The sequence below is a fragment of the Quercus suber genome, unplaced genomic scaffold, assembly GCF_002906115.3.
Source record: "Quercus suber isolate HL8 unplaced genomic scaffold, Cork oak 2.0 scaffold_4, whole genome shotgun sequence".
NCBI classification, from domain to species: Eukaryota; Viridiplantae; Streptophyta; class Magnoliopsida; order Fagales; family Fagaceae; genus Quercus; species Quercus suber.
In genome coordinates, this window is record NW_027069470.1 from 1,258,915 (window position 1) to 1,331,003 (window position 72,089).

At 35.8% G+C, this 72,089-nt stretch overlaps 3 protein-coding genes and 1 long non-coding RNA gene across 7 annotated transcripts; 2 read left to right on the forward strand and 2 right to left on the reverse strand.

Moving 5' to 3' along the window:
• Positions 1–32,236: 32,236 nt before the first annotated feature.
• LOC112020038 (uncharacterized) lies at positions 32,237–33,259 on the reverse strand. The gene is made up of 2 exons (XM_024052588.1): positions 32,833–33,259; positions 32,237–32,751 (listed from the first exon to the last, which is right to left on the reverse strand). Exons 1-2 carry the CDS (start codon positions 33,257–33,259, stop codon positions 32,237–32,239), a joined length of 942 nt encoding a protein of 313 aa, XP_023908356.1.
• A 2,619-nt stretch (positions 33,260–35,878) lies between these two features.
• LOC112020042 (serine/threonine-protein kinase prp4) lies at positions 35,879–44,815 on the forward strand. 4 transcript variants are annotated; one of them, XR_010627947.1, is made up of 15 exons: positions 35,879–36,423; positions 37,018–38,336; positions 38,465–38,646; positions 39,379–39,578; positions 39,891–39,959; positions 40,757–40,829; positions 41,583–41,739; positions 41,856–42,147; positions 42,230–42,344; positions 42,488–42,655; positions 42,875–42,945; positions 43,075–43,491; positions 43,887–43,951; positions 44,450–44,501; positions 44,661–44,815. XR_010627947.1 is itself a non-coding variant. In XM_065770776.1 (12 exons), the coding sequence occupies exons 1-12, from the start codon at positions 36,058–36,060 to the stop codon at positions 43,261–43,263; spliced, it is 3,201 nt and encodes a 1,066-aa protein (XP_065626848.1). In that variant the 5' UTR covers positions 35,879–36,057; the 3' UTR covers positions 43,264–43,670. The 4 variants fall into 4 exon arrangements, 2 of the variants coding, with proteins under 2 accessions (XP_065626848.1, XP_065626852.1); XR_010627946.1 differs by having other exon boundaries at positions 43,887–44,501; XM_065770776.1 differs by lacking the exons at positions 43,887–43,951; positions 44,450–44,501; positions 44,661–44,815 and having other exon boundaries at positions 43,075–43,670.
• Positions 44,816–53,659: 8,844 nt separating this feature from the next.
• Positions 53,660–54,957, forward strand: LOC136066711 (uncharacterized). The gene is made up of 2 exons (XR_010628205.1): positions 53,660–54,208; positions 54,297–54,957. It is a non-coding gene; the product is annotated as an uncharacterized LOC136066711 (long non-coding RNA).
• Positions 54,958–57,448: 2,491 nt separating this feature from the next.
• LOC112031951 (cuscuta receptor 1) lies at positions 57,449–59,185 on the reverse strand. Its single transcript, XM_024064649.1, has one exon. It carries the CDS (start codon positions 59,183–59,185, stop codon positions 57,449–57,451), a length of 1,737 nt encoding a protein of 578 aa, XP_023920417.1.
• Positions 59,186–72,089: the final 12,904 nt, after the last annotated feature.

Sequence of the window (72,089 nt, forward strand, 5' to 3'; positions counted from 1 at the left end):
TGGACTCTCAATTGGTTACAAAAGAATAATCAAAAGAGTGACTTACACTCTCATACACACCACCTTTCAACGATGTTTTTCTCTCTTTGAAAATTCTGTACGTTTTTCCCTTTTTATCTAACCAATTATCTAATTGGGCTGGCCTTTTGGGCCTTTCCAATTGGGCTTAAGTGTGTGGCTTGGAGTGGGACCAAAAGGGACCAATAAGACACTAGTTCCAATGGACCTTGGACTTTTCTGTCAACTCTTGACAAGTCCAAAGTTACTATTAACTATATTTAATACCACTATATAAATATAGTTGCACTCTAGGCCTTACCTATAAATTATATCCCAAGACTTTATTAAACATGCAACCCCTTCATAAAATATTCGTAGTAATACAAAGTCATTAATGTAGACTGCCACTTTGTAAATTACTACATCTTAATCCTTAAGTACCCAGTTTAATCCTTTAATGTTATTCATTATATATTTATGAAATCCAATTCCATAAATATATACTTTAGTCTTACTAAAGTGGTTAGGCCTAACTCTCTGAATAACAAACTCATTAAACTTATCTCAAGAGAATACTTTATATCTCCGTTAAGAGACTATGAATTCCATATTGAGAATACATGTTCCATCAACACTAAATGTGGCTGCCCAACATACTGAGGTTTTGACCATTACTATAGATCTCACTCCTGATATATCAAAGCAACCTACACCTCATGATCAAGTCCATTATTCTCTCAGGATTAAGAGTTCATGCAAATACAAGTCGTGAGATTTATTATTCATATGACAGTCCTTAGAAAAATAATAAATCTCACAACGGTCCAATTCAATATGTCTTAACTCTTAAGACATATTAACACATCAACCAGAAGTCTCCACTTCCATGATCAAGACAAATCATCATGGTTGATATGTTATAGTCTTCGCAGATGAAATGCCCAATTTCATCACCGACTACGAACTATAATTCTGAGTTTACAAAGAACTTGTGATTTATATCTTCTGTGACTTTTTACATATATCACATACTATGCATCTCATAGACCAAATGATAATGTCCGAATATTTATGTTATCATTACTTCAGATAACAATAAAACAAATTCATTAAGCACAATATTAAGTCATACATAATGTCATACACAATGTCAAACTTAATATCATACATAGCATCATACAATAGGATTTAAGGGCACTAATCCTAACAATCTCCCACTTGCCCTAAAGACTATTGTGCACTAATCTAACTCCCATTCTTTCCAAATGTGACTCGAAAGTCCTTTGAGGCAAAGCTTTAGTAAATGGATCTGCTAGATTATTTGCACTTTCAATCTTTTCTACCACCACATCTCCACGAGCAACAATATCTCGAATGATATGGTACTTCCTCTCAATGTGCTTTCCTTTCTTATGATTCCTTGGATCTTTAGATTGTGCAACTGCTCCATTGTTGTCACAAAACAATGTGATTGGAACTTGCTCCATTGTCATTACACTAAGGTCAAAAAGGAATTTCTTGAGCCATACAGCTTCCTTTGCTGCCTCACAAGCAGCAACATATTCTGCTTCTATGGTAGAGTCTGCAATACAAGATTGCTTAATACTCTGCCAACTTATGGCTCCACCTCCCAAGGTGAAAACACATCCTAATGTGGATTTTCTGAAATCTAGATCAGATTGAAAATCTGAATCTGTATAGCCAATAGGTATTAAATCCTCACTTCGGTAAACAAGCATATAATCTTTCGTTCTCCGTAGATACTTGAGAATATGCTTTACAGCCTGCCAGTGTTTTGGCCCTGGATTTGATTGATATCGACTGACCATGCCAACTGAATAACAGATATCTAGTCTAGTACAAAGCATGGCATACATGAGACTTCCCACTGCAGAAGCATAAGGAACTTGTCTCATCATATTTTCTTCCTCTTGAGTCTTAGGCCTTTGGACATCAAACAGAAGAACTCCATGTCTGAAAGGAAGTAATCCTTTCTTGGAGTTTTGCATGCTAAACCGTTCTAGAACCTTATTTATATATCTAGCTTGTGATAAGCCTAACATCTTATTCTTGCGATCTTGCCAAAGCTTGATCCCTAGAATAAAGTTAGCCTCACCCAAGTCCTTCATATCAAATTGACTTGACAACCAAACCTTTACTAGTGACATTACCCCTACATCATTTCCAATGAGTAGAATATCATCAACATAAAGCACTAAGAACATTACTACTTTATCACAATGTCTTTTGTACACACATGGTTCATCAAGATTTTGCTCAAAACCAAATGACTTGATTGCTTGATCAAATCTAATATTCCATGACCTAGATGATTGCTTAAGTCCATAAATAGACCTTTTCAACTTGCATACCATATGCTCTTGGTTCTTAGCTATGAAACCTTTCGGTTGCATCATATAGATTTCCTCTTCAAGATTGCCATTAAGAAATGCAGTCTTGACATCCATTTGTCAAATATCATAATCATAATGAGAGCAATGGATAAGAGAATTCTGAAAGATTTAAGCATTGCTACTGGAGAAAAGGTTTCATCATAATCAATACCTTCTTTTTGTGTATACCATTTCGCCATTAGCCTTGCTTTAAAGGTTTCAACCTTTCCATCTATCCCTCTCTTCCTCTTGTAAACCCATTTACAACCAATAGGTTTAATGCCGTTAGGCACTTCTACAAGATCCCAAACTTGATTGGAATACATGGAATCTAATTCAGATTTCATAGCTTGGACCTAATGATGTGCATCTATATTATTCATTGCCTCCTTATAGGTGTAGGGATCCGATTCAGCCTCTTCTGAGATAGCTTCATAAGTTTCTCCTAAACCTATGAATCTTATAGGAGGCCGAACAATTCTCCCACTACGACGAGGCACCTGAGTACTAGACATGTCATGAGTAGTATCTTGTGGTGCATCTAATACAGCCACACCGTCCCTGGTTTCATCTATTGGTTGTTCATTTACAGGTTCATTTATTTCAGACAACACAACTCTACTTCTAGGAGTATAATCATTCATACAGTCATTTTCCAAGAATTTGGCATTTGTGCTAACAAACACTTTATTATCTTTATGACTATAGAATAAACCTCCAACAGTTCCTTTTGGATACCTAACAAAAAAAACCACTTCTGTTTTAGACTGTAACTTGTCAGACTTTTCTTTTAACACATGTACTGGATAACCCCAAATATAGAGATGTTTCATACGAGGCTTACGCCCATTCCACAACACCACAAGTGTTTTAGGAACAGACTTCGAAGGTACTAAATTCAGAAGATACATTGCTGTGTTTAAGGCATATCCCCAAAAAGAAATAGGTAGAGTTGAATAACTCATCATGGACCTAATCATATCTAAAAGAGTCCTATTCCTTCTTTTTGCTACACCATTTTGTTGTGGAGTTCCAGGTGCAGTTAATTGGGATACAATCCCATTCTTAGTTAAGTAATCCTTAAAATTCCCAAGAAAGTATTCGCCACTACGATCAGATCGAATGGCCTTTATGTGTTTACCTAATTGATTCTCAATTTCAGCCCTAAACTTTTTGAACTTTTCAAAGGCTTCAGACTTCCATTTCATTAAGTACACATAACCAAATCTTGAGTAATCATCAGTGAAAGTAATAAATACTCATAGCCACCTCTTGCTTGGATAGACATAGGACCACATACATCAGAATGCACTAGCTCTAGCAAATTTTGGGCTCTTCTACCTTTTGCATTAAAAGGTCGTTTGGTTATTTTACCTTCCAAACAAGATTCACAAATTGGAAATTCATCAAAGTCCATGAGTTCTAAGAGTCCATCTTTGATCAGTCTTTGAATCCTATTTGAATTAATATGACCCAAATGAAAATGCCAAAGATATGCATCACTAGTAAAAGGAAGCTTTCTCTTTAATGATTTTACATGAGAGTTATTATCTAATTCAAAATTATATAATTCATGCTTATCAGGAGTTAAAATATAAAGACCATCCACAATATTGCCAAAACAGATAAATACTTTATCTTTCTTTATTACAACATTGTCTTTCAAGATAACATAATATCCATATTTACCTAAGTAAGTAGCAGAAATTAAATTCCTACGAACATTAGGTACATACAAACAGTCTTCTAATATTAAAACTCTAGATTCAAAACATAAATTACAAACACCAATAGCTACAACTGGAATCTTGCTCCCATAAGCCAAAGTAAGAAACAACTCCCCTTCTTCAAGTTTTCTGGTCTCTTGGAACTCCTGCAAGGAATTGCAGATATGATTAGTACAACCTGAATCCACACACCAGGAATCCGTGGGATTCTGTACCAAACATATTTCAAGAAGGAATATATTAATCATACCTTTGTTCTTGGCAGCCTTGAATATTGGACAATTTCTCTTCCAATGCCCTTTCTCACCACAATGGAAACACTTTCTTTTGATATTCTTTCCTTTATCAGCAACCCCTAAGGCAATTTGTTTACCCACTTGCTTGGTGAAGTCCTTCTTCTTCTTCTTCTTTTTACCCTTGCCTTTCGACTTAGGTTGAGAAGTAGAAGTTTCACCAACATTGGCTTCAACATTGGAAGTACCAAGAATGCCTTCTGCCGCTACCAATTCATTCATTAATTCAGACAAAGTATAAATCTTTTTGTTCATATTATAGTTAAGTTTGAATTCCTTGAATGATTCTGGTAGCGACTGGAGTATCATATCCACTTGGGATTCTCCATCAATATCGGCATCTAAAACTTCCAATGTATTCAGATTAGAGATCATTGTAAGACAATGCTCCCTCACTGAAGTACCTTCAGCCATTCTAGTATTATAAATTTGCCTCATGGTCTCTTGCCTTGCAGAACAACCTTGCTCACCAAACATTTCCTTCAGACTTAGCATGATGTCTGAAGCTAGTTCTACATCCTGCATTTGATACTAAAGAACATTTGAGATAGATGCTAGGATGTAGCACTTGGCCATCTTATTAGATTTCTGCCAACGATTATATTGTTGTTTTTCCTCAGAAAGAGCATCTAATGAAGGAAAGCTAGGACATGGTTTAGTAAGAACATACTTATGCTCTTCAGCAGTAAGAACAATGTCCAAATTTCTTTTCCAGTCGACATAGTTGAATCCAGTCAGTTTGTTTTGATTAAGAATAGTTACAAGTGGGCTAAATAATGCCATGTTCTAAATCTGAAAACAATAAACATGAATATAATCAATAAATTGGACATTATCTATTTAGCATATAAACATATAGTATGGAACCTTAATAAAACCATAATATAATATATGCAACGACAACCCAATCCCATATTCAATATCTCTCAGCATAGAGTGAATATAAAATACTATGATTGATTGAGAACTATTCTCATTATTAGTGCTATCATGATAACTCTTATCAAACACTAATAATATGCCGTTGAGCATTTGGCATCTAAATAGTCATAGTAAGAACTCAGCATAGAGGATACTATAATATTTAGTCTAGTGTATACCATTGTCTAGAATCATGTGTAGCCACATTTCATCCCCTTAACAGGCTTATTTTGTAGTACCATGATATAAAATACCCTCCGCATGAAATGCAAAGCTTGAGGCTAAGATAAGGTGTTTGATCATACCACTATAAACTAAGATATTCAATCTTGTAGGACCATGAAATAAATACTCTTCGCATGGAATGCTAAGCTCGAAGCAAAGAAAAAGTATATATCTCATACTACTATGAACCAACAATGGAAGCCGTGAGATCCAACCCTTGTATCTCTCTCCTATTAGATGTTTTAAAGAAAAGGTTTTTAATTATAAAACATGCATAATCTAATTACACATAGTCTTAGTACTTTTACATGTGAAAACACTTAGAAAAATTTCTAATTTTATTTCTTTCGATCGATCGAATGTGCCTCTCGATTGATCGAAAAAATTAAAAAATTCAAACTTGACGTTCTGACTTGTTCGATTGATACTCGATTGACTTTCGATCAATCGAAAAAACAGATTCGATCGATCAACCAGTAATCGAAAATCAATCTATTTAAAAAGTTCGATCACTGTCTCACTCGATCGATCGAAAGTGATTTTCGATCGATCGAAAGTGATTTTCGATCGATCGAAAATCGCGAAACTCAAATTTCCAGAAATTTTCTAAGGCAGTTTTCTTTGTGTTTACTTGAACAAACAACTTTCAAACGAACATGATGGTCAGAGAATGATATCAAAACTGAAATTCATTGATGCTAAAGTCTTAAAGATCAATTTAACATACTTAAATTCAAATTTAAACAACATCATAACATCAATATCAGTTTTTATCAAATCATAGTTTCATCAACCATGCAGAAAATTAAATGCATAATTTTCAAACAACATGAAACTATAAATTCTAATTCCAAAATTCATAAAACATGTTATACAATTCAAAATTGATGACCGCTCTGATACCATTTAATGGATTTAAAGATAAACGCAACGGAAAATTAAGTTCAAAACAGATCTACATCATTCGAAGTTGATAACATGCGTTAAATAAATTTCAGAATTAGAGAACAAGAGAGTGTACCTTGAAGTGGTGAATTTCAAAACCGAAGATTGAAGCACTTAGGAGTACTTTTAATCTTCACTCCAATTCCACTAACGCCCAAGAAGTGTGGACTCTCAATTGGTTATAAAAGAATAATCAAAAGAGTGACTTACACTCTCATACACACCACCTTTCAATGATGTTTTTCTCTCTTTGAAAATTCTATACGTTTTTCCCTTTTTATCTAACCAATTATCTAATTGGGCTGACCTTTTAGGCCTTTCCAATTGGGCTTAAGTGTGTGGCTTGGAGTGGGACCAAAAGGGACCAATAATACACTAGTTCTAATGGGTTTTGGGCTTTTCTGTCAACTCTTGACAAGTCCAAAGTTACCATTAACTATATTTAATATCATTATATAAATATAGTTGCACTCTAGGCCTTACCTTTAAATTATATCCCAAGACTTTATTATACATGCAACCCCTTCATAAAATATTCGTAGTAATACAAAGTCATTAATGTAGACTGCCACTTTGTAAATTACTACATCTTAATCCTTGAGTACCCGGTTTAATCCTTTAATGTTATTCATTATATATTTATGAAATCCAATTCCATAAATATATACTTTAGTCTTACTAAAGTGGTTAGGCCTAACTCTCTGAATAACAAACTCATTAAACTTATCTCAAGGGAATACTTTATATCTCCGTTAAGAGACTATGAATTATATATTGAGAATACGTGTTCCATCAACACTAAATATGGCTGCCCAATATACTAAGATTTTGACCATTACTATAGATCTCACTCCTGATATATCAAAGCAACCTACACCTCATGATCAAGTCCATTATTCTCTCAGGATTAAGAGTTCATGCAAATACAAGTCGTGAGATTTATTATTCATATGACAGTCCTTAGAAAAATAATAAATCTCACAACGGTCCAGTTCAATATGTCTTAACTCTTAAGACATATTAACACATCAACCAGAAGTCTCCACTTCCATGATCAAGACAAATCATCGTGGTTGATATGTTATAGTCTTCGCAGATGAAATGCCCAATTTCATCACCGACTACGAACTATAATTCTGAGTTTACAAAGAACTTGTGATTTATATCTTCTCTGACTTTTCACATAAATCACATACTATGCATCTCATGGACCAAATGATAATGTCCAAATATTCATGTTATCATTACTTCAGATAACAATAAAATAAATTCATTAAGCACAATATTAAGTCATACATAATGTCATACACAATGTCAAACTTAATATCATACATAGCATCATACAATAGGATTTAAGGGCACTAATCCTAACATTTGCCAGATTCACTTAAATCATCTTGCTGCAATCTAAGTCTGAAGCTCCTCATCACATCGAGTTATTATGCAAAAGGGTGCAGAATGAGAAAGGATTGAAAGTTGATTGAATCAGAACTAATCATGGCAAGAATTTAAAAACTTTTAATTAGAGTCTTTCTGCACAAGTGCTGGCATAGCTCAAGAATTTTCAGCTCCTATCACCGCTCAACAAAATGGTGTTGTAGAAAGAAAGAATAGAGTCATTCAAGAGATGGTCAGAGCTATGTTGCACAACAAGGATGTGGCAAAAGATTTGTGGGGAGAAGCGGTTAACATTGCATGTCATATTGTGAATCGAGTGTACTTCAAACTAGGTACAAAGAAGACCCCCTATGAACTATGGAACGGAAGAAAACCAAATGTGAAATACTTTAGAATTTTTGGTAGCACTTGTTTCATTCTAAAGGACAAAAAAATGTGGGAAAGTTTGACACTTGAAGCAATGAAGGAATCTTTCTTGGATACTCCTCCACAAGCAAAGCCTATAAGGTGCTGAACAAAAGGAATAAAAAGGCCATGGAGACTGTTAATGTTGTGATTGATGAAGCGTCAACTTCAAAATCCTCAAAAGTAACAGAGCACATGTCAAAATCAATTCTCCCTCTACCTTTAGAGAATGAACAAGAAGTATGTGATCAAGATCCTCCTCCTCCTGGCTCACCTACTGCTATATAAGCCTCAGAAGGCTCTTCTACATGTCCTCTACCTGAAGATCAAGTAGAAAAAGAACCCTCATTGAGAATCAAATTGAAGCACCCTTCAGATATGATTGTGGGAAACATGAATGAACTAACTTTGAGAAAGCAAACAGTTGATAAATATGTGGTTAACTTTGTTTCTTACTCATGTTATTTGTTACAGGTAGAACCTGCCAAGGTTGAAGGTGCTCTTCAAGGTGAAAACTGGGTTGAAGCCATGCACAATGCACTTCATCAATTTCAAAGGAATGATGTCTGGACATTGGTACCTAGGCCAGAGAGAGTGAACATCATTGGCACAAAATGGATATTCCGCAACAAGACTAATGAAGAAGGAAATGTGATTTGCAACAAAGCCAGACTGGTGGCCCACTCAAGTAGAATGAGTGGACTTTGATGAAACATTTGCTGTTGTTGCTCGCATTGAATCCATAAGAGTCCTACTTGCATTGTCATGTCACTTGAAGTTCAAGTTATACCAAATGGATGTGAAGAGTGCCTTCTTGAATGGTTTTCTCAAAAAGGAGGTTTATGTAGCTTAGCCCAAAGGGTTCATTGACCCACACTTTCCAGATCATGCGCTTTATCTTAATAAGGCACTGTATGGATTGAAACAGGCACCTAGAGTATGGTATAATCGTCTCATTGAATATTTGGTGTCAAATGGCTTCACAAGAGGATAAACAGATTGAACATTGTTCATCAAGAAAGTGGATGAAGAACTAATCGTAGCTCAAATTTATGTAGATGGCTTTATCTTTGGATCTACAAAAGATGACTTGGCTCACTCATTCTCAAGCATGATGTAGACTAAATTCGAGATGAGCATGATTGGAGAACTTGGACCGCAGATTTGTCAAAGTGACTAAGGTATTTTCATCTCTCAATCTAAATATGCTAAAAATCTTATGAAGAAATTTGGTCTAGAGTCTGCTAGCTTTGTCAGAACACCTATAAGTCCAAATGTTAAACTCATTATTGACTTGTTAGGAAAGAATGTTGATCCTTCTTTATATAGACGCATGATAGGTAGTCTCCTTTACTTTATTGCTAGTAGGCCTAACATTAGCTATAGTGTTGGAATATGTGCTAGATATCAAGCTATTCCCAAAGAATCACACATCATTGTAGTAAAACGTATCATTAAATATGTTAAAACCACTAGTAACTTTAGGGTATGGTATGACAAAGATACTAATGATGTTTTAGCTAGATATTTTGATGCGGATTGTGCTGGGAATGCTGATGATCGAAAAAGTACTCCTAATGGGTGTTTTTACTTAGGTAATAACTTTGTCTCATGGATAAGCAAGAAGCAGAACTCTATCTCTCTCTCCACTGCTGAGGCTGAATACATTGTTGCTAGTAACTGTTGCACCCAACTTCTTTGGATGCAAAAACTCCTCCTTGATTATGGTATCTATCAAAAACATCACACTATCTATTGTGACAATACCAATACCATCAATATCTCTAAAAATCCTATTCAACACTTTTGAACCAAACACATTGAGATCCGACATTACTTCATTCGTGAGTTGGTTAAGATGGTACTCTCACTTTTGAGTTCATTCACATTAATGATCAAAAAGCTGCTTTGTTCACCAAGCCTCTAGATGGTTGACGTTTTGAATTCTTGCACCAGAACATTGGTGTTATATCCATGGACCGATCTTTCTCCTCTTCTTCATGCATATGCATCTAATTTTGATGCTTCGTTTATTTGTTTGTTTGTTTTTGCTTTATTTTAAGTTTTTTTAATAAAAAATGAAAAAAATCAGAAAAATACAAAAACAGTGTGTGTTTGTGTATATTGGTACTTGTGTACCTTGGATGGCCATTAAAATAAGGTTTCTCAACTTTGTATCTCTTGTAACTTAGATAAGCACCTTCATGCACAACTAAGCAATATGAGCTTTGTGACTCTTTTATGTGATTTGAATGATTTGATTGATCTCTTATCATTCGTACCTTAAATCACTCTTTTTGAAGGGAAAGACTAAAAAATCCTAAGAGAAATGCATAAATAATCATCTCACCAGTAAAATTCCTCTATCATATAACATCTGTGTGCAATTCATAAAAGTCGTGCTCAGTAAGGTGTAGCGCTTGCATAGCAAAATTAGGATGTTAAAGCTTACATAATTGGATACTTTCTTTTCTCTCTTATATGCCCATGCATGATATGCTTAAAAGAAAAATATGCAAAAAACATGAAAAGCAAAAAAGAAATAAAATGCTTTTAATATGATGGCAAGTATATTTCTAGGAGAAGTGGGAGTTATATATGTACCTCGAAGGTGATAGTCTTCATCAAATAGTTATGATTGTGTGTGATTATATTTGATCATCCTATATCATTACTTGTTATACAATGATGTACTTACTCTCTTGCAAAAGTTTCACAACACAACACGAATAATCTTTTCTACCTTTCGTACAATGTGTTTTGGCCATTACAAGGAATACATGTGATAGTATATGCTCTCTAAAGTGTCCAAACTTGTTTTGAAATAAAATTTGGTTAGACATGTTTAGTGTATTTTGATCTAGGAATGCTTTGCATCTAGAGTTGAGGTTGTGTTTTTATGTTGAACATGCTCTTTGAATGCTTGCTTTGATGGTTTTCTTGATTGCATTCATCTTGTACTGTTTCTCTTCCTTGAAATCTCTTCTTCAGGACTCTTGACAAATAACTCGATACATTCTCGATACCTGCTTGACAGATCCTCGATACAAGCCTCTTTTATCAAGATTTTTGGGTTTCTCTCGATACCTTTCGATATATAGCCTGATCCATTGAGCCAAATTCTTTGTGGTCTTTGTCTGCTCGATATCTTCTTGATACCTTCCTCGATCTATCAAGATTTTTTTGTGGTTAATACCTCCTCGATAGCTCTCGATCTATTAAGCTTTTGTTCTCGATAAAAGCTCGATGCTTCCTCGATCTATTGAGTTGCATTTTCTATATATATTCTGAGATCCGACTCGGTTTTGAACCTTTTCAAATATCTCAGTCTTTCTCTCTTCTCTCTTGACCTTAAAACCTCATTTTCACCAAAATCAATCTTCCCTCTTCAATTTCGGTCTTATCCAAACTTCATTGTGTTGGTAAGTATCTCTTATCCCTCTTTCTCTTTATTCTACATGCATTCTTGCATTTTCTTACCTAGGTTTTTAATTTTGGGGGGTTTTTGTCAAAATTTTTGAGTTGGTTTTTGTTAATATGAACTCATATGATCATGCTTTGCATTCTAAGTTCATTATAACTCTATTTCATGCATTCTAAGATGGTGTGACTAATTATATCTTGTGAGTGCTATTAGGTTGGATTGGGTTTTTTCCCATGATGTAATTTATTTTTGCATGTTACATGTTCATGTATTTTCATGCACTACACGTTCCTTTTTCCTTCTTTCCTATGCCTTATAGTTTCTGTTGTGTTTCTATTCTTTTCTTTCTCATTTAGTCTCCTCATTATGGCACCCAAAAAGTCCATTCCTTCGAAAAACTCGACTCGTTGTGGTTCCTCTTCATCTTCTTTTCCCCCTGATTTTGTTTGGTTGTGTGATGAGAAGACATGTAATGACTTCTTTGAGAACTTTTCTAATTAGGCGATTCATTCAAAACATCAGGTCATTCTGTTTGATTTCCCAAACACTCCTCTACCTGGTGTTATTGGCTCTCGAGGATGGGCTTCACTTTGTGAGAAACCCTCGAGGTGTCCTAACATGTTCATACAAGAATTTTACTCCAATATGCACACCATTGGTACCTTTGTACCTCAGTTTACTTAGGTATTCTGTGGTACGATACTCTGTGGTACAGTATCGTAGTCACCCCAGACTTCATTTCCGAGGTGCTACAGGTTCCTAGGGTGGATTGTCCGGATTATCCTAGTCATCGTCGTCTCTTTTCCATCTCTAGAGATAAGTTGGCCTCGCTCTTTTGTGAGAAAGCCATGTTGTGGGAAGGTACCCTTAATTTCTCCATAACCGAGTTCACTAAGGGTCTAGGGATCCTTAATATGGTGATGGCCTTGTACTCACTCCACAGTCTCACTATAAAACTATCACCGAGCCTCGTGCTTGTTTCCTTCTTTCCCTCATGGAAGGTCTCTCTATGGACTTTCCATCACACATGATAAGTCTATTATAGGTTGCTATCGTGACATGACTACATGTGATAAACTCCTATTTTCTTCAGCTATCACACATATCCTCACCTACATGTACGTCACTATCCTTTCACTCCTTACTTCTATGTCATGGGTGCTATTAGTAAGAAGTTTATTCAACAGAGTGCAGTGCAGCTTGCTGCAAAGTGACCACGTGTGAAGCCTACAAATGCAGCCCTAACAGATTTTGTAGCCTCTTCCTCTCAACCTACTTCCTCCTTTACCCCTTCTTCCTCATCTCGGACCGCTGTCTCCCTTGCAAACATCATGGAGCAGCTTTAGCACATGCGTGTTGATTTTGGTAGAAATCTAGACCATCTATCTGATGAGATGTGTTAGATGAACACTAGAATTGGTCACATTGCTCGCTGCCAGTCTTGACCTGGTGGTTTTGTGCCCTCACCTTCACCAGAGCATGTTGAGGAGTCTTCTTCTTCAGATGGTGGAGATGATGATGATGATGATGCTTCTAGCTCTAGCTCTGAGTATGATAATGAGATGATGACCTCTCAGTGATACACCTTTTGTCACTCGTGACAAAAAGAGTGAGTAGTTTTTGTAGATGAAAGTAGTCTCAGTGTTAGGGGGAGAGCTAGCATAGGATATACTAGACAGGGGGAGAGTAATTTTTAGGGATGTAGTAAGGTTTTGCTGTATTTCTCATTACATGTACCATGGTTTTTTGACCACTTTTATTACATACATTGTACTTCTTTAATATATATGATGTATGTTTTTGTAGATGATGTATGTTTTTTTTCGCATGTGTTGTTTCTTTCTATCTTTATACACATGTTTCTTCTTATATACAACTTGTCTATGTTTCACACTTGATGCCTTGATGAATCTTGTTTAAGTGTTTTAGTTAAGATAGGTTACAAGTCTACCATGTCACGATTTCTCTTCTTGCAAAGTTTTTCAAGAGTTCGTGCTAGGGTTAGACTTATGTACTTTTGTATATTATGGGATAGTTGGGTTAGACTTCTCTCATAATTGGTTTTTGTGATTTTGTCACGAATTACCAAAAGGGGAGATTATTAGGATCATATTTTTGTAATTGGCTAATCCTTTGACAAAATACACTTTACTTATAATTGGGTAGATCTAAGAAAGGTTTAGTACTTCAAGAAACATGTTGTTCAAGTCAAGTATTAAAGATATGAAGATGTTGGGATTAGTGCCCTTAAATCCTATTGTATGATGCTATGTATGACATTATGTATGACATGATGTATAACTTAATATTGTAATTAATAAAGTTGTTTTATTATTACCTAAAATAATAGTAACATGAATATTCGGACATTATCATTTAGTCTATGAGATGCATAGTATGTGATTTATGTGATTTAGTCACAGAAGATATAAGTCACAAGTTCTTTGTAAACTCAGAATTTTAGTTCATAGTCGGTGGTGAAATTGGGCATTTCATCTGCGAAGACTATAACATATCAACTAAGATGATTTGTCTTGATCATGGAGGTGAAGACTTCTAGTTGATGTGTTAATATATTTTAAGAGTTAAGACATATTGAACTGGACTGCTGTGAGATTTATTATTCTCCTAACGACTGTCAATTGAATAATAAATCTCACGACTTATATTTGCATGAACTCTTAATCTTGAGAGAATAATGGACCTAATCATGAAGTGTAGGTTACTTTGATATATCAGGAGTGAGATCTAAAGTAACGGTCAAAACCTCAGTATGTTGGGCAGCTACATTTCGTGTTGATGGAAAATATATTCTCAAGATGGAATTCATAGTCTCTTAATAGAGATTTAAAATATTCCCTTGAGATAAGTTTAATGGGTTTAGTTATTCAGGGAGTTAGGCCTAACCACTTTGGTAAGAAATTACTAAAGTATATATTTATGAAATTGGATTTCATAAATATATAATGAATAACTTAAAAAGAATTAAACCGGGTACTCAAGGATTAAGACATAGTAATCTTCAAAGTGACAGTCTGTATTTATGACATTGAATTACTACGAATATTTTATGAAGGGGTTGCATGTATAATAAAGTTTTGGGATATAATTTATTAATAAGGCCTAGAGTGCAATTATATTTATATAGTGGTATTAAATATAATTAATGGTAACTTTGGACTTGTCAAGAGTTGACAGAAAAGCCCAAGGCCCATTGGAGCTAGTGTCTTATTGGTCCTTTTGGTCTCACTCCAAGCCACACATTAAAGCCTAATTGGAAAGGCCCAATAGGCCGGCCCAATTAGATAATCAGTTATATATAAAGGGAGAGACATACGGAATTTTTATTAGAGAAAAAGTGAGACACCATTGTGAAGTAGTGTGTATGTGCGAGTGAAACCACTCAATTATTCTCCCTTGGAAATTGATTGAGAGACCACACTTCTTGGGCGTAAATTGGAATTGGAGTGAAGATTAAAAGTGTTCTCAAGTACTTATAATCTTTTGTTTTGAATTTCATCGCACCAAGGTACGCTATCTTGTTCTTAAATTCTGAAATTTACATAATGCAAGTTATCTATCATGAATGAAATAGATCTTTGTTTATTGCTTCCGCTATGTGTTTTGTATGAGATACAAAACCAGATTTAACCAACAATTGGTATCAGAGCCAGGTTTTCATATCATGACTGTATAGCATGTGATTGAATTTCAGAATCAAAGAATATCATTTTCTTTGCATGATGGGATTCTTGAATCTGCCGTGATTGTTCTATATAATCACATTTATAGGATTTTTGATTTCATAATTTATTTTTTGGAGATTGACTTTGCATTGATGTGAAGTGAATTCCTTTTAAAATGGAATTCCATCTTCAAAAGCATTTATGTTGGCCCACGGTTGTTTTTTGTTGTCTTAAAGGATTCATTTAAATCCTTGCTATATAACAATGATTGAAGAACCATTCGGTTATATAGATTGAAGTTTCTATAAACTTCTAGATGATATACATGGCTTGGCGCATATATATTTATCCTTGGCCATAAACTTCTAGTTGTTCGGATACAGTTATTGAAATAACTGTCATGTGCACGAACCAATTGATTGCACTGGTTGGACTTTCTTGCACCGTTTGGCTATAAAAGACAATTTAATAGTTATTGTCTTGATTGCCATCTTGAAATCATATAGGTTTTCATGTAAGTTATATGTAATGTAATAATCCGTATGTTATATTACTTCATGAATTGATTATTACATTATATATGGTTATATGGTTTCAAATGCATTCAATTTTTTACATGCAAGTTCTTGATGGCCATCTTATACGCATGAAATAATTGCCTTGGAAATATTGAATCCGTATATTGTATATATATGGTGTGATAATTGTCATATGTTATAATATGGGTTTATATGTAAATTGTTTATAAAGGATTCAAGGCTTAACTTCATGAATTGATTATTACGTTAAATGCTAGGATTAAAGTATTCATTTAATGAAATTCATTCCTAATGAGATTAGGATTATGTTTTCAAGGGTTTCTAGCATTAATATGGTTCTTGATCATAAAAACCTTTAATTAAAAATATCTAGTGGGAGAGAGATACAAGAGTTGCATCTCACGGCCTCCATTATCAGTTTATAGTAGTGTGGGTAAGCACCTTGTCTTGGCGTATATGCCTTGCGATCCCAAAGGAGGGTGTTTACTTCATAGTACTACAAGATTGAACTAACCTGTTTAAAGTAGTGTGGACAAGCACCTCGTCTTGGCGTATATGCCTCGCGATCCCAAAGGAGGGTGTTTTGTTCCATGGTACTACAAGTTTAAACATTATAAGGGAGATGAAATGTGGTTACACATGATTCTAGATAATGGTGTACACTAGACTAAGTGTAATGTTAACCTCCCAAAGGAGCTATGTCATTATTACTTAGAGGCTAAAGCTAATACGGCATATTATTAGTGTATGATAAGAGTTATCATGATAGCACTAATAATGAGAATAGTTCTCAATCAATTAATGTGTTTATAATAAACTTGCTACCAAGGAATTATAGACATGGATTGGTTTGTCGTTGCATATATTATTTTATGGTTTTATAAGGTTCCATATTATATGATTATATGCTAAATTGATAGTGTCTAGTTTACTTATTATATTCATGTTTGTTATTTTCAGATTTAAAATCATGGCATCATTTAGCCCACTTGTTGCTATACTTAATCAAAACAAACTGATTGGATCCAACTATGTTGACTGGAAAAGAAACTTGGACATTGTTCTTACTGCTGAAGAGCACAAATATGTGCTTACTCAACCATGTCCTAGCTTTCCATCATTAGATGCTCCTCTTGAGGAAAAACAGCGATATGATCGTTGGCAGAAATCTAATGAGATGGCTAAGTGCTATATCCTAGCATCTATTTCAAATGTTCTACAGCATCAAATGCAGGATGTAGAACTAGCTTCGGACATTATGCTCAGTCTGAAGGAGATGTTTGGTGAGCAAGGCCGTTCTGCAAGGCAAGAAACTATGAGGCAGATTTATAATACCAAAATGGCTGAAGGTACTTCAGTGAGGGAGCATTGTCTTAGGATGATCTCTAATCTGAATACATTAGAAGTTTTAGGTGCCGATATTGATGGAGAATCCCAAGTGGATATGATACTCCAGTCACTACCAGAATCATTCAAGGAATTCAGACTTAACTATAATATGAACAAAAAGATTTATACATTGTCTGAATTGATGAATGAGTTGGTAGCGGCGGAAGGCATCCTTGGTACTTCTAGTGTTGAAGCCAATGTTGGTGAAGCTTCTACTTCTCAACCTAAGTCGAAAGGCAAGGGTAAGAAGAAGAAGAAGAAGAACTTCACTAAGAAAGATGGTAAACAAGTTGCCTTAGGAGTTGCCAACAAAGGAAAGAAAACCAAAGGAAAGTGTTTCCATTGTGGTGAGAAAGGACATTGGAAGAGGAATTGTCCAATATTTAAGGCTGCCAAGAATAGAGGTATGAAAAGTACATTCCTTCTTGAAACATGTTTGGTACAGAATCCCACAAATTCTTGGTGTGTGGATTCAGGTTGTACTAATCATATCTGCAAATCCTTGCAGGGGTTTCAGGAGATCAGAAAGCTGAATGAAGGGGAAATGTTTCTTACCTTGGCTGATGGGAGCAGGATTCCAGTTGTAGCTATTGGAGTGTTTAATTTATGTTTTGAATCTAGAGTTTTAGTATTGGAAGACTGTTTGTATGTACCTAATGTTCGTAGAAATTTAATTTCTGCAACTTATTTAGGTAAACATGGATATTATGTTATCCTAAAAGACAATGTTGTAATAAAGAAGGATAAAGTGTTTATCTGTTCTGGCAATATTGTGGATGGTCTTTATATTTTAACTCCTGATAAGCATGAATTATATAATTCTGAATTAGATCATAACTCTCATGTAAAATCATTAAAGAGAAAGTTTCCTTCTACTAATGAAGCATATCTTTGGCACTTGCGTTTGGGTCATATTAATCCAAATAGAATTCAAAGACTGATCAAAGATGGACTTTTAGAGCCATTGGACTTTGATGAATTTCCAGTTTGTGAATCTTGTTTGGAAGGCAAAATGACCAAACGACCTTTTAAAGCAAAAGGTAGAAGAGCCCAAGAGTTGCTTGAATTAGTTCATACAGATGTATGTGGTCCTATGTCAACCCAAGCAAAAGGAGGTTACGAGTATTTCATCACTTTTACCGATGATTACTCAAGATATGGTTATGTGTACCTAATGAGACGAAAGTCCGAAGCCTTTGAAAAGTTCAAAGAGTTTAGGGCTGAAGTTGAGAATCAATTAGGTAAACGCATAAAAGCCATTCGATCTGATCGTGGTGGCGAATACCTTCTTGGGGATTTCAAGGATTACTTAACTCAAAATGGGATTATATCCCAATTGACTGCACCTGGAACTCCCCAACAGAATGGTGTAGCAGAAAGAAGGAATAGGACTCTTTTGGAAATGGTTAGGTCCATGATGAGTTACTCAACTTTACCAGTTTCTTTTTGGGGATATGCACTAAAAACTGCAATGCATATTTTGAATTTAGTTCCATCAAAATCTGTTCCCAACACACCTAAGGAATTGTGGAGTGGGCGTAAGCCTAGTATGAAATATCTCCACATTTGGGGATGTCCAGCACATGTGTTGAAAAGGAAGTCTGATAAGTTGGAATCTAAAACCGAAGTATGCATGTTTTTAGGGTATTCAAAAGAAACAAAGGGTTATTTATTCTATAATCATAAAGATAACAAAGTGTTTGTTAGCACACATGCCAAATTTTTGGAAGATGATTATATGAATAATTTTGATCCTAGAAATAAAGTTGTTTTGGCTGAAATGAATGAACCTTTAGTTGAACAACCAATAGATGAAACTAGGGATGATGTGGTTGTATTGGATACACCACAAGATACTACTCATGAGATGTCTAGTACACAGGTGCCTCGTCGTAGTGGGAGAATTGTTCGGCCTCCTATAAGATTCATAGGTTTGGGAGAAACTTATGAAGCTATCTCAGAAGAGGCTGAATCGGATCCCTACACTTATGAAGAGGCAATGAATGATATAGATGCACATCATTGGATCAAAGCTATGAAATCTGAATTAGATTCCATGTATTCCAATCAAGTTTGGGATCTTGTAAAGGCGCCTAATGGCATTAAACCTGTTGGTTGCAAATGGGTTTACAAGAGGAAGAGAGGGGTAGATGGAAAGGTTGAAACCTTTAAAGCAAGACTAGTGGCGAAAGGGTATACACAAAAAGAAGGTATTGACTATGATGAAACTTTTTCGCCAGTAGCCATGCTTAAATCTATCAGAATTCTCTTATCCATTGCTGCTCATTATGATTATGAGATTTGGCAAATGGATGTCAAGACTGCATTTCTTAATGGCAATCTTGAAGAAGAAATCTATATGATGCAACCGGAAGGTTTCATAGCAAAGAACCAAGAGCATATGGTATGCAAGTTAAAAAGGTCCATTTATGGACTTAAACAAGCATCTAGGTCATGGAACATCAGATTTGATCAAGCAATTAAGTCATTTGGTTTTGAACAAAATCTTGATGAACCATGTGTGTACAAAAGACATCGAGATAAAGTAGTAATGTTCCTAGTGCTTTATGTTGATGACATTCTACTCATTGGAAATGATGTAGGGATAATGTCATCGGTAAAGGTGTGGTTGTCAAACCAATTTGATATGAAGGACTTGGGTGAGGCTAACTTTATTCTAGGGATCAAGCTTTGGCGAGATCGCAAGAATAGGATGTTAGGCTTATCACAGGCTGGATATATAGATAAGGTTCTAGAACGGTTTAGCATGCAAAACTCCAAGAAGGGATTACTTCCTTTCAGACATGGAGTTCCTCTGTCTGATGACCAAAGGCCTAAAACTCAAGAGGAAAAAGATATGATGAGACAAGTTCCTTATGCTTCTGCAGTAGGAAGTCTTATGTATGCCATGCTTTGTACTAGACCAGATATTTGTTATTCAGTAGGCATGGTCAGCCGATATCAATCAAATCCAGGACCAAAACATTGGCAAGCTGTAAAGCATATTCTCAAGTATCTACGGAGAACGAGAGATTATATGCTTGTTTATCGGTGTGAGGATTTGATACCCATTGGCTATACAGATTCAGATTTTCAGTCGGATCTAGATTTCAGAAAGTCCACATCAGGATGTGTATTCACCTTGGGAGGTGGAGCCATAACATGGAGGAGTGTCAAACAATCTTGTATTGCGGACTCCACCATGGAAGCAGAATATGTTGCTGCTTGTGAAGCAGCAAAAGAAGCTGTATGGCTCAAGAAATTCCTTTCTGACCTTGGTGTAATGAGAATGGAACAAGTTCCCATCACATTGTTTTGCGACAATAGTGGTGCAGTTGCACAATCAAAAGATCCAAGGAACCACAAGAAAGGAAAGCACATCGAGAGAAAGTATCACATCATTAGAGATATTATTGCTCGTGGAGATGTGGTGGTAGCAAAGATTGAAAGTGCAAATAATCTAGCAGATCCCTTTACCAAAGCCTTGCCTCAAAGGACCTTCGAGTCACATTTGGAGCGAATGGGAGTTAGATTAGTGCACAATAGTCTTTAGGGCAAGTGGGACATTGTTAGGATTAATGCCCTTAAATCCTATTGTATGATGCTATGTATGACATTATGTATGACTTAATGTTGTGATTAATAAAGTTGTTTTATTATTATCTGAAATAATGGTAACAAGAATATTTGGACATTATCATATAGTCCATGAGATGCATAGTATGTGATTTATGTGATTTAGTCACAGAAGATATAAGTCACAAGTTCTTTGTAAACTCAGAATTTTAGTTCATAGTCGGTGATGAAATTGGGCATTTCATCTGCGAAGACTATAACATATCAACTAAGATGATTTGTCTTGATCATGGAAGTGGAGACTTCTAGTTGATGTGTTAATATGTTTTAAGAGTTAAGACATATTGAACTGGACCACTGTGAGATTTATTATTCTCCTAACGACTGTCAATTGAATAATAAATCTCACAACTTATATTTGCATGAACTCTTAATCCTGAGAGAATAATGGACCTAATCATGAAGTGTAGGTTGCTTTGATATATCAGGAGTGAGATCTAAAGTAACGGTCAAAACCTCAGTATGTTGGGCAGCCACATTTCGTGTTGATGGAACATATATTCTCAAGATGGAATTCATAGTCTCTTAACAGAGATATAAAATATTCCCTTGAGATAAGTTTAATGGGTTTAGTTATTCAGAGAGTTAGGCCTAACCACTTTGGTAAGAAATTACTAAAGTATATATTTATGAAATTGGATTTCATAAATATATAATGAATAACTTAAAAAGAATTAAACCGGGTACTCAAGGATTAAGACATAGTAATCTTCAAAGTGACAGTCTGTATTTATGACTTTGAATTACTACGAATATTTTATGAAGGGGTTGCATATATAATAAAGTTTTGGGATATAATTTATTAATAAGGCCTAGAGTGCAATTATATTTATATAGTGGTATTAAATATAATTAATGGTAACTTTGGACTTGTCAAGAGTTGACAGAAAAGCTCAAGGCCCATTGGAGCTAGTGTTTTATTGGTCCTTTCGGTCCCACTCCAAGCCACACATTAAAGCCCAATTGGAAAGGCCCAATAGGCTGGCCCAATTAGATAATCAGTTATATATAAAGGGAGAGACATACAGAATTTTTATTAGAGAAAAAGTGAGACACCATTGTGAAGTGGTGTGTATGTGCGAGTGAAACCACTCAATTATTCTCCCTTGGAAATTGATTGAGAGACCACAATTCTTGGGTGTAAAGTGGAATTGGAGTGAAGATTAAAAGTGTTCTCAAGTACTTATAATCTTTTGTTTTGAATTTCACCGCACCAAGGTACGCTATCTTGTTTTTAAATTCTGAAATTTACATAATGCAAGTTATCTATCATGAATGAAATAGATCTTTGTTTATTGCTTCCGCTATGTGTTTTGTATGAGATACAAAACCAGATTTAACAAACAGAAGATTGGTCCGAAAAACAAGTGAATAAAAGCTGTTCATTAAGTCTCAACAAATAGTTCGACAGATGCCTACTATCGAAACTTAATATGAAGCTTCATAGATAGCTCGACAGAAGCTCAATCTATTAAGAACTACGATTTCAGAATTTTCAAATCTAAAATTCGACCTGTCTTATGTATTTATATATAATACTTATTTTAAAGGCCGTCACACACGGATACAGAGACCAAAAGACTTATTTTCCCTGTGTGAAGTTACTGCATTTGTAGGCCATAGGATTTTGTAATTGAGTGCTTTTAGATCTTCATTGTTGATGAAGTGAAGAATTTTGCAGCAAACAACATTTGTTCAAGTTAGTGGAGTTAGTCACGTACTTGGGATCCATGCAAAGGGTTAGTCATAAATTGGAGGTTTGCGCATCAAAGGGAAAGAGAGCTACCACAAGATCAAGTCCAATTGGGTAGTGGAGCAAAGGTTCAACTATAGGTTGGTATTTCGGGATAGGCTAGGGTGGTTGGTAAGATTCCTTATATTTGTAACCGCTTGATTGTTGATTAGTGGATTCTTAGGAGTAGAGACCTTAAAATCACCATGTGGGGGGGTTTTTGCCTTGCAAGTTTTTCCCCATATGTCAACAAATTATTGTGTTCAATTTATTTTCCACTGAACTTAGTATTTTTGGTGATTTGTTGGTGCCTTCAATTATTATTATTATTTTTTTGCATGCAATGGAACCTAATTAATTAATTTGGGTAATTAAATTAATTAATCAGGGTCAAGTTATCTTAATACAACAAATAAGACTATTAGAAATTTTGAAAATATTACTGTTGGGAGATTTAAAAATATAGCTATTAGAAATTTGAAAAATATAGCCATTGGGAATGAATAGAGAAAGAATAAATAAATATAGAGAAAAGAATAAAAAAAGAATGAAGAGATAATATTTAAATGAAATAGAGAAATGATAGAGAGTTTATTGGAAAGTGTATTTAAAATAGTCGATAGGTAAAAAGTAAAAAAAATTGTTCACATTCCAAAATGTACAAAAATTTTAAAAAACTGCTGGAGATGCTTTAAGCATTTTCTTCAATTGGATAAAAACCATGGTTTTCAACAAAAACATGGAAATCCTTTTCTTAAAGAGAAGTGCTACGTCCACAACAAATTATAGGTGGTTAGTTGTTATAGGTTCAAATTTGAACATAACACTAAGATTACTTTTTTGCCCCTACAATAACAATTAGTAATAACTTGCTACTTAGGATTTGTTGTAAAAATGTTGTGGACATATCATTTCTCTTTCTTAAAAATCCAACCCCTTTTCTCATAAAGAATGTTTTTCAATTTTTTTAATCAAATTTTTCTACACCATTTTATCAAGGAAAACCTCCATTTTTTTACAAAAACCAGGAAAACCCTTTTTAAGTCTTTCACTAAAAAAATGCGTAAATTTGGTCTTTTAAACAATCTTTGTTTCAAACAATCTTGGTCTTTTCTTAAAATAAATGGTTCACTCTTTTTAAGTAAGTTTTCAAAGTTTCCTTACATATTTGTGCCTACAATTCAATTTCCTTGAACCAATAGGCACCAATCAAGCTAACACATCCCCCCTCCCCTTTGGCACTAATGTTTTGGACAATTGTATTTGTACATGATAAATGAGAAAAATAGAAGATAAATTTGCTAATAGGTGCTATCTCTATTACCCTCTCTTTTATTTTTATGTTGCAAATATTCACATGCTAAATATGTAATAAATAAATAATCACATGTTAAATTATATGTATTATTTTTTGCAATGTAGTAATTTTCACATGCTATGTACATATATTCAACATCCTTTGTTTGTAAATAATTCTTTGAAATAAATATTCACATACTACGTTATTAATAAATAAATACTCATGTGTGTATGTGTGTGTTGTTTGTACAAAACATTTTTCAAAAACAAAATGCCAAGTATCTAATTTTTTTCACCAAAAAGATAACCTAAGAATTAAAATTAAAATGGAATACTATCCTTTGAATAGGTGATGTGGGGTGCCTAACACCTTTCCCACACGTAATCAAACTTCAGAGTCCAAAATCTTTGGTTGAGACTTCTGGTTTGCCTTAATTAATTAACAACCCTTAAAATTGGTTTTAGTTAATTATGTAACTTTAAAAGAATTAGACAAATAGGTAACCAATCACACCTAACACAAAACCAACGATTGGTGGTAACTCCTAAAATAAAAATAAGAAAAAGAGGCTCTCTCTCTCTCTCTCTCTCTCTCTCTCTCTCTCACACACACACACACACACACACACACACACCCACCTCACTGAGACTTTCGGTTTTACCAAATTCAAAATTGATATTGATTGATACAATAACAAAACTGCAAGAAACCGATTGTGAAAGCCACAATCAATGTGGTCAACTTTTTCGGTTCCTTACATCATCTATTTTATAAGAATCAAGGAAATAAACTAGAGCAAAGAAACAGAGAACAAACCTGAAATATAAACCCAACCAAACTAAATCCAAGCAAAAGGAGTGGGGAGCATTGACGAGTTTTCTTATCTCCAATGGACCCTCATCTAAGAGATGAAGTTTGGCAAAAGAAATTGATGAATTATGTTATACCAGTGGGCTGAAAGTCTCAGATGCTAATGATTTTGTGGTAAGTCCTGAGGAAATAAACACAGAATCAAAGGAGATCGGTGGAAACCGGCCAAGAATCCTCCGATGGCAAAGTTAGTCTTTCTGTAATTCCAAAAAAATTGGAAGTATCTGAATGTCCTACCATCCTGTTGGCAATCATTTATATAGCATGTGGGCAACGATTACTTATTTGATAACCGTTCCTATTGCTGAGTAGTACGAAAGCTTCAGAGATAACTTTCATAACTGCCATGGAAGTTACATTATTTGGGTATGCCTTTCACAACGGTTGGACTTGGATTACAATGGTTCGTTTATTCTCACACCTGGTGAAAATACGCATGTTTAAGGCTCAAAGTGCTCAGGACACAATAAGGACGGACGGACGATGTCACCATGGACGAGCACGGGGTACCTCCTCTTTGGACATTTATGGACGAGACGTGACTCGTGGACTTGGATTTTTTATTACACCATCAGTTGCCCCCTCGTCCATATGGGTCGTCTAAAAGGAAAGAGGTGACCTTGCGTTACTTGGGTGAGTAACTAGTGTTAATGTGCCACGTGTCATCATTTCAATGGTGACCGGTCTTGTCGATTCATTTTTTCGACATGAAGACTACGTGTCATCATTTGATTGATTGTGTCATTTCATATGCTTAGGTCAGCCATCTATAAATAATGGAATGCCTCCACTGCCCTCTACACTTCTGAGATTTTCCTTCTTTGACATCCATCGTCTAGAGCCTCGTCTAAGAGTTTCCTCACATCCATAGTTTTAGTTCATCCTAGAGCCAGGTATTCCCTCTTTTCTCCTCTTTTAGGTTTCCAAAATTTTCTTTTCAAAAAATGTTAGAAATAACTATCTCTTCGTCTAGCGATAGTACAGAGAAAGCTATAGAGGAGTATTATGACGAGAGTAGTGATAACTCTAGTGACACCAGTAGCAGTAGTGGGGGAAACACCATGGACGAGGAATATGTCTCAGGGGTCCCTGGGCTTCCCTTAGAAGTAGTACAAAAACAACTTAGAAAAACTTCAGGGTCCCAAGTAGGCACCTCGTCCTCCATCCCTCCGTCTAGTTCTCTAGACGAGACGGAGATAACTGTATATAGTTGTGCTGTAGATATTCCTTCTAAGACGGACGAGGAAAGACTAAACAACCTTTGAGAATGGTATCAAATTTCAGACGAGTTTAATCCTAGATTGCCCATCCGTGGAGAGTGGTGTTGTAATCCCCATTTTGGGATAGGTGTATATAAGGCTTACCTTCTAGGAGGTCTTAGGTTTCCTTTAAATGTTTTTACTAGAAAATTTTTAGTTAGATTAGGTCTAGGAGTATGTCAATTCAACCCAAATGCATGGAGATTAATTATCTCTATGCAAATTTTGTGGAGAGAAGTGTTTGGAGGGGACTGTCCTATTACTGTGGACAAGTTCCTCTACTGTTACCAACCTTCAGAAATTCATCAATCCCCTGGCTTTTATCAATTCACGGCCAGAGATAAAGATTGTAGATTGGTGAAATCCTTGGCCTTGTCTGACAGAAAATGGAAGACGGAGTTTTTATTCATCTTTGGATTCTAGGCTGGAAATCCCGTAGACGTTGGCTGTGATACATTTGGTCGTTTTACTAGGGACCTAGGGAACCTTCGTCCTGAGGGTAAGTCCCTTAGCTTTCCCCCTCTTCTTTTTTATTTATTATTATTATTATTTAACCTCCCCCTATTTCATTACAGCCGTTGGACGACCTTCCTTGAGCAAGCTGCATCGTGACCGTGTCCACAGAGCTTGTCTACACACAGACAAGGATTTTCATTCCTTGGTCAATCTTAGACAACTTGCCAAGTGGGGGTTAGGCCCTAACCTATCTGACATAGCACTTGCACACGAGATTACTGTAAGAAAAAGTAAGTTTCAAATTCCAAACATTCCCTGCATCTTTTATTTTTATTTTCTTTTGTGCCAAAGTAAACTCTCTTCCCCCTTTTTTTTTTATAGGAATGGCAACCATGAGAGGAAACAAGGGGAAGGAAGTAAGTACTGAGGGGGCTCGTTTTGAGCCTGAGCTTCAAGCTCATCCATTGGCTGGAGATAAGAGGAAGACTCTATCCAAAAACTTGGATTTGGAAAATCTTCTAGTAGACGTGGCAAGAAGACCAAGCATGGTTCGTCCCAAGTAGTCAAGCCTACTTCGTCGTCCCACCAACCCACTAACGTCTTTGATGTTGACTCGTCTACTTCTGTTGAGTCCACCTTGTCCAAGACTCCACCGTCTAAAACAACTGTGTCAACCTCGTCTCAACCTTCCCGTAAGGTCCCTTCAAATATTATTGAAAATGAAGACCTGGCCTGGGAACGTTTCAAGAATGCTGTTTCTGACGAGGATATAAACGTTTGCTATGACATGTCCCTTAAAGTTTTTGAACACTCTGGTGTCTATGACCTTTTCAAGGTAACATTTATACTTCGTCTTGACTAAATTTTCATTCTCCTTCTTTTTTTTTTTTTTTTTTAAAAAAAACTTTTATTTGTTGTTGTTTTTTATAGGGCATGTCCAAGTTTACAGCAGCGTCTAGACAGGTCATAGGGTTGGACAAGACGAGGATCCTGTTAGAGACGAGGATTCATGAGTTGAAGGACGAGGCTAAACAATGGGCTGAAGTGGCTGCCAAAACCATGGACGAGGTGAGGGAGTTGAAAACTTTGGTTGAGGATTTGAAGGCTAGTGCTGCGGAAAAAGATGCTCGTCTTGAAGACTTGCAGAAAAAGAGCGACGAGCATAGCATTCTTCTCTCCAAGGCAAAGGAAGACGCAGTGGCTGTGTTCAAAGCATCTAAACAATATACTGATGTTTTTGATACTAACTATGTAGCAGGGTTTGAAGATTTTAGGATGGACGTTATTGAAAAGTTTCCCAATGTAGACTTTAGCTCCATTGTACTCAACTTGAATGCTACCACCACTAGTTTTCTCCTTCACCTCGGCTTCGAGGACGCCACTATAAAGGACGATGCCACGACCCAGCCTCAAGACGACCTCAATGTTGATGCCCCAGTCTAAAAAATATTTCGATGTTTTATGTTTTCATCAATTTTTTTTTATGTAATCCAAGCACATTAGGCCCGTCCACGTTTAAGGATGAGTTTTTATAAAACTAAGTTTTAATTTTGTAAGGGTGTTTGGACGTTTCTCATCCGTCCTTTTGAAACAACTGAATGAATGCTATTTCTCTTATATATGCATACCTTGTTTAGCTCGTCTACATTTCACATATATGCTTGATCCATTTTTATCGAAATTTTACTAAGTGTAGTTTATCTAGGTGAAATGGTAATTATCAGCGTTACCCGTCCTTAGGTTTGGCTGATTCTGACATTTAATAATGGTAAGACTTTATGTTTTTCTCGTCCATATGTTAGTACATTCTTGGCATCCATGCGCTAGAACGTTTTTGGTGCATGAATAAGTACTCCATACATTTCCTCATCCATGTCATGGATTTGCACGTCTTACCTCGTCCATCATATGGACGAATATGCCTCGGGCATTGAAATTTGCTCAAGGTATAAGGTTTTACCTCGTCTTACTTCGTCCATCATATGGACGAATATGCCTTGGGCATTGAGATTTGCTCAAGGTTTAGGGTTTTACCTCGTCTTTTCTTCGTCCATCATATGGACGAATATGTCTAGGGCATTGAGATTTGCTCAAGGTATAGGGTTTTACCTCGTCCTTTACTTTGGACGAGCACGCCCTGATTTCATTTAGACAAGCTGACGTTACATCTCTGCGTCCAGAGAGTTTTTTTCGTCTTTGAGCTTTTTTGTCTTCTCATGGGTTGATTTGTACAGAAATAACATGGTAGTAATTCACACAACATTATGTACATTGCATAAATATTGCTCACAAACGAGGCATACACTTAGAAGTTCGTGCCTTTTTAGGAAAATAAATATAAACCAAACCATAACTTTGTCCATAACTTTAATATAATAGTAACAAAGCAACAATAAAAACAAGTAAATATACTTATATAGATAAGTATACAAATGGTCTTCACGCTCGTCCAGGCTGGCGTTTTCATTAGTAGTACCTCCTCAAGTACTCAACATTCCAAGGATACTCCAACTTCCTCTCATCTAAGGCCTCCAAGTAGTAGGATGCTTGTCTTTTGCAGTTGATAACTCTGTAAGGGCCTTCCCAATTAGGTCCCAACTTCCTATGAGCTGGGTTTTTTGTTGCCAAAGATACCTTCTTCAGGACGAGGTCTCCTATGTTGAATCGTCTTGGCTTCACTATTGCATTATATTGCCTAGCCATAAGGTTTTTGTACCTTGCCATCCTTTGTTTAGCATTCATCCTCACCTCATCTATTAGATCTAGGTTCAAACGGAGTTGCTCTTTATTATCTTTGTCCTGATAGGTTGTCACCCTATGGTTAGCCATATGCACTTCTGCGGGTATGACTGCTTTAGTTCCATAGACTAACTTGAAAGGAGTTTCTCCTGTCGGAGTTCTTACTGTCGTCCTATATGCCCACAGAACATTTAGTAACTCGTTTGGCCATACTCCTTTAGCCCCCTCAAGCCCAGTCTTGATTATTTTTAACAATGATCAGTTTGCTACTTTAGCCTGGCCATTTGCTTGTGAATGGGCTGAGGAGGAGTAGTGATTCTGAATCCCGAAGTGCATACAAAAATCTTTGAAGAGTGCATTGTCAAATTGTCGTTCATTGTTGGATATCAGCACTCTGGGCACTCCAAATCTGCACACAATGTTCTTCCATATGAAATTCTTGACATTTTGTTGTGTGATATTAGCTAAGGGTTCTGCTTCTACTTACTTGGTGAAATAATCAATACCAACTACGAGGAACTTCATTTGCCTTACACCTAGTGGAAAAGGACTCAGGATGTCTAGTCCCTATTGTGCAAAGGGTCATGGGGCTGTCATTGGGGTTAGATACTCCGATGGTTGCCTAAGGATATTGCGAAATCGTTGGCATTAATCGCAGACCTTAACATAAGCTTTTGCATCTACTTGCATATTTGGCTAATAGTATCCTACATGGACGACTTTGTGAACGAGTGATCTGGCTCCCGAATGATTGCCACACGCCCCTTCATGGATTTCTCTCAATATGTAGTTTGCTTCATCGGGAGCTAAACACCTAAGATAAGGCTGTGAAAAGCCTCTTTTATATAACACCTCGTCCATAAGTACGTACCTAGCCGACCTTATCCTTATCTTTCTAGCTTCATCCTTCTTTTCTGGAAGTTGTCTGTCTTTTAAGTATGATATAATTGGAGTCATCCAATTTTGTCTGCTCTCCACTTGTTGTACTTCTGGGATGTCTATACTTGGCATATACTGAATTTCATCAAACTTGTCCACGGCTTCATTCGTTGAGGCTTCCTTCGCCAAGGCATCAGCTTCTATGTTCTCCTCCCTTGGGATTTGAACAAAGCTAGCTTCCTCAAATTTTCTCATAAGGCGCATCACCTTATTAAGGTACTTCTTCATTCATTCTTCCTTAGCCTCATACATTCCTCTCACTTGGCATATGACTAACTGAGAATCTCCTAAAACAACTATGGACTTTGCTTCCATAGACTTAGCCAATTCCAGACATTTGAGGAGAGCTTCATATTCGACTTCATTATTAGTAGCTTGGTACTGTAAGCGAATCCTATGTTTTAGTTTATCCCCTTCTGGAGATTGTAGAACCACACCTATCCCCCCTGCATACTGTGTAGATGAACCATCCACATGGACGATCCATTTCTTATATTCCATCTCTCTTATATCATCATGGGTTGGAGTAAACTCTGCAATGAAGTCTGCTAGTGCTTGATCTTTTATGGCATGCCTTGGTTAGTACTTTATGTCGAACTCACTGAGCTCGACAACCCATTGAATCAATCGTCTTGCAGCTTTCAACTTGTTCATTGCCTTTTTGAGCGGATGATCATTCATGACGTTGATGACATGAGCTTGGAAGTAATGCCTTAGTTTCTTGGAGGCTGTTACTAGAGTGAAAGCTAGCTTTTCTATCATTGGATATTGTCCTTTTGCTCCCCTTAAGGTTTTGCTGGTATAGTAGACCTACATGGGCCACCAACTCTTCACCCATCACAGAAGGAATTAGCAACGAAGCCGTGACGAGGTATGTCTTCAAGTCTTGAAAGGCTTTTTGGCATTCGTCTGTCCACTCTAATGCCTTTTTAAAAACCTTGAAAAATGGCAAGCACTTGTCAATAGCTTTAGAAACAAACCTGTTGAGGGCATCAACTCGCCTGGTAAAGGACTGAACTTCTTTGACATTCCGCGGAGGCTTCATATCCAGAATTGCTTTAATCTTTTTCGGATTTGCCTCAATTCCTCTATGTGAAACCATGAATCCAAGGAATTTTCCTGAGGCTACCCCGAAGGCACATTTGCGAGGGTTCAACTTCATGCTATAACGTCTGAGTGTGTCGAAGGTCGTTTGCAAGTCATCTAGATGTTTTTCATCATCCAGGCTCTTCACTAACATATCATCCACATAGACTTCTACGTTTCGTCCGATCTGAGGATGAAACATGTGGTTAACTAGTCGCTGGTATGTTGTCCCAGCATTTTTCAAGCCAAAGGGCATTACTTCATAACAGAATAAACATTGGCTAGTAACGAAAGAAGTCTTCTCCTGGTCAGCCTCGTCCATCCTTATCTAGTTGTATCCTGAGAAAGCATCCATGAAACTAAGTAATTTGTGGCCTGCAGTAGAATCCACCAATTGATCAATGCGCGGTAACAGAAAGCTATCCTTGGGGCAAGCCTTGTTTAAGTCGGTAAAATCCACACACATTCGCCACTTGCCATTCGCCTTTTTAACCATTACCACATTGGCCAACCAGTCTGGATAGTACACTTCCCGTATAAACTTCGCCGTTATTAGCTTCTGAACTTCGTCTTTAATAGCATTATCTCTTTCAGGGGCGAATACTCTTCTCTTTTGTCGTACTGGCTTGGAGGAAGGACATATATTTAGTCGGTGAGTGATGACATTGGGATCTATATCTGGCATATCCTCATGACTCCAGGCAAATACATCAATGTTTTTCCTTAGAAATTGGACGAGGTCCTTTTTAACTTCTTCTTTTAGATCTGCGCCAATCCTAGTACATCTTTTAAGATTGCTATCATCCAAGGAAATATCTTCTAACACTTTAATGGGTTCAGCCACAATTCTCCTTTCCTCAATGCTCATCGTCTGCTACTGCTCGTCCATGGCGAGCATAGCCAAGTAAGACTCCCTTGCTATCAATTGGTTTCCTTGTACTTGTCCTACCCCATACTCCGTGGGGAATTTGACTGACAGGTGGTAAGTGGACGTGACTGCCTTCCAACTATTCAGAGTAGGCCTTCCAATTATGGCATTATACGAAGATGAGCAATCTACCACAAGGAAGCTTACATATTTGGTTACCTGCTGCGGATATGTCCCCACTACCACTGGTAGTGTGACTGTGCCAACAGGTTGTACCTTCATTCTTCTAAAACCCATTAGAAGCGAGTGAACTGGACAGAGTTGGTCTCGTCTAACCTTCATTTGTTGAAAAGCTGGATAATACAGAATGTCCGCTGAGCTCCCATTGTCTATCAACACCCTTTTAGTTGTGTAGTTAGCAATAACTAAGGTGATGACAATAGCATCATCGTGAGGGTGGTGAATTCCCCTAGCATCTTCGTCCGTGAAAGTGATTGCTTGCTCGTCCGTGGTCCTAGCTCCTGGTGATTGTCCGAAAAGTTAGACGCTTTGCATTACTTTCAAGTACGCCTTCTTTGACTTGGAAGACTGTCCTGCCAAACTTCCTCCCATGATAACTCTTATCTCGCCCAGTGGCGGTCGTGATGATTTCTCTACCTTCCCCTTCAATTTTTCATCCTTGTGGTCTCGTCCCAGGAAATTTCTCAACTTCCCTTGTCTTATGAGATTTTCAATCTGCTGTTTTAAATCAAAACACTTATCCGTGTCATGCCCATGGTCTCTATGGAAGTGACAGTACTTGTTCCTATTGCGCTTGTTGGGATCTCCCTTCATTTTCTCATGCCACTTCAAGGATGGATCGTCCTTGATTTGCATAAGAACTTGCTCAAGTGGCACGTTCAAAGGGGTATATTGTTGATTCCGCGTTGAAGAACCTAGCCTCTCATTATCTCGATCATTTTTTTCTTCTGTTCGTCCCTTCTTTGGACGAGGACCCTGTTCAAAGTGACGAGCAGGGTTTGTTTCCATTCTTTTAGCTCTCTTCCTTTTCTTAGCTATGATCGCGTCTTCTGCGTTCATGAAATTTTGGGCGGAGTGGACGAGTTCAGCCACGGACTGAGGTTCTTTCTCATAAATTTTGTGTATGAACAAGTCAGAGTTAACCCCGTTATGGAGCTGCTAACAGCAGCTTGTCATCTACCTTGTCCACGGTCAAGGCCTCCCTGTTGAAGCGCGTGATGAAGGAACGCAGGCTTTCATTCTCTCCTTGCTTTATAGTCAACAAGCTGGACGAGGAGCGCTTGTGCCTTTGCCATCTGATAAAATTATTAACGAACAACTTGCTTAACTCCTCGAAGGATGTCACTGTGTTAGGTGGTATTTTGTTAAACCACACTCGTGCAGGTCCTTTGAGGGTAGTAGGGAAAGCTCTGCACATTATTTCATCTAGGACCTCTTGAAGGTGCATGGTAGTTTTGAAGTTGGCAATATGATCGAAAGGATTCTGCGTCCCATCATATGAATCTAACGAAGGCATCTTGAACTTGGGTGGCAAAGGGTGAGCATTGATGGAAGCCACGAAGAGAGAATCAATCCTGTGAACCAAATCTTCTACAGGGTTCGTTCTCCTCATATTCTCCTTCATCTCATCCATAACTCTTCTCATTTGGTCCATTTCCCTCTTTAAATGAGGTACCTTCCGTGGAGCGATACCCCTTGACTGGCTTTTAGGTTCAACGTTTCTTCCATCTTCTTGACTCTAGGCCTGTCCTTCAGTGTCCCATTCGTGATGCTGCCTTCTTAAATTAAGTTGTCTCACCAACTTCTGTTTCTAGCGAGTTAACTCCGCCATAGCAGCGGCCATGGATTGCACGTGTTGAACAGGAGATGGGTGCATGGTGGGTGTCAATTGACGGTTGCGATGAGGGTTGCTTGAGGCGTCCTTACTCTATTGAGGGCCTGGACTAGTGGCCCTTGATCTTGTCCGAACCATTTCAACCCTTTGTTAGAGAAAAAAATCGCAAAACTCAACAAATTAAGTTCAAGGATGACAAATTTCCTTCCCACGAACGGTGCCAACTGATGAATTCTGTTATACCAGTGGGCTGAAAGTCTCGGATGCTGATGATTTTATGGTAAGTATTGAGAAAATAAACACAGAATCAGAGGAGACCAGAGGAAGCCGGCCAAGAATCCTTTGATGGCAAAGTTAGTCTTTTTGTAATTCCAAAAAAATTGGAAGTATCTGAATGTCCTGCCATCCTGTTGGCGATCATTTATATAGCATGTGGGCAACGGTTACTTATTTGAATACCGTTCCTATTGCTGAGTAGTACGAAAGATTCGGAGATAACTTCCATAACTGCCATGGAAGTTACATTATTTGGGTATGCCTTTCACAACGGTTGGACTTGGCTTACAATAGTTCGTCTATTCTCACACCTGGTGAAAATATGCCTGTTTAAGGCTCAAAGTGCTCAGGACACAACAACCTCGTCCGTCCTTCAAGGACGAACGGACAAAGTCGCCATGGACGAGCACGGGGTACCTCCTCTTTAGACGACATTTATGGACGAGACGCGACTCGTGGACTTGGATTTTTTATTACACCATCAGAAATAGCTAAGAGATGAGTGGAGAGGGAAAGAGGGAGGGGAGGGAGCGATTGAATGAGAAAGAGATGTTAGTGTTTAGACGTTTAGTTTTAAATAAAACTCACAAGCCCAAAATGTCGTTTTGATAATAGAAACTTAAAAAAAAGAAATGAAAACTGCTCTTTAAAAGGTTAGAATATATGGAAGACACGCGTGATAACCACTAAGGCAATATACGTTTATGTAAAATAATTTAGCTATAGTAATATATATTGATCGGTTTTGGTTTGGTTTTTTACAATTTTCACTTAAATTACCAAACTTGCCAATTTTATTTTTAAAAAAATTTGAACCAAACCGATAAAAAACTGAAAATTTAGATTCGGTTTGGGCAATTTAGGTTGGTCCATTTGATTTGTTAGTTTTTTTTTTTTTTTTTTTTTTTTTTTTTTTTTTTTTTTTTTCAGCCCTATTTTGACCTATACCCTCTTGTTGCCATTCCATTCAATATTCTTATATTACATGTAGTAATCCTAATTAAAATATCATTACAATGCACTATATGTATCCTTCATTTTTCTGGGTTTGGCTTGGGTTGAGTGCATTGTGTTGTAAATTGAACGGATATTGTCATATGTCAGCATTTTATTACGTCTCGTGCACAAGACAAACTGGACTTAAGTTTTTATTTATTTATTTATTTTTAAAGAGTTTCAACCTATGACGTTCGCTTCTTAGCTTTTTATTATCAGATCGCTTCTTAGCTTTTTATCATCAGACCAAGACACAAATTAATTTTTGGTATAAGCTAGGATTGAATTCCAAGTCTATTATTCATATATCAGATACCAATTGAGGTAATTTTTCTATTTTTAATCTCTCTCAACAAAATAAATTTTATCTCACATTTATTTAATAAAAAATTTTTTCGTTCAAAAAAAAATAAAAATTACATGGATAGGTTGAACCGGTCGGACCGGCCGGTCCGGTCAGGTTTTTAAAACAGTGATGGATACTCGGACTCCTATTAGGTCCAGATAAATCCTCTCAAAAGGTCATCAAAAAAGGAAAGCCAACACGGTAGCCGACTCTCTCTCCCGAGGCCCCGACATAATTGATAGTCATTGAAATTCACATCTCTCTTCGCTCTCCATCTCTCTGAAACGCCAACAAAAACTAAACCAAAAAAAAAAAAAGAGAACCTAACCCTAGATTTCGTGCACCACGACCTCAATGGCCAGCGAATCCCATGAGTCGCGTCGCAAGCACCGTCGTTCTTCTTCAGACGATGACGAAGCCGAGAAGTCATCGAAGCGCCACAAGCATCGTCACCACCACCACCGTCACCGCCACCGTAGCAAGAAACACGACGAGGAATCCAAACCCGAGGGTGAGGATATCAATCCCACTCCTCTTCCTCTTCCTCTTCCTCCTGTGGCTAACAATTCTCACCTCGAGGACGATGTGGAGGAGGGTGAGATTCTCGAAGACGAGGGTTTCGGTGGTGGCGAGATTGCGAAGAAGAAATTCGAGTCCGAAGATGAGGCTGGGGAAATCGCGGCCGTTCATGTTCGCGATGAATCTGATAAGCCAAATCTGGTGTGTTCTTGCTGATTGCCCCTATGCTTGTTCTAGTTTTCTTTAATTTTATTTTGCTCTCTGTTTGGTTGCTGAGAAAATTATGGATTTCAAATTATAGTTAGTTTTTTTTTTTTTTTGGTTTTTCAATTCAAAAAACAAAACTATTTTAAGATTCCGAAAACAAAGTAGTATTTGTGTTGTTTAATTAGGTTTCAGACAGTGGAATTTGAAAAAAATGGAAGAAAATTTGATTTATATTTCTTCTCAGTGACCAAACAGGGGATTGTGCTATTTTGTGAATTTTGGATTTCATAATGAATTTGTTTTTATGAGAGGTTGTTAGAGTGACTGAGTCAGTGTCTCATACATTATGTAAAGAACCTGCTTGCACTAGACGAACATGAGTGAATTGCAAAAGAAGTTTCCCCTAGGCGTTTCAGTGAAGACTCATGGCTTACATTTAAATTTGTAAGAGCTAGTTACATGTTTTTACTTATTTTGCATATAGCCTAATTCTCATTTTATTTTTATTTTTATAATTCTTTGGGTATTGTTTGGGTGATATGCTCTGCTAGTTTGTGCACTCAGTTTGTTATGTTCATTGCTTGCCAGGGACATTGTGCTGTGCATCGATCATCTGATCGTGAAGCTAGTCTTCACATGGAAGAGAGTGTGGGGAACAAGGGTACAAATTCAAAGACTTTTGGAGATGACAAGAGTGAAGATGATTTGATGATTAATTCCAAATTAGATAAGGAAGACAAAACATACCACCAGCACCATGAGGTTGGTTTTTTAAGAAATACATGTGTTGAGCCTCAAGATGAATCTAGAGTTAGCTCAAAGGGTCACGTCAACGGGGATTTGGGTCATGAGTCTAGAAAAGAGGAAAAGAAGTGGCTGAGGAAATCTGGGTCCCCTTCTAAAGGAATTGGTAAGCTGAAGAGTTACTATGATGATGAAAAGATTGAGGTTGAAGAAAGCATATTGAGCAATCATAGAAAGTCTTCTTCTCATAGCACAGAGGACCGTGGGGAAGTCCATACTAGGAGCAGATCTAGATCAATTGGTGCTAGGGAGAGATCTCATTCCCGTAGCATGAGAGACGAGGAGGCTCATTCAAAAAGAAGACGTTATCATGATTCTGATGCCTCATTATATGTTGATAAAGGCAAGTTTGAGTATGACTCTGACTATGAAAGAAAGGTTCGACGGAGTAGGGATGGACGACATGGTAGTAGAGATTTGGTAAGAGATGAGGAAAGGGACCGTAGTATTAGTCATAGTAGATATATTGGAGGAGAGGATTGGTATCGTAATTGGGCTGCACATGACAGGGAGAGGAGCATGGACAGGGATATGGATAAGGACTTGAGACGGGAAAAGGAACTAGAAAGGGTTAGGGATAGTGAGATGGACAGGGTTCAGAGAAGGGACAGGGACAGGGACAGGGACAGAGGTGGGAGTAGGGACAGGGCCAGAGATATGGACAGGAAAAGAGATATAGAACGAGATAGGAACAGGGAAAGAGAGGTGGGCAGGGATAGGAGAAGGGAGAAGGAAAGAGAAAAAAACTGGGATAGGGAGGTGGATAGAGATGGGAAAAGGGAGAAGGAAAGTGATAGGAGCAGGGCTAGTGAAAGAGATAGAGATAGGGATAGAGAAAGGGAGAAGGATAGGGACAAAGGGAGGGAGAATGGGAGGGAGAGGAGAGATGATAGAAGTAGGAATAAGGATAGAGGTATTGTAAATGATTGGGAGAAGTATGAAAATCTTGAAGATGGCTATGACAATGGAAGATATAAACATTCTAGGCGCTCGAGACATGATGAAAAAGAATACAACCAGGATAGAACTAGAAAAAGTGATCCAGAAAAGGTTCCTAGTTTTAAGAGCAATCCATTGGAAGGATATAGAGACAAACAAAAAAGGTATTTTGAAAGAGGCTCTTCTGGCCAATCTGAACCCCCACCCCCCTCTTTTTTTCCCTCTTGGTTTAATTTTTTTCCCCTTTCCCCCCATTATATATTGATGCATATGCTTTATTTATTGGATGCAGAGATGAAGATGATCAAGGAGACTACGAGGAAGCAACTGCATTGCAATTTGCTGAGCAGGAAGAGGAGGATCTCAACAGAATCAAGGAGGAGAGTCGAAGGCGAAGGCAAGCCATCCTAGAAAAATATAAGATTCAGCAGCCACAGCAACCAAATGAACCACAGTCAGAAGATGTTAAGAAAGGTACACTGAATTGTTTTTTAGTGTCATACTGATTTTTTGATAATTGATATTACATATATGTAGTTTGAAGCTCTGTTATAGGATCTTGACCCTTTATGAGTGCCCTTCTTGCTCAGATCTATTTAAGTTTGAGTTGATCATGTTTATTGAACTTAGGCTTGTTTAACTTAATGGATCTGACCTAATCTGGGCCAGCCCAGCTTCTTTCTCACCTTGCCTAAAAAATGCCACTTTCAAAATTGGCATTCATGTCATGTGCCATATCATACTTGTTCCTATAATTTGGAAACTTCTATATTAATGTGATTATATCCGTAGCATTCTCATTATGTGCTTTTAGCAATTACAGGTAGTAATCTGTTTGTCCCTTATTATTATTTATTTGGGGGTTATTGCAATTGTACCTGTATTAGCGAAATAAATTTGGAATTGACAGTTCAACTGATGGTCCATGAAAGAATGTTGTGGTTTGATTGATCTGGAAATGCCGTGGTCTTTTTCTCTGGATTTGGCTTGGAGTCCTTGGCCTATGATTGTTGTTGTTAGAGTCCAAGATATTTGGAAAGAAGTTGGCAGTGTTTAGATTACTTAACTGGAGCAAATCCAGGCGAAGAATGGCTTCTTAATGTGCCTAGCATATTTCTTTCTTTATATTTTCTTACTGAAACTTTATTTGTCATGTAGATTCAAATGTTTTACTTGCTAATTGCTCAAATTTTGTTTTCTGACTAGATAAGGAGCCTGCACATGATCCTGATCAATCAATAGCTGCTAATAATGTTGTTCCAGAAGTTGGTGATGTTAGGAATGATGTTGTAGATGACTATGTTGCTGAACCATCATTTTCTGTTGGGAAATCACCCCCACAGAATGGAGTTGCTGCTTTTGAGAAGACTTCTGGTACTGGAGGCCTTGGCGAGGGTACTCCTAAGGTGTCTCCACCTTTTCTGAATTTTTTTTGTATATCTTAAAAAAACTTGCATCCATCTATCAAAAAAAAAAAAAAAAAAAAAAAAATCTTAAAAAAACTTGCATCCATCTATCAAAAAAAAAAAAAAAAAAAAAAAAAAACTAAAAACTTGCATCCATCTGTTCCTTGAATTTTATTTCTGACTTATTCTTAACGTGATTGGTATTATTGAGCACCTTAAATGCTTTTGGTAAGTGTATTGCAAACATTTTTAGACTTGAATTTTGAGTTCTTGGGTTTGTTTGAGTAATATAAATTTTATATATTTGTGCAGAGTGAGAGGTCAGATGACAAGTTCTGTGATGATATTTTTGGTGAGACACCAACAGGAGTCCGCAAATCTGTAAGTTACTTCCATGATTATTTGTTCCTTGTTACCTGTTTATTGTCCTGTTGTTGCTCATTAAGCTGGATACATTTTGGTCTGCCACTTAGTTGCGAGTTTAGGATACTGTACCATTCAGCCTGTATTACACAATCATTTACATTGAATTTTCTGTGCATTGAATTTAGTTTTGATTTAATGAATTACTTGTTTCTTATTAAAAAAAAGTTGCGAGTTTAGTGAAGTACCTGTCCATCTTTTGTTGATTATTAATTTTTTTCTCCTGATTACATATTATTATGGTTCCAATGGCTATTAGAGGCATTCGAGAATATCATGTCTTGATAAAGAGAATGAACAAATTAACCTTTGTGGTAACTGTTTATCATTGTGATTTCCCTTTGGCCTTGTTTCATAATTTCTGTTATTGTCTATGCTAAATTTTTATTTTTACAATGTTGGTTTTTCCTTTATCTGATTGGCCTGCTTCATGTCATATAACACGATTTATATTATCTTTTGTACTTTCTCAAATATGATAAAATAATGTAGTGTGTGTTTGGGTATAGCTTATAAGCTAGCCTTTGTATCATCTTTTATAAAACCTCACTTTTTTTTTCCTCTTTTTTTCGAAGTACAAGTATACTTTTGCATACTTTTAGCAAAAAATTTTCAGCAAAAAACTAAATAAGCTGATCCCAAATGAACACATAATGTTGTTATATTCGGAGCAGTAAGATTTTATTACAATCAAAGTTTAACCATTTATGTCCGATACTTATACGCTAAGTTTTTTTGTGTTCTTTTTTATGCAGGGAAAAGGTGATGGTTTACGAATAGAAAGGAGTGGACTTCATGACAACTGGGATGATGCAGAAGGGTATTATAGTAAGTATCATATCACTATTTGGTCATCTCTCTGTATTTATGTTGTTTTTCCTTTTTATTTTTGTCTGAGATTTTTTGTCCATTGTTGTTTGCATCTGTGGGTGCATTCAGAGATATTTACTGTCGCTTCCCCTCTTCCTTTATGCTTTGTTTGTAAATCACGAGTTTGTCCTTAGCCTATCTGAATCTTTATTCCTTGGTATCCATGTTTGGTTGAACTAAATAACATTTTCAATTGTAGAACTACGTTCCAGAAGTTTCTCTATTCTGTTAATTGTTTTGCCACAATGAAGGCAACTGCACTTAAAATCAACACCTTAAGCCATTGGCAATTATAATCAAGTATCAAAATATCCTTTACCTTTTGGATATAATATCATCTAATGCCAATTTACGTGTTCTTTCTAATGGGGCAACATAGAGTACATTTTACTATTAAATTAAAACATAAATGGTGGATTTTGAATCACCCCTTTCCTTGGTTTAAGTTTAAAAACCTTTTAGAATCAGAACTCCTATTGTGTCATTGCGTGAAGCAATTGTTTTCATTTTATACTCTCTACTAATCAATATTTTGGAAGGTGACATTGTAAGAGAATTACATTTCTACTGAAGCTTTCCTAGAGGAAAACCTTGAAACTCTTGGAAGTGATTTATATGTTGTTTGTTTATATATGCATCAATCTTATGCCTTTTTTCTCCTAATATATATATATTTTGCTTTTCTCATGTAATTATGATATTCATTTGCAGGCTACCGGTTTGGTGAAACACTTGATGGCCGATATGAAGTTATTGCTGCTCATGGGAAAGGTGTCTTTTCTACTGTAGTTCGTGCAAAGAATCTTAAGGCTGGTAATGGTGAACCAGAGGAAGTAGCCATAAAAATTATACGCAGTAATGATACAATGTGAGTCACCATTGTCCCACCCACTTGCCTCGGTTCTAATGTTGATTATTATTTTTTTGCTTATTCAATTTCTAGCCTTGTTGTCTTAATACATGCCATTGCCTCTTATGGACTAGGTACAAGACTGGTTTGGAGGAGCTGGTCATATTAAAGAAACTAGTAGGTGCAGATCCAGATGACAAGCGCCATTGTGTTCGGTTTCTTTCAAGTTTCAAGTACCGGAATCATCTTTGTTTAGTTTTTGAATCTCTTCATATGAATTTGCGAGAGGTTTTAAAGAAGTTTGGACGCAATATTGGCCTGAAGCTAACTGCTGTGAGAGCATATGCAAAGCAACTTTTTATTGCACTGAAACATCTTAGAAATTGTGGTGTTCTTCATTGTGATATAAAGCCGGATAATATGCTTGTAGGTTCTTGGCACCCTTTGATGATCTTACTTATCAAAAATTATTTATCTTTATAATCGGATATTTGTTTATATTTTCCAGGTAAATGAGGCAAAAAATGTGCTGAAGCTTTGCGACTTTGGCAATGCGATGTTTGCCGGTAAAAATGAAATTACACCATACCTTGTAAGCCGCTTTTATCGTGCCCCTGAAATAAGTAAGTTTTATGCATGAGCTATTATATTTAATTTATAAATGATGGAAAGGGATGTTTATGGTTGTTGAACGTGTTGTGTATGACTATTGTTCATTAAACTGTGTCTGAAACTGGCTATTTGTTTTGTAACGTTTCTGTTGCAGTTCTTGGTCTGCCTTATGATCATCCAATGGATATGTGGTCTGTGGGTTGCTGTTTGTATGAGCTATATACAGGAAAGGTTCTCTTTCCAGGTCCTACAAACAATGACATGCTACGACTTCATATGGAATTGAAAGGCCCTTTCCCAAAGAAGATGCTCCGGAAGGCAAGTATTTGATTTTATCAGAGTTATAGCCCCAAATGTTAAGTTTTGAAGTTTGAATCCTTTTATTTTGTGATTTAGTAATGTGACTTCTTGTTTGGTATTTTTGTCAATGTAAGATATAATTGTCAAGTCCTTAATTGTATATACGTTCTATATCAATGCCTTGGCATGTGACTTTTTATGTTGCTTATTTCTTATGTGTGGGCTTTCTTCTTATAGGGAGCATTTACTGATCAGCATTTTGATCATGACCTGAATTTTCATGCTACGGAAGAGGATCCTGTCACAAAAAAGGTATGGGAATTGCATTTCTAATGTGTATTTGTCTATTTCTAGTCGATCATGGTCCCTTTGTTTGTGCAGAGAGACGAGAGATTATGTATACCTTTAATGCTGACTGAGCTTTTGGTTTCACTGTTGTAGACTATAAAGCGGATGATTTTTAACATTAAGCCAAAAGATATTGGATCTATTGTTGTGGGCTCTCCTGGTGAGGATCCAAAGATGTTAGCCAATTTTAAAGATCTTCTAGAAAAAGTTTTTGTGTTGGATCCAGACAAGAGGATGACAGTGTCACAAGCATTGACCCATCCGTTCATCACGGGCAAGTGAACCATGTTGCTGATTTTATGACTCCAGAAATGCTGTTCCGCTAGATATTTGTACATTATGATCTAATTCATTTTTCATTTTCTAATTACTGGGCATTATCTGTCTTCTCTGTGATGGCCTAAGAGCTTTCAACACAGTTTTGGCATGGTTGAAGTCAAAAGGGGGTGATGTTTGGTCTGGAGGACTCTTTACTGGCGGGTTCTTTCAGTGGATTGTACTGTTTCTATCGTAAGACAACTTGCCGAAGGCGTTTTTTTTCCCTTGTAATCATTCTTGATTATGGCCATTTCGAAAAATCATTTATCTTTTTTCATTTCCTTGACTATGATTATATTTGTACTCCAAACTTGGTGGCTTCTATGGAATTTGTTGGAAAATCAATGATATTAAAATATCAATTCCTATGAGTTGGCAGAATGTACTTTTTTTGCTGCTGGAATAGTAAACTCCTCTCTTTTATATTCCCACTTCTCTTTCATAACATTTGGGATAGTAATTTTAAATTGATTTAAGGCTTGCTCTACCTTCTTTCCATTCATATTATTGTTGTATTTTATTACTTTTTGTGGCACCTTATTTTAGTTTTTTGGGTTCTGGAGAGTCTAATTTAGTTTTTCATTCAGGATGTCTGCCACTGCTTTGAGGCAACCCTCCATTGCTTAGATGCTTAAAAGGCACCCAGGAGAAGGTACCTTGGTTTGTTTATGGGTGATTATTGTGACAGCATTAGAAGTCGATATTGTGATTTCTCTTTCAAATATTGTGTTTCTGTTGTCTTTAGAAATAGTTACTGGATTTAATGGAATTCTGTTAAAAATTATTTGATTGCTTCTGTGCGTGTGATGGAGTGCATATGAGAAACATCAATTAGTACTTGGTATGTGTGACATAGTATTGTGTCAGTGACCTGAAAAGTTTGAGAGTACTATGATAGATAAAACTTGCATCAAAATTTAAAATGTACTCTGCTACCGAACTTGTGTCAGACCTGTATGAGCTATTTTCAGTGATGTGCATCTGTAGATTTTAGAGATAGTTTGTCTAGGCTGGTTGCATTTTTGGTGTAACAACCCTGTGTTGAGCACTTCTATTCTTAATTTTTTTAGATTGGTTGTCTTTGCTTTAAATTTATGCTTATTTTAATGAAATTGCATTACATCTGATCCATGGTCTGGTCATTCTGGAGGCAATTGCACTGGAGTCTACGGCTGCAGGCTTGATGAACACAAATATATCAGGTTAGTAATGCATATAATTTCTTAATTTTTTTCCTTGTACAATACCTATCAAAAAAAAAAAAAAAGTTTTCCTTGTACAATAGAAGGCTAAAGACAATCTGCTTTTTTATTTTGCTGAAAAGATTCAATGTCCTGATTTTACTTTCTGTGTGTTTTCAGGTTATGACTCCCATGCTCATGCAATTCTTTCTTGTATGTATTTTCTAATCCACTTTCTTGTTCATCTTTGTTCGTTTTGATACCATGATTGGTTTCTGATGTTTGTTTTAATGTGATATTAAAGTTTTGGTTTATGGCATGTCCCCTTCTAGATATTTGGCAAGCTCTGTAGATTATATTTTATGTGGGTTTAGATGTGGTTTATGGCATGTTCCTTTTGATCCTTGACTCATGCTTAAAATATATAATAGTGAATTTGTAAAAGAATATTAATAATGAATAAGAAATTGCAAAAAGTGATTTTGGTTTGCTTTTTTTTTTTTTAATTTATTTTCTTTTAAAAATAGTTACTCAAAAAATATTTTGCAAAATGGTTTTTTGAAAAACTCCAATATGATGCTTTAAAGAAGTTTATAAGAAAATCTGGTAGCAAATTTATAAATTAGTGAAAGTCACTCTTCAACACCTGATAACCACATTTCTTCTTTTCTTCTTTTTCTTCACGCTGTAAGACATGCACTCTTCCATTCAATTCCCTTTTGGAAAGGCTGCGATTGTTAGTGGGGAAAGCCCAAGGCAAGGTTTTTATTTTTATTTTTTTGTGGGGGAGTGGGGGCAGTGAGGAGCACAAAAGTGATTGGGAACAATGGTTCCTCCAGGCCCAAACTAGCCACATAACGGTGGACTTGGGAGTGGCAAGAGGAGCTAGACTTTTGAGGCAAAAGTGACAAAGACTGATACTGTGGACTGTGAGTTTGAGATTGGTGAGTAGACTTTGAATTTGGCATCATTGGAGGATTTATTGGCTTCTCTGGAATTGTTGGCCAAGATTTCTTGCTTGCAAGGGCCTTGGGGTTGCCTCAACTTCTTTCCGTGCAACACCTTGGCAATCTATTTTGATCTCTTCCTGATCTGAGGATGAGGACTTGGATGATGATTTGAGCGGCCCCAGTTTTGGTCCATTGGGCTTCTACAATGGCAGAGAACCTCGTTAGTAATCACAAACTAAATTCACCCCAAATTGAAAAAAGAAATAAAAGGAAAAAATTAAAAACTAAAAGGAAGAAATGAAAGATTGGAATGCAAGACTCAACCATCTTCTGCACTGTTTCATGGAAAGAAAACAGCAAGGTCGGTGTTGTTACTGTTGACACAAGGTTGGTTCTCACTGGCAATGTCAAAACTGAGACTTGCCAACTTCACCCAAATTATTCTTGGTGTTAATTGTACAAATCCACCCTAAACTATGGGGTTCTTGCACTTAAAATCCCAAACTATGAAAACTTGCATTCACTGCAATTATAACGAAGCTTGCAATTGCACCCCGTAGTCAAATTTACTATTAAACAAACAGTCACGTGCAAGTAACATGATTGTAAAAAAATTAGGCTCTGGCCGCTCTGTTGCCTCCTAGTTCCTGTTCACCTACATCCTCTGTCATGTTAATGGTTCTGGCCACACCGTTTGGATTTCCTCCACTGCTGCTCTTGACATCTCCTCTGATTCCCTTGATGACTTCTACATCCTCATCCTTAACGATCTTTATCAATACCAGTTTGTCCGGTGGGGCTATCCAGGCATATAGTAATGATTACCTTGAAAAGAATGATGTATTGAGGAATTTTTGAGCTTAGATAATGATAGGAATTTGAGGATTTATAGCTTGGGAGTGGGGCTTAAACTGCCAGATGCTCTCAATATCTCTATGCATGCTGTGCTGCTATCAGGAGTCAGTCATGAAGTTAGCTTGGTCCACTGTCACCAGGCCCGTGCCACTTGGTCACTAATTGGGTTTAGAAAGTCAGTTTTTTTTTTTTTTTTTAGGGAGTTGAGGTCTAATTTCTGAAAGAGATTGGCTGGGTAATTTGGTTTGTTTGGGAAATTAGTAAGTGTTATTTAGTAATTTAAAAATGTTTTATGGCAAAAGGGAGAAGTCAATTCTTTTAGACTTACCCCATCTGCACATGACTGTTAGTTATAATATTAAATCTGACGATGGGGTGCAATTTGCAAGCTTTATAATAATTGTGGTGGTGCCACAGAGTATGGTGGATTTGTAAAATTAACCCTTATTTTCAGGGGTTTTTTTTGGGCAAAACTAATTTTTATTTTTTTAAATAATTTTTTATCAAAATGATTTTGATTTATATCCACGTTTTGTATTTTAAAAATGACAAAAAACAACCTTTTGGTTTCAATTTCCAAACAAGCAAAGATTCCTCAAACCTTTTTCTTCTGATGCATTTTGATATTTACAATCTCAACCAAGAGACCTTGTGAAGGTATTCAGTGTGAGCAAGACTAATATGTGCTATAGGATAATGTTCCTTGTGAAGCTAATCCTATTATTTTCTGTTATATGATTGATATTAGTCTTGGAATGTTGTTTGTTGATATTATAACGAATTCCCTGAATTTAATTAGCCTAAAATATCTCAAACCGAGTCTAGCATAAAGTTGACATGTCTGTTGGTATTAAAACCAAGTTCCAAAGTTGAATTAGGTTAAATTAGCAGTCCATTTTTCAACCAGTATTCAATACAAGATTGGGTACCCAAGATGCATGAATCATGTTTGGTATCTATAGTATGCTCAACTGAATTCAGCGAATAGTTAATATCATGAGCATGTGATTGGCATCTTTTGGTAAAAAAATGTGATCAATATAACAATAAATGTCGTAGTTGTAATATAATGTAAGTTTCAGTGATATCCAATATGATTTAGCATTTTACGGTTCCCATTACTTAGTTTTGTATGTTCTTAAAGTAGTTTTTCCTTAGTTTCTAAGTTTATTATGTCTGTTCATTTTGTAATGATTCTTTATATTATATATATATATATATATATATTTGGTGTGTTCCTTTTCTCCTTAGTGGTTCTTTTCTTTCATTCTTATTGGGTGTTAAATATTTCGAACTCTTTTTGATCAATAAAAGAGTAAATGTCCTTGTTATAATGATAATGTAAGTTTTAGTGATATACAATATGGTTTAGCATTTTATGGTTACCATTACTTAGTTTTGTATGTTCTTAAAAAGTTTTTTTTTTTTTCTTTAGTTGCTTAGTTTCCTATATCATTTCCATTTTGTCATAATTTTTTATATTATACATTTTTTTTGGTGTGTTCCTTATTTATTTTTATTTATTTTTTTCCTTCGAGGTTCTTTTATTCTCTCTCATTCTTGTTGGGAGTTAAATATGTCTAATGCTACACTATGGAGAACTACTTTCCCCCTTCTTATTGTGTTCCTTCATTTATTATTATTATTATTATTATTATTAATAATTTTTTTTTATATAAATAATTTGCAAGTGTTAAGGAATTTACCTATATTTTTTGGATGTGGTTTCCTTTACTAATTTGTGGCCGATCTACCATGCTGAGCCCGCTTTTTTTGGTAATTATTTTACTGAACTTCATCACTCTTTAACTCTATCTAAAAGCAAGCAATTATGAAGAAAGTGAGACCTTGGAAATATGCTCGGTTGACCTTTGAGGTTTCAGAGCTTTTGATTTAGGGTTTGTTGTGGTAGTGGAAACTGGCAAGACTATACTATTTGATAATTGATTAGTTAGGCTTGTAGGTAAAAGGGTTTATTGTATAAAGAACTTAAATCTGGCAGCAGCTGGTGTAGAGGCTTTAAGGTAGGTTTACTTGGTTGGATGTGAGATATAAGGTATGATTTAGATCTGAAAATAGGTGAAGGGAGAGCAAAGTGTAATGGGCTGTTCTGGGCCTTTCTGGCTCTGTGAACAGTAACACTAGATGTCATAAAAAAATAAGATTGTCTAGACCATGTGCTCAGTCACAAAATGTGTTTATATACCATTAAACATGCCCAATGTGCGATGGAGGCTTGTCTGGCCACTGGATTACTGCTGGGCTCAGGAGCTCTCATTCAGAAAATATCATTTTCTTCCCTTACATGCGGGGTTTTTTTTTTTTTTCTTATGTTAAAACAGGAGTCTATTCCAAATTGAGACATGAAGTTGTAAGGGTTGATTTGGCAATTTCCAACATGGAGATGTCTACTTGCCCAAGTTGAGTTCTTGTTTTGGGTTGGTGAGTTTCCCAAAGTTGCTCAGGTTGGTTCTCATGTCTCACCCTAGATTGTTTTAAGATAGATCTTTCTATGAGGTTTTAGAGAATAACAGCTGAGAATCTTAGGGTTTTTATTGTATTTGGGGTTCAAGAATGAAAGAGGAGAGAAATTAAAGACAGCTGTGAAGTGAATCTTTTTTTTTTTTTGGTGGGGGGGGGGGGGGGGGGGGGGGTNNNTTGGTGGGGAGGGGGGGGGGTGGGGTCTCATGCTCTCTCCTGTTAGTCACATTGATGGCATTTTAGCTTTTTGTTCCCTTCTTATAATTGCGTTCAGTGTTAACACAAATTTCCATTATAACACTGCGTTTGGAAGAATATATGGGCTCTTAGTGTTTGATAACTTCTAGGTGCTACATGAGTTTGGAAGAATATATTATCAGGACTACTAAACAACTTTTAGGCACTGCCTTCTCTCTGATTCAGCAAATTGCTGGGTGTCAAATAACACAGGACATTTGCGTTTGTTTATCTATGCTCCTTTGTGATAAGCATATTGATAAATGTGTTTTTAGGTGCCGAGACTATAATTCCTTGTGATATTATTTTCACAGTTCAGCATAACAACTTTTGGTTTTGTAGTGGAAGATCATTTTTGTTTTTGTACACGTGTGCACTGTGAATTCTGTTTTACTTATTTTTAAATCGAGGTTTTGGTGGCTGAAGTAACTTGATAAGTTGTATGCAACACTGTTCTGTTTGATGCCTGTGATAAATGTTAATTCTTGTTTTTTGTGGGAAAGTGATAAAAAGAATTCCTTGAACTGTCTATATTCAATTCTGATGTTGGATCTTCACTGTTGATGTTTTATAAAGGTGTTTTCTCCCATAAATCTTAGTTTTGCTTCCTGTTTTTCTACATGTGTGGAATGGTTATTTTTATACATCATGTTATATAAGTTGGAATTTACTTTTCTTACCATTAATTATCAGTTTGTCTATATGGGGTAGATATCTAAATCATCATTTAATACTTTCGATGATCATTTTTTGATCTTCCTGTTTTGAAATTTGGTCTGCAAAGTCTTACCTTGGTGTACTATGTCCTGGACATATGTACACCAATTTACACTATGGTTTTTATCCTTCCTTTAACCTGGTTATCTTTTTCTATCATCTAAAATTATCCTGTTACTGCTTGTTTGTAGGTTTTGTTCTGTTCAGGTTAACTTTTATTATGCACCAGTCACAACAAATCATATTATCAGTTGTGAAAAGTGTTGCGTCACTAGACTTGTTGTATCACAAATTGGGAAGCAATGAATAAACATGACAAGAACAGAAAAATAGAGTAATGATGCATTATTAACTAGTTTCTTTGTCCTTCTCATTAGAATTAACAGTGGGTTTTCTTGTTCACAGTAAGGACAGAATTAACATGACAACAAATTCCATAGATGTGAACTTGGAAAGACACATTACAATAATAATTAACAAAGGAAGAACAAAGATTTCAACCACATGAATCCCCTTCCCCTTCTTTGCCAAAAAAAAAAAGCTGAGCATTACTGACAGAAGTTTTCACTCTAAAAGAGAAAAGAGAAAATGAGTGTATATATTAAATTGCTCTGTTCTCAACATTATCCATAAAGGGTACTGCCTACTATTCTTAACCCGAGACACCGGAAAAATCCAGAAACGTAGTACACAGACAGAACACAAACATAGAGAGAGAGAGAGAGAGAGAGAAGAAATATTAATTTAAAATATTTAAGAGATAACAAAAAACAAGTACATAAATCATTAATAGAACAGAGAATCACCTTGTGAAAAAGGGTGGCTTTTGTTGGCCTCAGCCTTGGCTGTGTGTACAGAGAGCCGTAAGAAGGCCGAATTCTCGAACAAGACCGAAATTTGGGAGGTGGGTTTCTTTTTAGGATGAGAAAAATCTAAGACACGATATTCTGGGTTTTTTTTTTTTTTTTTTTATCTCTCTCTCTCTCTCTCTGAGATTTCTCGCTAACCAAACAGGGAATGCGAGAGAACGCAATAATATAATTGGATTTACAGGGGCGGTGAGTGATAAATGACGACTATTATTTTATTTTTTTTTATTTGGGTACTATTATTTTTAGTATTTTTTTTAAGGTCAAAATGTAAAACTCAATCTACAGGGGCGGTGAGTGATAAATGATGACTATTACTTTATTTTTATTTATTTGGGTACTATTATTTTTAGTATTTTTTTTAGGTTAGAATGTAAAACTCAATCTCTAAATTTTACAAGTTTTTATTTCAGTTCTTTAAATTTACATTTTATCATTTCAATCATTTAAGTTTCAATCATCCCGGTTCTCGAAAAAAAAAGTTTCAGTCATTCTCAATTCAGTCATCTGTTAACAATCCGTCCAATTTTGCCATTAACTCACCTAAACTTTGCCATTAACTCACCTAAACGACGTTGTTTTGCACTTTATTTAATATTTATTTGGAAAAATTACATTTTGCCCATATGTGGTTTGTCCGAAAAATATTTTGCATGCTTGTGGTTTAATAATTGATACTTTATCAACTTGATGTTCGTTTAATTTATCTCTCGTTACCCACCTTTTTTAAGAATAGGAGTAAATTTTTTATTTTTTTTACCTTTTTATATCTCTTTTTAAAACATAAAAAACTAAAATATCAAGGGAAAAGCAGATCTAAAAGTTCGGTTTTATAAAAATTAAAACCTAACTTTTACATTTTATTTTCATGTATCTTTTTTCCATTCTCTTGTTCAGGTGAGGAAACGCATAATTTAAAATTTTAATGTGTTAAAAAAGAAGATCTAAAAGTTTGTACATGAAAAGGAGATGTAAAAGATAGGTTTTAATTTTTACAAAACAAGCGTAGTTCCTAGGGCACATCCCCTAGGGACCCCCTGGTTACATGCCCTTGTTCACTGCTTGCTTTCACTGAACCTAGCTTTTAGATCTTCTTTTCTCTTGATTTTTTAGTTTTTTATGTTTTGAGAAGAGACATAAAAAGAGTAACAAAAATACAAATTTACTCTTGTTTTTAACAGAAGTGGGTAATGGGAGAAAAACGAAACTAGTCTCAGGTGGGTAAAGTGCTAATTTTTAAACTACAGGTAGGCAAAGTGTTTTTCAAGCAAACCACAGGTGGACAAAGTGTAATTTTCCTATTTATTTTTTATTTATTTCTTAATTTTTAAAAAATAAGTTAATAAAAATTAAAAAAACAAAAAAAAAAAAACCAGAAATTTAATTAGGGGAACAACGTCGCTCACTCCCCACATCTGAAGAACCAAAATTCTAACCCCACCCACTTGATAACTGAGAGACTGAGTGTTCGTTTGAGATCCGCTTATTCTGTTGAAACTGAAAACTTTTTGTTAAAAATAATGTAGATAAAAATAAAATGTTAGTTGAAATAGTACAGTGGCACCCATTAATAGTGTCAAAAAGTGCAGTAAGACCCATGAATAGTAGCAAAAATAAGCTGAATAGTAAAATAAGTTGGCAAAAATAATTTTTGCCAAACGCATGCAGAGAGGGAGAAAGAGGGGGAAAGAGAGAGAAAGAGAGATCAAGGTGGAGAAAGAGAGAGAAATCAAGCGAGAGATCGAGACAATGTAAGTATGGTTTTTTGGAGTTGAAATATTATCTAGGTTTGTTTTGAATGTCCAAAACATTTACTAGTTTTGGTTTTTTGGGCCTAATTTGTGATTGTGTTTGTGTAATTTTTGTTCTAATGCTTGATTTGACCAGTTTTGCCATCTAAGTATTTCCTTTTTTTGGTCCTTTGTTTATAAAGATTAAAACTTTCTTTAATGGGGCTTTGAATTTTGTTGGTGGTGTTGTGCGAAAGAGATGGCTTTTGGTGTTTTGCATTTATCAGTGCTTTTTTTACAGATCATGTGATTCATTGGTAAAAGTTATGGATTTAGGTGGGTGAGGTTAGAATTTGGGTTCTTCAGAAGTGTGGAGCCTAATTAAATTTCTAGGTTTTTTTATAATTAACGTTTTATAATTTTTTATTTTTGAGTTAAGAAATAAATAAAAAATAAATATATATCTATATATATAATAATAGGTGAAGTAGAGAGAAAATCCAATTAGATTTCAATTAGATTCTCAATTTTGCACCACTTGTCCTAACCAAAACTCAAAAAAAAAAATCTAATTAGATTATAAATTTGACTCCAATTTTGTGTCATGTATCTTATCTAAATTTTCTAATTTTTGTGCCCAAATAAATGATGCATTAACATTTAACACGGAAGCCAAGAAAACCACAATGATAATGCTCATTAGCCTAAGCAAGAACATCTTACCTGCACACTTTTATGGAGATTATAAATTGGACTCTAATTTTGTGTCATGTATCTTATCTAAATTTCCTAATTTTTTTGCCCAAATAAATGATGCATTAACATTTAACACGGAAGCCAATAAAACTACAATGATAATACTCATTGGCCTAAGCAAGAACATCTTATCTGCACACTTTTATGGGTGATCTCAATAAAGTCTGGAATTCTTTTAATCCCACAACCAGAATCAAGGAGTCCAATGAGAAAGACTATAAAAGTAAAACATCACTATAAAAGTAAAACATCATCTCCTCCGAATTCTATATCGTCATCCCATGTCTCCTCCTCTCTCAGCCTCTACCAACTAGATCCACATACTACCCTCTCCTCCTACTTACGGATTTCTCAGATCAAGGCCGGGTTCAAACACAATGTTCAATCCCACTCTTCCTTGCTTCACACTCTCATACATTAGCGCTTCAATGGCGTCTCCAAGAAGATTCCAAGCTCAATTATCAGTTTTTATTTTTTAATGTCTCTTTATATATTTTAAATAATAAAATACAATATTCTCTTTTTTCTTCACTGTAGCATCACTTAAATAATAAAATGCAATATTTTTTTTTTTATTCATTGTTTTATCTAATGCTATCCTATGTATGATAAACCAAAAAAAGAAAAAGAAAAAAAGACTAATAGCATTACTTAAATAATAAAAAGCAATATATACTTTTCATTGTTTGATTTAATTCTATCATCCGTGTGATAAACCCAAAAAAACCAAAAAAAAAAAAAAAAAATTGGTCAATAACATCATTACAATTAACTAGTCTCGTGCAGTAGCATGGGGTTACATACTAGTATATAATAATAGGTGAAGCAAAGAGAGTGTGAAATTGAATTCCAAATTAGAATTCTAATCGTGTGCCACGTGTACACACCAAATTAAAATTCCTAATTAGAGTTCTAATTTTGTGTCATGTGTCTAGAATCTGAAATTAAAGTTGAATTTAACATCATGTGACTAAATGTATGTGGGCTCATTCTCATTAAAACCACTTCTATGTATCGGGTCAAGTGAGTTACTGTGCTAATTAAGTTTTTTCTTGATTTTGCAGTCAAACGTGAAAACCAAAGATATTAATATCAGTGAAATTGAAGTTGAATTTTGCATCATGTGGCTAAATGTATGTGGGCTCATTCTCATTAAAACCACTTTTATGTATCGGGTCAAGTGAATTACTGTGCTAATTAAGTTTTTTCTTGATTTTGCAGTCAAACGTGAAAACCTAAGAGATTAATATCGGTGATAAGAACTTGGCTTGGATACATTGCATAATTTCCAAAAAGATAGCAAAGCCAGAGTTTGCATCTTTGTTATAAATTGCTTACAAAGTTTGCATATTTACATTTGCACTGAGTTTCGGATTAAAGTGTTTTCTTCTTGGTTCTGACACTGAGTTTTGTTTACTATTCACTTACAAAGTTTGCATCTTTGCATTTGTTATAAATTGCTAATATGTGACTAGATGCACATTATGCCTAAAATTCACTATCCTTATATTTGACTTTTTGTTCAGGTTTGACACCTATAACAATGAATAAAGCACTACTGTGGACCGATGGATGATACTTTTTGCAGGCTACAAAGGAACTTAGTAATCAATGGAATCTCACGCAAATTGAAGAGGACCCAGCTGTAAATGTCTGGATGGCAGATGTGAGTCACTATGTTTTTAAAATTTTCAGTGAAGGTAAAGGTTATGAACAATGTAAATTTTTCGGAGAGAGATTTATTATTCTATATTTACGCAAGTTTGGTCGCCTTCTTGGAGTGGATTACTCCACCCTGTCTTTCTACTGGAATTTTTTATTTAGATTGTTTCAATTTAATCCGAAATTTTATTTGAATTTTCCTATTGTTGTTACTATCATATATTATCATTCCAATTGTTCAATTAGAATTTGAAATTGGAGTCCAATTTTACTACACACGTGTACAATCTAATTATTTTTAATTTTGTTGTCACGTGTAGAAGCCAATGAGATGAAATTAATAACACATTAAACATTCATGCTTTGGGAATTGGTAGTACCAATCTAAATCCATTGGACCTACTTCGTGATAATACAACTATGAAGGATGTATAAAAACACGCACAAACCCATCTCTCTATAAAAAGAGATTGGAGAGAATTTCTTTTATTAGCCATAGAACTTCAGAGGTTTTTCTTCACTCAAATGCCCATCATATTACAAAATGACCCATCGTAAAACTACAAAATGAGTACAACTCTAAAGGTTTTTTTTTTTTTTTTTTAATTTTAAATTTTTTAAGCTACGAAAATTTCAATCATCAATAGAGATTGAAGATTCAAAAGTGTGAATGGATCTTTTGGATAAACATTGTCACCAAGGTTCATCTTTCTGTGTAAAATATATATAATGCTAAGTTTTGTTAATGAAATTTTTTGGTTAATAATATGAATTTAGACTTAACTGAGTCTTTTTTTTTCTTAACTGAGCCTTTTAAACATGAATAAACTCATGATTAATAATATATCAATTCCCGTACGGTAGCACGAGGCTACATACTAGTATTAAATAAAGTGCAAAATGCCACGGTGAATTAACAACAATATTGGATAGATTGTTAATAGATGACAAATTGAGGATTATTGAAACTTAGAGGACTGAAATAACAAAATGCAAACTTAAAGGATTGAAATAAAAGTGATGAAACTTAGAGGGTAAGTTTTGTATTCTGGCCTTGATTTTATCTTATTGAGCTCAAGACCTAGTAATTGGGCTGAATTTCAAGTTGAGTTAGGCTTTGGAGTGAGATTATAGGACAAAATTGGGAAATGCCCTATTTGGGCAAAAGTAGCAGCATTATGCCCTTTTCTCCAAACTAAATAGGGAAATGCCCCTGTTTTGTAACTCGACAAATGAGTAATCGAGTTATAATGAGAAACTCGATTATTCAATAGGCGAGTTATGTGTGAACTTTGCCCCCCTCTGAGCCACCGCCGTGGCATTGTGTTTTTTGAAAAACTCGATAATTGGAAAACCGAGTTAAATAACCGACTATGCACCTATCGAGTTATGTGTGAACTTTGTACAAAACAGAAGTGGCTTCTTCCAATTATGTATACACATAACTCGGTAACTTGTAAATCGAGTTTTATGAACCTGTTGCCATTTCAAACCCCAACGTCTCAGAAACTGTTCACTCTCACACAGTCACTCTCTCCCTCACTCTCTCCTGAACTCTGCCTCAACGTCTCCCTCTCCGTTAGTCTCACTACCCCTCTACACTTTCCCTCACCCTCTCACTCTCCCTCTACACTTTCCCTCACCCTCTCACTCTCCGTGGTGCTTCCGTCGAACCCTCACCGCCGCCGTTGATTACGGGTACGTTGGTCTTCTCTTGCTGTTGTTTTGTGTATCACAACTGACCATAATTAGCTTTTTTTTTTAATTTTAAATTTTTTAAGCTACGAAAATTTCAATCACCAATAGAGATTGAAGATTCAAAAGCGTGAATGGATCTTTTGGATAAACATTGTCACAAAGGTTCATCTTTCTGTGTTAATGAAATTTTCTGGTTAATAATATGAATTTAAACTTAACTGAACCTTTTAAACATGAATAAACTCATGATTAATAATATATCCATTCCCGTGCGATAGCACAGGGCTACATACTAGTTTTACTTTAAATATAACGTTCTATTTAGAAACATTGTTGTAATTTAAAATGCTTTTGTAATATTAGATTGACTGTTTATGCCTAAGAGAGCGATGACTGTATCAGGGTCTTGTTAGACACAGTTGGTGTTGTTGAATAAAAATTTCTTACTTACCTTAAAAATGATTTTTAAAAAGTTGATAAATGAACTCATGCTTCATACACAAATGGGAAGGGTGATTAAGGAGGAGCACTAAGGAATTAATCATATGAGTGGCACATTTCGTGTTTATTGATCAGTGACTAGTAAATTGCTTGAATTTTAGGTATCCATGCCAATGTTTTAGACTTAATTAGCTCAAAAGTACTTAAAAGAACCATGATAACTAGTAATATCCAGTGTGATCATCCACATCAACAATACAATAGAACGGGTTGTAATATTTACATAGAAACGACACCGTTCCACAACCATTGAGTAGAGACCATTGCTCAAGAGTTCAAACTTCAAACAACAAAATGATGTCGTGCAATAATAGCTCTTAGGCTGTAACAGAATTATAACAGAATCCGTTTAGGCAGTTATGAGTTGAATAGAGAGTAATTTAATAGTGTAATTGATTCGCTTCTTAAGCTCATTACAGTCCATTATTCATTAGAATAGATATAAAGTTCATTACAATAAGAGTACTCAGATGTTGAGAAAGCAACCATAACTAATTATGCAAATAGACTGATTACTTACGCAGAGTAATGGTAACAGAAAAATAACAAGAATACATGCAATCCTCAACCAAATTGAAGCACTGCAGTCGCCAATGAGGGTTGATATAAAGAACAGTAGTAACTCCCAGGAAGAACATTATGAAAGTCACCGAAAAGCTAATGAAGAAGACCGCTTGATCTACTTTGTACCATTTCTCATCACTTGCATCTAAGGATTGTGTTGGCGTTGGAGGTGAATCGTATCTATTGGTGCAGTTTTTCTCCAATGGCAGTACTACACAGAGAAGTGGATTTCCTTCATAGCTGCTTGCATTAAAAGTTCCAAATTGGGCTTTCATATCTGGGGTCCTACCTGATAAGTTGTTATAAGCCACACTGAACACCGCCAAAAAGGTAAGCTTAATCAATTGTGGAGGGATTTCTCCACTCAATCCATTGTGAGAAAGATCCAAGCTCTCTAGTTCAGTCAAGTTGGAGAATGTATTTGGAATGGAACTTGTGAACTGATTGTGAGACAAGTTTAGTGCATGAATTCCTTGTAATTGTCCAAGTTTGAGTGGGATTGCACCTGTTAGGTTGTTACAAGAAAAATCCAAACCAGACATGTAACGAAGAATGCTACCCTTGTAAGATCTAAGCCCATATTTAGTAACAAAGTTAACTTCAATGTATTTGCTCTGACGTTCAAAACGTTCACTATCATGGACACTTTCATCTCTGTAAGTCAAGGTCCCCACATGTACTGAGAAAATATCACCAAAAGGCAGAGTCTCGTCAGAGACAATGTGTTGAAAACAGTGAGGTAATGTCCCAGAAAAGAAGTTTCTAGAGAGATCCATTAAGCTTATATTGGTTAGTTGACATAACTGAGTTGGAATGGTGCCATTCAAACGGTTTCCTCTCAGCAACAAAATTCTTAAGGAGGAAAGTTTACCGATTGCAGTTGGAATGATTCCTGACAACTTATTGTCACTGATATCTAATGTCACAATCTCTGAAAAATTAAGAAAAGCTTCTGGTATTGATCCTGAATATTTATTCTCTTTCAAATTTAAATATTGTAAATCATTGCTTGACCACGAAGGTAAAGATCCTAAAAGCAAGTTATGAGAAATGTCCAAATTCATAATTGGAGCTGTTTCACACACAATTTCACCTTCAAAATAATTATTTCCCAAAAGGAGACTAGAGAAAGATGTGTGATTGCATATCCAAGTAGGAATCTTACCTGACATGTTGTTATTGCTAACATCCAAGAAAGATTGATAAGGCCATTGGGATAATTCATTTGACATAGCTCCAGAGAACAAATTATCATTTATTATCAAAGCCTGTAACATAGTCAAGTTAAAATCACTTGACAATAAATGGCCATCAAAATTATTATTAGATAATTCCATTATCATTAGCTTGGAGCAACCTGCTAATAACTCTTTTGGTACTTCTCCGAAGAAGTTGTTGAAGGACACACTGAATGCGCTCAAAAGACTCATATTGCCAATTGAGGATGGGAGGGAACCACTGAGAGTATTATTGGATAACTTTAGATTCAATATATTTGGTACCATATACCCTATATTTCCTTGAAGCTGCCCATTGAGCTGATTATTTGACACATCCATCCAATAAGTAAAGTTGAGACATAGTGGCAAATGAAAATTACCGGAGAGAGAATTATCATTGAGAGTGACATATTCTAGCCTTGTATTGTTTTCAAACAACCAAGCAGGGAACTGTCCTTTTAACATACTATAAGAGAGATCAAGTAATCTCAAGCTATGTTGGTGAAAGAGAAATGTTGGAATTTGATTGGAGAGCTTGTTGAGACTACAATTAGATATCACAAGGAATTCCAACTGAAATAAAGGTACCCAGTCTGAATTTTATGTTTCTATATTGGCCATCTTCTCATCACACATAAATTGAACGAATTCAAGCTTACAAAGATTAGCAAATGAGTTGAATGAGAAACCATCAAAAAGGTTATAACCGAGATCAATATGCTTAAGGGATGTGAGGCCAGCTATCAAATAAGATGAAATGTTGCCTCTGAAATAATTCTCATAGAGATCTAACATTTGAAGAGATGTCAAATTGTATAGACAAGAAGGCAGTGTTCCTTCAAAATCATTCTAGCTAAGATTTAACTCTTCAAGTTTCTTGAGTTCACATAAACCTGCAAAAAAGGAACCAATTTTTGCAGTTCTCAACATTATAATATCTTATTTGTAATAATACATCAGGTCCAATCCTGTAATTTATTAGTCTTTTTTCATTTGTTTTCATTTCACAAAGAAATATTTACATCAAATCAATTAAATACATACCTTGAGTTGGTAAAGAGCCATTAAGTTCATTTCCCTCCAAAACTAACGATTTGAGAGAAGATAATGCTCGTATAGAAGGAGGGACAATTCCATTTAATACATTGTAACTCATATCTAATAGCTCCAAGGTATACAAAACCGCAAAATCTGTAGAAAAAGATAATCAATTGCGTCGAGAAAAAAATCTTTGGCAAAATCATATATAGATATAAATGAGAGTTAAATTCATATGTACACCAAATTTTATGTCAATTTGATTTATTTACCATCACTACAAGAAAAACGAGCTATTGCGGCGGGCCTATTGCGACGGGTGCAAAAACTACCGCTATATGTTGCCTATTGTGGCGTGTTTTTGGCCCGCCGATGTACATGAGATCTATTGTGGCGTTCCATTGGCCTGCGGCAATAGTTCTAGTATTTTGTGGCATGCTACAACGGCGAGCCAATGACTTGCCACAATAGGCTTGTTTTGACAGCATTAAGCTTACATATAGCGGCATGTCAATGACCCGCCGCAATAGACCTTGAAATTACTCGCGCCTAGTACTAAATTTTCCCTCTCTTTTTTTTTTTTTTTGGTCCCTTTTCATTTTTAGTGCCTTTTCGTTTTTAGCCATTTCATTAGTCTCCCACACACACACTCTCTCTCTCTCAGACACTTCGAAAATCCTTCATTCTCACCCTCTCTCCTCAGATCAGCTCTTATCAAACTCTCACCAAAGCTCAAACTTTCATCTCATTCTCTTCTTTCTTCCTTTTTCCTTCTTTTTTTTTTTTTTTTTTGCTCTCTCCCTCATTGCCAAGACCCAACTCGCCCAGTCCTCCACGCTGCCGACCCATCTCACCCAATCCTCCATCTCACCGCTCACCCAACGCCAATCCAAGCTCCATTGCCAATCCAAGCTCATCGAGGCCTCTTCTTCACCGTCTGATCGGTTTTCCAAGGTTGTTTTTCGTTATTACTTCACTGCATCACCGTTTTTGTTTTTTTTTTTTGGGATTCGGCTTTTTCTGTTTTTGAATTTTGTTGATTTTTTGTTCTGTTTTGTTGTTTTTCTAATCGGAAATGTAATTTTGTTAAGGCATTTGGTTGCCGAGAAAATTTTCTGAAATGAAAGAAATCATTTTTTTTGGTTATTAACAACTTCACCACTCAAGCACCACAAGGAGAGTAAAAACCAGTCACCACCAGCCATGTTAAAACCAAGGCTTCTAACTTGGTTGAAAATTGGGATAAAATTGTTTAGTGTGAAGTCCAAGGCCAAGCACAACAACAACAACATCAAAACCAAGGCTTCTGACTTCTCCACGTCTCCTCTCAAACCCACCACAAAGGTATTTCTATTTCTATTTGTTTCTTGAGAAATTTTTTATTTTTCATTTTTAGGGTTAGCAAAAAAAACCTGAAATTAATTAACCCTTTTGAGAGAGAAAAAAAGAAAAAAGAAAAAGGAAAATTAGCTTTAATAGAGAACAATTATTTTGGGTTTTTTTTTTTTCTAGGGTTTTATTTATTTATAATTTTCAATCTTAACAAGTTTGAGATTATTAACCTGAAATTAATAAACCCATTTGAGAGACAAATGGGATCTTGCTTAAAACGCTAGAATTTTGTAGATTGGCTTGTTAGTGTGACATAAGATATCTGAAAGCTATGAAATATTATGTCCTTGTTCAAAATGAAATTTCACCGGGTGGCTTGTCTCCTTCAAGTCTTGGATTTATGAAACTTTAACTTTTATTAGGGATTTTTTAAGCACCTCTTGGCCTTGCAGCAATGGGGGCTACCGAGTCTTGTATAACCAAATACTTTAGAATTGAGCACGGGGAGAAAAGGTTTTGGAAATAATTGTCTCAAAGAGAGCTGTTGACCTTATTTGTTGGCTCAATCTTGTCAATTGATTAATGTGGCCATGTTGAATGTTGTGGACCATATGGTAACCCAATTGACATCTTGCGGGTGTCAAAATTGGAGTTCTATGGTTGGTTGTTATTCATCCATGCAGGTTTTGAACAATTTTTTTATTCAATTTATTGTAGTCTTAATAGTTAATATGGGAAATTTTCTAATTCTCTTGCCATGGTTTTAGTTATTTTTCAATGCTTTGTATGCAGGCAGTGGTTTGCAAAATTTACTTTGGGCAATGTTTGAGATATCTTAAATGTCACTGTTGGATTTTAATCTTGATTATATTGAGAAATTATTTCACAAGCAGAATATTGCATGTAATCATTAAAATTAAGTTTTATGTTTAACTAGTGTGTAACTCATGTATATGCACAAGTACAATTAAAAACAATTACAATTATGTACATGAATCAAATTATACCCTTTTTTTAAAAAGAGATTGAAATTATACGTGGTATTACATTACACCTTTTTTAAATCATAGATTTCTAAAATATGTAATGGTATATATAAATATATACACACTCATCGAATTTTGCACCCAATAAGCCACTTGTCATTCATAAAAAATAAATAAATCATTTGCCACAAAAATTAAAAAATTAGATGGACACATGGTGCCTAATTGGAATCTAATTGAAATCCTATTTCGAATCCTAATTAGATTTGGACATTTCGAATTTTACAATTAATAATTCACTTGACACAAAAATTAAAAATTAGATGGGACGCAAGACACATAATTGGACTCCAATTGAAATTCAATTTGGATTCTAATTTCATTTTCTTTTAGCTTTGGCAGTATAATTAAAAATAACACAATTACACACACACACACATATATATATATATATATAGATTCAAATTATACCTTGTTTAATTCATAGTTATATACATGAGTTTTACTCTTTCTTTCTTCTTTATTTTATTTTATTTTTTGGATATACACATGAGTTTACTCCTTTTTATTGGGTTTCTTTTATGGTTTATTTATATTAGACTCTCTCTCTTTTGCACAGCATTAACTCATCTAGAAATTAAAAAAAAAAAAAAAAATATATATATATATATATATAAGACACGTGGCATAAAATTAGACAACAATTAGAATCCAATTTGAAATCTAATCGGATTTTCTCTCAACTTTTCCTACTAAGATATATATATATATATACACACTAGTGTGTAGCCCTGTGCATATACACGAGTGCAATTAAAAACAATCACAATTATATAGTTTTTATATAAAAGAGATTCAAATTATACATAGTATTATATTACACTTTTTTTTTTAAATTATACATTTCTAGAATATATAATGATTTCTCATTATATGTATATATATATATATATATGTATGATTTAGAATTTAATTGGATTTAAACTCTTCAGTTTTTTTACCCAAATATTCACTTGCCACAAAAATTTAAAAAATAAATGAACACGTGGCGGAAAATTGGATTCCAATTGAAATTCAAATAAAATCTAATTGGATTTGGACTCTTCGATTTTTACACTTAATCATTCAATTGGCAAAAAATTTAAAATTAAATGGGACATGTGACGCCAAATTAAGAATCCAATTAAAATCTAATTGGATTTTCTCTAATCTTTAGCTATTAATATATACTAGCTTGTAACCNAGCGTGGGTGAAAGAACTGGGTTGGATGTGAATTAAACAAAAATTGATTATGGTATTAACGGATAAACTAACATGCAATCACGCTTGGACAAAGGCGAACGTGAACGTCCGAAGAGGCATTTTATTGACTGAAAGTTGGTTACAATTCTTAAAACTACAGTAAAGTTATTTTCTTCCTCCTTTTTCTTTTTGTCTCTCTCCCCTTCTTATCAGGGGTCCTTCTTCTTTATATAGCCTCCTCCTTCATCATCCTAGTCGTCCACTTGTCCTTCATTTGCGTACATACTTGAGTATAGATCACATCAAGCATCTTCTCTAGCTTTTTGGGAGTGGCGGTAGCTGAGGTTGCACTATTCAGGGGTCTTCTCCACATAAATGCGGCCAGAAAAGTTGTTGTAGTGCATTAAATACGGTGGTAGCAGCTTTTCCTTGAGATATTTCTCCATCCTTATCATCTCCAGGTATGCCCAGAGCTTATCTTTGTCATTGGGATTGCCAGGAAGGTCATTCGGAACTCCCATACGTTTGTTTGATCAAGACTATTCGTATCCGAGGAGTAAAACCTCTTCGGAAAAAGGGTGACCTCTTCGGATGGTACTCTCCCTTCATTTCCGGGTTTGTTGCCTCCAGATGAATTCTACCCCAACCCGTTATTCCTCTTCGGACGTACAGTAATCTTAAAAACAGGGCCCCAGGCCCAATAGGTAGGTCTAGGCTTTTACCCCCCCCCCCCACACTATTAATAGTCATATTTATATTTTGTTAACTATTTCAAAAATTTTGTACAGATATTATTAGGTATAAAATGTAAATTGTCCATATATTTTTTTTAATTATTGTGAAACACTTTTTTTTTTTTTTACGATTCATTTATTCTAAACTCTTTGATTTTTGTACTTAATAACTCACTTGAATGAATATTTATGATGTAGTCTCACATTTGATTATAAAATTAAGAAATGAAACTTTTTAAAAATAAATAATTTAGGACCAATGGCCCAAAATTAAAACTTTAATTTGGAATTCTAATTTGAGTTTCTCTTAACTTCACCTATTATATATATATATATATATATAAATGAGTTCACGTTAAACTTGGTATAAGAATTACAACTTAATTACACATTTTTTAAGCCATGAATTTCTAAAATATATAATGGTTTTCCATTTTAAGTTGAAATTGAAATGAAGTAAAAAAGAAAGAAATAAAAGGAAAATAAATTTAAAAAAAAAAAAAAGTGGCTGACACTTGACAGGACCACTTGGCACTCGCCTTCCAAAAACACACACACACACTTGCACACAGACTTGTTTGGGAAGAAATTGACTCACTAACAAAACCATTTTATGGTTTTTTTACTCACCCGTGTTGGCATGTTGCTACACATAATTATCAGTTTAAGAAGCTTGGAGGTCCTCAACTTGGGAGACAATATTTTCAATGGTTCCTTGAAAAAATGTAATGGGTTTTTTTTTTTTTTATTGAATTTTCTTTTTTCTGAATTCTATGGTTGAATTAACTTTGGGTGCATGTCTAGAAAAATATATAAATTTCAATTAGTTTATTTTATTTTATTTTAAGACTATATATATATAGGTAAAACTCAAAGAAAATCTAATTAGATTCTAAATTGAAGTCTAATTTTGCGCCACTTATCTCAACTAATTTTTGAATTTTTGTGTTTAGTGAATTATTAGGTGCAAAAATCAAAGAGTCTAAATTCAATTAGATTCTAAATTGAATTTTAATTGGAGTTCAATTTCGCGCCATTTGTCTCATCTAATTTTTAAAATTTTTGTGGCAAGTAAATTATTGGGTGCAAAAACCGAAGAGTCTAAATCTAATTAGATTCTAAATTATATATATATATATATACACACACACACTACTATTTTAGGGGTACCCTTGTTTGTGATCCTCATTTTTTAAGTTAAAAAATGTCCTACACTCCTATGTTTAAGTAGAGACATAACGAAAGGACAATCTTGTAAAATTATAACTCTAACTCCCATTAAAACATTGTCTAAAAAATAGGATCACTCTCCTGTTGATGTTCAAATTGTTTTATCTACTTATAAATTAAATTCTCAAAATAAAATTTATATATAAAAAATAAAGACACGGGTTCTTTTTTTGTCTTTTTTCTTTTTTCTTTTTTTTTTCTTTTTGGCTATAAAATAGGACTATTAAACCCAATGTTTTCACTTTTTCTTTTCTACTCATTTTTTTCCCTTTTTTATGACTTAAACATTTCTCCCTTTATCAAAAACCATTACATATTCTTCCAAAACAAGTCTGCGTGCAAGTGTGTGTGTGTGTGTTTTTGGAAGGGCAGTGCCCCATGGTGCTATCAAGTGTCAGCCACTCTTTTTCTTTTCTTTTCTTTTTAAATTTTATTTTCCTCTCATTTCTTTCTTTTCTACATCATACTTAAGATGTTAGTGCTTAATTAAATCTTTGTTCAAAAGAATTTTTCATTGGACATACCTATGTCATATAGATGTCCCTCCATGAGATTATAATCCAATTTCAGGGATTTAAGCGTCAATAGTGCACCCAAAGATCTTAGAATCCTGATGTCGAATTGGTTGCGACCTAGGTCTAAGTGCTTCAACTTGCTTAGCTTCAACAAACTTTTGAAATCTGAGTGTACACAACGAAAAATGACAGCTCGTTATTATAATTATGATTCCAAGAATTTTTTTTTTTTTTTTTTTCCTTGTGGATAATTTGATAGTTAGAATTCTCAATCACACTTTAGCAATTAGCATGGTCATAAGCAAGGCAAAAAACCATCTTCATTAAAATTAAAGTAAATATTAAAGTAACAAATATTATTAATGTAATCATAACCCCTACAAGTACATGAATGCAATTAAAAACAACCAGAAGCAACATATTATATACGTTCATAATTTTATAGAGAACTATAATAAATTCAAATTTTAGTCTTTTAATATTTTCTAAGTTTAGATGCATGAATTTACATATAAATATAGTTCTCTTTAAATTATATTATATATATATATATATTTTTTTTTATTGAAAGGAAATTTGACATAAAATTGTGCATTTAAAATTTAAAGACTCTTAGTCTTAATTTATAGGATAATTAGATGTACATCTGACACAAAATTGAAGTGTAATTAAAATTTAATTTTGATTATTGATTGAGCTTCTATGATATATAACTAGCTTGTAACCTCATACATATGCATGGATACTCTTAAAGATATAAAATAAGATGCATAATATAATTTTTATATATATATATATATATAATTTAAATACTATTGATAGTCATTTTTATATTTTGTTAACTCTTTAAAAAAATTTGTAAGGAGATTATTAGGTATAAAATGTAAATTGTCCATGTTTATTTATTTATTTATTATTGTGAAGCTTTTTTATTTTTTATTTTTACGATTTATTTATTCTAAACTCTTTGGTTTTTGTACTTAATAACTCATTCGGATGAATATTTATGATGTGGTCCCACATTTGATTCTAAAATTAAGAAATAAAACTCTTTAAGAATAAATAATTTAGGACACATGACGCAAAATTAAAACTCTAATTTAGAATTCTAATTTAAGTTTCTCTCAGCTTCACCTATTATTATATATATAGACTAGTATATAACTCATGCATATGTATGGTACAATTAAAAAAAATTACAGTTACACATATATGGATTCAAATTATACTCTCTCTCTCTCTCTCTCTCTCTCTTTTATTTTTTATTTTAATTTCTTTTGGATATACACATGAGTTTACTCTTTCATTTTTTGTTTATTGAGTTTTTGATCATTTATTTATATTAGAACATTCTTTTTTTGCATCTCATTAACTCACTTAAAACAAAAATTTTAAAAATCTTAAATAGGACATGTGGCGCAAAATTAGACAACAATTGAAATCCAATTTAAAACCTAATTGAATTTTTGCTTAGCTTTACCTATATATATATATATATATATATATATATTATTAGGACATATGTGAATCATGTTAGGAACATATGTTAATATAGAATTGGCTAATCATTTGACAAAACACACTTTACTTATAATTTGGTAGATCTAGGATGTGTTTAATACTTCAAGGAACAAAGTTTCAAGTTCAAGTGTTAAAGCCATGCAAGTCTATACAAGAATCAAGTGAAGAAGTGCTGAAATTTAAAACTCGACAGCTAGTATCTATCGAGGATTAAAAGACTGTTCTAGCCCGATGTTCGATGGTTGCTCAATAGATAAGCTATCTGTCGAGATTTATGAAAATCAGTTTTTCAGATCTGATTTCATTCCAATCCGTGTGTATATGTTTAGGCCTTTTTTTTTCACAGCCCTAAACATATATAAGGATTATTTTAAGGGCCATAAAAGGTTGCTCAAGCGTGAAGCAAAGTTTTGTTCATGCAAATTGTGACCGGGAACAGAATTTGTCCTAGTTTATCTTTCTCTTGAAAAAGCTACTACATTTGTATGCCGTTGGGTTTTGTGACCAAGGAGTTTCGTGATTTTCATCGTGTTGATGAACTAAAGAACTTTGCAGCCAACATATTTCTCAAGTTGGTGTGTAAGTCGCGTATTGAGATCCGCACATCGATTGGTTAGTACCGTACTGGGAGCCATGCATTGAAAGGAGAGATTCTCACTACAGAACAAGTCCAATTGGATATTGGGGTAAGGGTTCAACTGTAGGTTCGTATAAGGTACTAGGATTCCTTTACTTGAAACCGCTTGTTGTAATAATAATGAATTCTCGAGAGTGCTGACCTTAAAATCACCCAGTAGGGTTTTGCCTCGGTGGTTTTCCCCATTCGTAAACAAATCACCTGTGTCAATTTTATTTTCCGCTACATTTAACTTAGTTGGTGATTTATTTGTGCTACCACGATTATTGCATACAAATTGAATTAATTAATTAACTTGGCTAATTAATTGGTTAATTTATCATAAGAGGTCAATACATTCTTAGCCTATTATATATATATATATATTATAGATTTGTAACAAAATAGTGTATGATAAAAATATATTTGTATTTTTCAACTAACATGAATGTCACAAGGCTCATTCATTTTCAAAAAGCATCAAATAATTGTTACCCACGCTGGGGACTTTCACTTTTAAGCAGCTAGCCAGAACTAGTCTAATGTGCAATGCATTTAGAAACATTTTATAAGAAATTATATGATATCTCACATGTAACACTTATTATGTGTCATAATTGTGGGGCCCGTGGGCCTGGTAGCCTCGGCCCATCTTGCATTTGGCCTAAGGCCCATGCCGAGGAGGGATGATCGTCCGAGGATGGTGTATGAAGACCTATGCTTTTTTGGATCCACGCCGAGGACATTCCTGTCCTCGGCGTACCGAGGCTAATTCCAAGTAGGGGAACAGGCCTAGAACAGGTTGTCACCTCCACACTAAATGCGCTCATCTAACCCCCTGGCCGCATTAATGGGGATGTAACCCCTGGACAGGGTAACATTGGTCATTGTGAACCACTCGAGTACTGATAAGGCCTCTGATAGGACAGACAGTCAGAAGGAAAGCAAGCGGATGATCAACAGATGGAAGAAAGAGATAGGAGGAAGAGGACTATATAAGAAGGGCGAGCAAAGCAGTTAAGGGAGGGGGGGAAAGGGAGAAGGAACCTCCTCGGACAAGCGCCGAGGAGCTACCCTTAGGAATAAATTGGGTTCATCCCCCTTCAATGGTGAGGAGTTCCCTGTGTACTGTTGTTAGTCTGTTAGGGCCTAATTCTTCATCCTACTCTCTAGAAATGTATTGTTAGGGCCTTTTTAAATTGAGTCCTTACAATTGGCACCGTCTGTGGGAAGAATTAGTGTACTAGCAGGCGCAACGGACGATCGTTCCTAAGTAGCTAGTTTACGGAAGATTGACAACGATGCGTCACAAAAAAAAAAAAAAAAAAAACATTGCAAAAAAGTAGAAGATTCAACAGAAAAGAAAAGGAACATCATATTATTTTATTAAATAAAGAATACAAGATACAAACAGAGGCTCAAGCAGGCTTGTTTTAAAGCTAATTCTACAAACAAAGGCCTAGGTGGACCTGTTCTAAAACTAGCTAGAGGGAATGGGGCTAAGGCAGGCATGTTTTAATGCTACCAACAACTCCTTGGCCGGTGCGGCGGAGCTGGAACAAAAAGAGAAGCCGACGCAAGGGCACCGGGAGGCCCTTCCCCATGATGTTCCCTTGATCCTCTCCAAGCCTCATGAGGGTTGGCCATTGGAGACTGCAACGCTCGGGCACCAGACATGACGTGATCTTGTGCGTCTCCTTCGGCAGGGGTGTGCCCCGGGGAAGAGCATTAAGTACTTCAGGGACATCCCTCCTGGCCACCATGCACGGCACTATCAGGATTATGCCCAGGCTCTGCCGCACCGGAAGTCTAATGGGGGCTGCGGCCACAACAGCTCTCGACCGGGGAGGTAGGGCCTTTGGCCTGTGTGTCCTCACACCCACCCAGGGCCGCCCCATATCTCCCAACTTTGGTCACAATCCTGGCAGAGTTATTGAAGGGGCTCGGGAAGCTGAAAGGATGTGTTTCTAGTTGTGTTAGAGAGTTCATAGAGTGTGGAGAGACGTTTCCCCCAAAAAGCCTTATATAGAGGATGGAGCCTGGTGGGAATTGATCCACACAGAGTTCGAAAAGAGGATTATCAGTGGTATTAATCCTAACAAAATCCCAAGGAGACCGTAGACCGCTGGATTTATATCAATTCACGAGGATATTAATGAGGGCGCGTCTCGCGCATCGAAACGTCAAGCGCGGAGCGCGAACAGTCAAGGGACGCCTCGTAATTAAGGAGGACGGGAACTTGAGTTGAAGGCAAGGTCAATGCCACATTATCAGAGTCCGAACCATCCCTGCCCAGAGCACCGTAGAGTTAATGGTCCGACCCGAGGAGGAACCGTTTCCAGTAAAGAGGTCCGAGGTCATCATCATACCAAAAGTAAGACTCCAAGAGCCGAGGACAAATTCCTTCATTCAGAATAGAAGTACTAGATAGAACCAAGGTATTGCATGGTCTAAGGACTCAAACCTATGGGGAAACTAGATACTTACAGAAGAATAGAAGTGTTAGACAGAACCAGGGCATTGCATGGTCCTCGGACTCAAGCCTATGGGAAAACTAACCACACAGCTATACCTGGGTACTAGACAGAACCAAGGTATTGCATGGTCCAAGGACTCAAACCTATGAGGAAACTAGATACTTACAGAAGAATAGAAGTGTTAGACAGAACCAAGGCATTGCATGGTTCTCGAACTCAAGCCTATGGGAAAACTAACCACACAGCTATACCTAAGTACTAGACAGAACCAAGATATTGCATGGTAAAAGGACTCAAACCTATGGGGAAACTANACGATGCGCAAAAAAAAAAAAAAAAAAAAAAACATTGCAAAAAAGTAGAAGATTCAACAGGAAAGAAAAGGAACATCATATTATTTTATTAAATAAAGAATACAAGATACAAACAGAGGCTCAAGCAGGCTTGTTTTAAAGCTAATTCTACAAACAAAGGCCTAGGTGGACCTGTTCTAAAACTAGCTAGAGGGAATGGGGCTAAGGCAGGCATGTTTTAATGCTACAACAACTCCTTGGCCGGTGCGGCGGAGCTGGAACAAAAAGAGAAGCCGACGCAAGGGCACCGGGAGGCCCTTCCCCATGATGTTCCCTTGATCCTCTCCAAGCCTCATGAGGGTTGGCCATTGGAGACTGCAACGCTCGGGCACCAGACATGACGTGATCTTGTGCGTCTCCTTCGGCAGGGGTGTGCCCCGGGGAAGAGCATTAAGTACTTCAGGGACATCCCTCCTGGCCACCATGCACGGCACTATCAGGATTATGCCCAGGCTCTGCCGCACCGGAAGTCTAATGGGGGCTGCGGCCACAACAGCTCTCGACCGGGAGGTAGGGCCTTTGGCCTGTGTGTCCTCACACCCACCCAGGGCCGCCCCATATCTCCCAACTTTGGTCACAATCCTGGCAGAGTTATTGAAGGGGCTCGGAAGCTGAAAGGATGTGTTTCTAGTTGTGTTAGAGAGTTCATAGAGTGTGGAGAGACGTTTCCCCCAAAAAGCCTTATATAGAGGATGGAGCCTGGTGGGAATTGATCCACACAGAGTTCGAAAAGAGGATTATCAGTGGTATTAATCCTAACAAAATCCCAAGGAGACCGTAGACCGCTGGATTTATATCAATTCACGAGGATATTAATGAGGGCGCGTCTCGCGCATCGAAACGTCAAGCGCGGAGCGCGAACAGTCAAGGGACGCCTCGTAATTAAGGAGGACGGGAACTTGAGTTGAAGGCAAGGTCAATGCCACATTATCAGAGTCCGAACCATCCCTGCCCAGAGCACCGTAGAGTTAATGGTCCGACCCGAGGAGGAACCGTTTCCAGTAAAGAGGTCCGAGGTCATCATCATACCAAAAGTAAGACTCCAAGAGCCGAGGACAAATTCCTTCATTCAGAATAGAAGTACTAGATAGAACCAAGGTATTGCATGGTCTAAGGACTCAAACCTATGGGGAAACTAGATACTTACAGAAGAATAGAAGTGTTAGACAGAACCAGGGCATTGCATGGTCCTCGGACTCAAGCCTATGGGAAAACTAACCACACAGCTATACCTGGGTACTAGACAGAACCAAGGTATTGCATGGTCCAAGGACTCAAACCTATGAGGAAACTAGATACTTACAGAAGAATAGAAGTGTTAGAC

Bases quoted from the DNA above. Each gene is read 5' to 3' on its own strand.
- LOC112020038 (XM_024052588.1), bottom strand. From the start codon at position 33,259: ATGGAAACAAACCCTGCTCGTCACTTTGAACAGGGTCCTCGTCCAAAG. The intron at 32,752-32,832 runs GTTTGGCAGGAC...GACAATCACCAG, and splicing joins AAGAGTTATCATGGGAGGAA to GAGCTAGGACCACGGACGAG.
- LOC112020042 (XM_065770776.1), top strand. From the start codon at position 36,058: ATGGCCAGCGAATCCCATGAGTCGCGTCGCAAGCACCGTCGTTCTTCT. The intron at 40,830-41,582 runs GTAAGTATCATA...ATTCATTTGCAG, and splicing joins TGATGCAGAAGGGTATTATA to GCTACCGGTTTGGTGAAACA. The intron at 42,656-42,874 runs GTATTTGATTTT...TCTTATAGGGAG, and splicing joins GAAGATGCTCCGGAAGGCAA to CATTTACTGATCAGCATTTT.
- LOC112031951 (XM_024064649.1), bottom strand. From the start codon at position 59,185: ATGTTAAAAGGACAGTTCCCTGCTTGGTTGTTTGAAAACAATACAAGG.